The sequence below is a fragment of the Oncorhynchus nerka genome, linkage group LG2, assembly GCF_034236695.1.
Source record: "Oncorhynchus nerka isolate Pitt River linkage group LG2, Oner_Uvic_2.0, whole genome shotgun sequence".
Taxonomy (NCBI): Eukaryota; Metazoa; Chordata; class Actinopteri; order Salmoniformes; family Salmonidae; genus Oncorhynchus; species Oncorhynchus nerka.
Genome location: NC_088397.1, coordinates 89,705,457 through 89,770,293, shown reverse-complemented (window position 1 = coordinate 89,770,293; position 64,837 = coordinate 89,705,457). Strand labels below are relative to the sequence as shown.

The 64,837-nt window shown below is 42.7% G+C and overlaps 4 protein-coding genes across 7 annotated transcripts; 2 read left to right on the top strand and 2 right to left on the bottom strand.

Annotated features, from left to right (window-relative positions):
• The first annotated feature begins 4,090 nt into the window (after nt 1-4,090).
• Nucleotides 4,091-16,819, top strand: si:dkey-222f2.1 (keratin, type II cytoskeletal 8). 2 transcript variants are annotated; one of them, XM_029685330.2, is made up of 10 exons: nt 4,091-4,669; nt 8,522-8,730; nt 10,987-11,047; nt 11,599-11,694; nt 11,884-12,048; nt 12,538-12,663; nt 12,906-13,126; nt 13,870-13,916; nt 16,383-16,533; nt 16,673-16,819. In XM_029685330.2, the coding sequence occupies exons 1-9, from the start codon at nt 4,478-4,480 to the stop codon at nt 16,487-16,489; spliced, it is 1,224 nt and encodes a 407-aa protein (XP_029541190.1). In that variant the 5' UTR covers nt 4,091-4,477; the 3' UTR covers nt 16,490-16,533; nt 16,673-16,819. The 2 variants fall into 2 exon arrangements, with proteins under 2 accessions (XP_029541190.1, XP_029541183.1); XM_029685323.2 differs by having other exon boundaries at nt 16,383-16,819.
• Nucleotides 16,820-16,991: 172 nt separating this feature from the next.
• Nucleotides 16,992-18,526, bottom strand: LOC115144369 (pre-miRNA 5'-monophosphate methyltransferase). Its single transcript, XM_029685343.2, has 2 exons — nt 18,215-18,526; nt 16,992-18,017 (listed from the first exon to the last, which is right to left on the bottom strand). The coding sequence occupies exons 1-2, from the start codon at nt 18,419-18,421 to the stop codon at nt 17,424-17,426; spliced, it is 801 nt and encodes a 266-aa protein (XP_029541203.1). The 5' UTR covers nt 18,422-18,526; the 3' UTR covers nt 16,992-17,423.
• Nucleotides 18,527-18,532: 6 nt separating this feature from the next.
• Nucleotides 18,533-19,443, top strand: LOC115144376 (cytochrome c oxidase assembly protein COX14 homolog). The gene is made up of 2 exons (XM_029685355.2): nt 18,533-18,634; nt 18,906-19,443. The coding sequence occupies exon 2, from the start codon at nt 18,916-18,918 to the stop codon at nt 19,093-19,095; it is 180 nt and encodes a 59-aa protein (XP_029541215.1). The 5' UTR covers nt 18,533-18,634; nt 18,906-18,915; the 3' UTR covers nt 19,096-19,443.
• Nucleotides 19,201-56,330, bottom strand: LOC115131870 (ceramide synthase 5). Of its 3 annotated transcripts, XM_065004251.1 has the most exons (10): nt 55,825-56,330; nt 43,516-43,624; nt 42,376-42,506; nt 38,482-38,539; nt 38,331-38,381; nt 38,065-38,157; nt 32,160-32,288; nt 31,806-31,912; nt 22,658-22,814; nt 19,201-20,426 (listed from the first exon to the last, which is right to left on the bottom strand). In XM_065004251.1, the coding sequence occupies exons 1-10, from the start codon at nt 55,995-55,997 to the stop codon at nt 20,253-20,255; spliced, it is 1,182 nt and encodes a 393-aa protein (XP_064860323.1). In that variant the 5' UTR covers nt 55,998-56,330; the 3' UTR covers nt 19,201-20,252. The 3 variants fall into 3 exon arrangements, with proteins under 3 accessions (XP_064860323.1, XP_064860324.1, XP_064860325.1); XM_065004252.1 differs by lacking the exons at nt 42,376-42,506; nt 43,516-43,624; nt 55,825-56,330 and adding an exon at nt 41,973-42,002; XM_065004253.1 differs by lacking the exons at nt 42,376-42,506; nt 43,516-43,624; nt 55,825-56,330 and adding an exon at nt 41,434-41,449.
• Between the last annotated feature and the right edge of the window lie 8,507 nt (nt 56,331-64,837).

Below are 64,837 nucleotides of genomic sequence, written 5' to 3'. Positions count from 1 at the left end.
GTGGAGGAGGTGTGTCTACAGATACATTGTATTAATGGAGGTGTGGTGGAGGAGGTGTGTCTACAGATACATTGTATTAATGGAGGTGTGGTGGAGGAGGTGTGTCTACAGATACACTGTATTAATGAAGGTGTGGAGGAGGTGTGTCTACAGATACATTGTATTAATGAAGGTGTGGTGGAGGAGGTGTGTCTACAGATACATTGTATTAATGAAGGTGTGGAGGAGAAGGTGTGTCTACAGATACACTGTATTAATGAAGGTGTGGAGGAGGTGTGTCTACAGATACATTGTATTAATGAAGGTGTGGTGGAGGAGGTGTGTCTACAGATACATTGTATTAATGAAGGTGTGTCTACAGATACACTGTATTAATGAGGGTGTGGTGGAGGAGGTGTGTCTACAGATACACTGTATTAATGAAGGTGTGTCTACAGATACATTGTATTAATGAAGGTGTGGTGGAGGAGGTGTGTCTACAGATACATTGTATTAATGAAGGTGTGTCTACAGATACACTGTATTAATGAAGGTGTGGTGGAGGAGGTGTGTCTACAGATACATTGTATTAATGAAGGTGTGTCTACAGATACACTGTATTAATGAAGCTGTGGTGGAGGAGGTGTGTCTACAGATACATTGTATTAATGGAGGTGTGGTGGAGGAGGTGTGTCTACAGATACATTGTATTAATGGAGGTGTGTCTACAGATACACTGTATTAATGAAGGTGTGGTGGAGGAGGTGTGTCTACAGATACATTGTATTAATGGAGGTGTGTCTACAGATACACTGTATTAATGAAGGTGTGTCTACAGATACATTGTATTAATGAAGGTGTGTCTACAGATACATTGTATTAATGAAGGTGTGGTGGAGGAGGTGTGTCTACAGATACATTGTATTAATGGAGGTGTGTCTACAGATACACTGTATTAACGAAGGTGTGTCTACAGATACATTGTATTAATGAAGGTGTGGTGGAGGAGGTGTGTCTACAGATACATTGTATTAATGGAGGTGTGGTGGAGGAGGTGTGTCTACAGATACATTGTATTAATGAAGGTGTGGTGGAGGAGGTGTGTCTACAGATACATTGTATTAATGGAGGTGTGTCTACAGATACACTGTATTAATGAAGGTGTGTCTACAGATACATTGTATTAATGAAGGTGTGGTGGAGGAGGTGTGTCTACAGATACATTGTATTAATGAAGGTGTGGTGGAGGAGGTGTGTCTACAGATACATTGTATTAATGGAGGTGTGTCTACAGATACACTGTATTAATGAAGGTGTGTCTACAGATACACTGTATTAATGAAGGTGTGTCTACAGATACATTGTATTAATGGAGGTGTGGTGGAGGAGGTGTGTCTACAGATACATTGTATTAATGGAGGTGTGGTGGAGGAGGTGTGTCTACAGATACATTGTATTAATGAAGGTGTGGTGGAGGAGGTGTGTCTACAGATACATTGTATTAATGGAGGTGTGTCTACAGATACACTGTATTAATGAAGGTGTGTCTACAGATACATTGTATTAATGGAGGTGTGTCTACAGATACACTGTATTAATGAAGGTGTGTCTACAGATACATTGTATTAATGGAGGTGTGTCTACAGATACACTGTATTAATGAAGGTGTGTCTACAGATACACTGTATTAATGAAGGTGTGTCTACAGATACATTGTATTAATGAAGGTGTGGTGGAGGAGGTGTGTCTACAGATACATTTTATTAATGAAGGTTTATCTGTGTATCAGTGTGTCTGTGTATCTGTCCAGACCTTGACTTAATTCCATCATAATTCCACCATCTTTACGAGCGATGAATCCATGAATAAGGCCAAGCAACCTGTCGGTTCCAAGTGGAACAACGACATTTCATGTTGATGTTCTTCGTGTGAGAAACAGCTGTGAGACTGCACAGGAAGTAATTGCATGCATGTGTTGGACGTTTTGAGGCATTCCGCTCTTCTTGAGGTCAGACCGTCTGTAAGGCTGGTGGTCTGCGTTCTGTCTTTAAAGCCTTTTTGTCTGTACTGGTATCTATTTACAATTTACTGGTGAATTGAATTACCAGGACTGAATCCAACTCCAATGAACACGATGTGGAGACTAAAATAGCGAATTATTTGTACCAGTTTATCTCTACAATAAAACGTCCAGAAAGTCGAGCCTCTTTTGTATGGTGTGTCTACAGATACCTGAAGCAATAAGGAAGGTGTGGTGGAGGAGGTGTGTCTACATATACATTGTATTAATGAGGGTGTGGTGGAGGAGGTGTTTACAGATACACCATATTAATGAAGGTGTGGCGGAGGAGGTGTGTCTACTGATACCTGAAGCAATAAGGAAGGTGGCGTCATTTAACTTCAGAAGATGGGCCCCAAGCAATGTGGCCAATAAGAAAGTCCTGAAATATCTCTATTATTCTGTTATATCCCATATGTCCAGATTGTTCTTATATAAATCGAATACAACATAGTCCTTTTTCAAAAAGGTTATCCAACATAATCCTATGGAACTAATTCAATATTTTTGTTTCCTTTGTATCCTATCAGGATTGTGATGTCTGCGGATGATATGTTTTAGGCGATGGTCCCCAACTCAGCCAAGACCTTCAACTACCACAAAGCCTTTCACCTATCTGAAGCCAGGGTACATCATAGTTCATCTATTAACTATTTGTTGGAGTCTTTCTTGGACTAAAATCATTTTCAATTGAGATTCTCCATTGAGTTGGATTTTTAGTCGAGGACTAGGCTTAATCTGTGTCCAGGAAACGGTGTTTGTGGGTAATCCCTTACTATATCAGTCCTTTACTCCCTCAAATGATGCTCTGAGTATGTGTGACCACGACCCTATAGAGGTGGAGCTGAAGACTGTCTCCCAGTATAAACCCCAAAACACAGAAGAAGAAGAAAAGACTCGGAGAAAGACATACCAAAACATTAAGACCTGCATCGCGAAATGATATATAAAAAATAAAAAATAGGTCACCAAATATACCAACTGGTTCACAGCAGGTGATGGAAACTATTGCAGCTATAGGGCTTGAAACTGTTGATCCACTAGACTAGAATGTTTACTAACTTCTGTTGGTTCACAGTGTTGCTCAGATAGCCACAGCAGACACTGTACAGCAGGTTGGAGAGAGATGACACTGTATCTCTCTCCCAGGAGTCACTAAAGAATGGGTGCGTGCCCAAAGGATGGACCTGAGGACACGCACAGCTCAGAAAGACTATCTGGGTGTGGTGACAGACTACCTTTATTCTGCTGCATAGCTTGGTTGAGAGAGTGGGGGAGGGTGCGCCGTGTGGGGCCAGGGAGAGGACAGTGGTGAGTGAATAAGGTGTCTAACTGGTTCTTCAGCCAAACTAGCACAGAAATTAACTTAAATTACTTAAATGACTTAAACAGTTAACACAAAATAGGTAAGTACTATTCTGTATTCTACTGCACAGCTTGGAGAGAGAGGGGAGGGTGAGCGAGAGAGACAAAGAGAGAGAGAGAGAGAAAGAAAGAAAGAAAGAAAGAAAGAAAGAAAGAAAGAAAGAAAGAAAGAAAGAAAGAAAGAAAGAAAGTATGAGATGGGGAAGACAGAGCAGGGAGAGAGAGACAAAGAGAGAGAGACAAAGAGAGAGTGACAAAGAGAGAGAGAGAGAGACAAAGAGAGAGAGAGAGACAGAGAGAGAGAGAGAGAGAGAGAGAGAGAGAGAGAGAGGGAGAGGTGCCATCACAGCAGCAATATTTGTGACCTGTTGCCACAAGAAAATGGCAACCAGTGAAGAACATACAAATCATATTTATACAACCCATATTTATGCTTATTTATTTTCCCTTGTGTACTTTAAAAATTTGTGTAGAGAGAGAGGAGAGAGAGAGAGAGAGAGAGAGAGAGAGAGGAAGAGAGAGAGAGAGAGAGAGGGGGGGGAGAGAGAGAGAGAGAGAGAGAGAGAGAGAGAGAGAGAGAGAGAGAGAGAGAGAGAGAGAGAGGGGGGGAGAGAGAGAGAGAGAGAGGGAGGGAGAGAGAGAGAGAGAGAGAGAGAGAGAGAGAGAGAGAGAGAGAGAGAGAGAGAGAGAGAGAGAGAATGTGGGGCCAGGGAGAGGAGAAAGAAAAGGTGTGAGTGAATAACTGGTTCTGTGGCCAGAGAATAAAAGAACTAGAGAACCACCTCCACCCTGAGGGAGGGGAGTTTAAAAGGAGGGCTGAATGCCTGAGACACCTCACTGAGGTCAGACAGCCCTGCTGCTATCCTGTCCTGGCTTGTCCACGTGCATCACTCTGATTCTCCCTCCTCTCCATCTCTCCCTCTCTGATTCTCCCTCCTCTCCATCTCTCCCTCTCTGATTCTCCCTCCTCTCCATCTCTCCCTCTCTGACCCGTACTCCTCTCCATCTCTTCCTCTCCAAATCACTGTCTCCAACTCTCCCTCCACCTCTCCCCTCTCCGTCTCCCCTTCCACCATGAGCCTGAGGTCCAAGCATATCTCCAGCTCCAGTGACCAGCACAGCAGCCCTCTCCACTCTGTCTCAGTCAACATGAGCCTGCTGGCCCCCCTCAATCTGGATATCGACCCCGACCTGCAGGTCGCCCGCATCCACGAGAAGGACCAAATCAAGGGCCTCAACAACCGCTTCGCCTCCTTCATCGACAAGGTCTGTGTGGTTGTCGCTTAGGATTATGAAGGTCTCTTTTTTTTATTTAATCAGGATAGTCCACCCAGAGCAATAACTGCCACTGTTTTCCAAGGAGTCTTATGTCTCTGATGGTGTTCCTCTGTCTGAATCAGCTACTAAAGGACTGAAAGCTAACTTGGTTTAGCCATTGATTGGAAAAAGGGAGAACAAACAGTGTATTTTTTCATTACAACCTTGAAGTAACTGAATCTATGTCAAATCAAATTCAAATGTATTTATAAAGCTGTTTGTTACATCAGCTGATGTCACATAGTGCCGAACAGAAACCCAGCCTAAAACCCCAAACAGCAAGCAATGCAGATGTAGAAGCACGGTGGCTAGGAAAAACTCCCTAGAAAGGCAGGAACCTAGGAAGAAACATAGAGAGGAACCAGGCTATGAGGGGTGACCAGTCCTCTTCTGGCTGTGCTGGGTGGAGATTATAAGAGTACATGGCCATTAAGGCCAGATTGTTCTGCAAGATGTTCAAATGTTCATAGATGACCGGCGGGGTCAAAGAATAATCATGGTGGTTAAACCCCAAAGAGGTCAGGAGGTCAGGAGCAAAGATGATGAAAGCAAATGATTTTTTGTCTGTTTGTTGTTCTGTATTTCTGTTGACTTTGCATATCAGTTTCACTCGCGTTAACCCAAGAAAACAAAGTCACCTGCTCTTTCACAGCCGTGGTCACTGATACACCTCTTAGCTTACATCATATCTGACGTTTCTCACGGAATGGGTAACAGAGTTACAATAGAGGCTTTGTGTCTGTTCTACGCTATGGACCACCAGCCTAGTGCACAGCTCTAAGCTTCCTGCAATAACAAACTCCTATTTGTCTCAGGAGTTGACCTCAACACCAGACATTTTGAGACAAACCATGTCCTAATGGTGCAGGAAATTTGAGATGCAAAGCCCATTTAAAGATGTCTAATAACAAGTAAAAGATATTTAAAGCACCCTCCATGTCCCATTTCTCTCAGCTCATTCAGCTCACTGGTAACCTAATAAAAAATAGGTCAGGCGTGGTATGGTCTTTCAAGAGTGGAAAATTCCCTTGTGTTTAGGGGGGAAGCTTTTGTGATGATCGCAGACAAACAATGGGAACAAAATACAGCTGCCTTGGGTGTGAAATAGAACCTTGAGGATCTCAGTAGGACTGACTGACTAGTCATTATAACCACAATAATCTCAGTGCTGTTATCTATTTAGTATCTACTGTTATCTATTATTTACTATCTCTGAAGACTCAACAGACTTGGTTTCTCAAATGACTGCCTCGCCTGGTTCACCAACTACTTCTCAGACAGAGTTCAGTGTGTCAAATCGGAGGGCCTGTTGTCCGGACCTCTGGCGTGTCTATGGGGGTACCACAGGGTTAAATTCTCGGGCCGACTCTTTTGTCTGTATATATCAATGATGTCGCTCTTGCTGCGGGTGATTCCCTGATCCACCTATACACAGACGACAACATTCTGTATAAATCTGGCCCTTCTTTGGACACTGTGTTTACTAACCTCCAAACAAGCTTCAATGCCATACAACACTCCTTCCGTGGCCTCCAACTGCTCCTAAGCGCTAGTAAAACTAAATGCATGCTCTTCAACCGTTCGCTTCCCACACCCGCCCGCCCGACTAGCATCACCACTCTGGACAGTTCTGATTTAGAGTATGTGGACAATGACAAATACCTAGGTGTCTGGTTAGACAGCGGCAGCGTAGCCTAGTGGTTAGAACGTTGGACTAGTAACCGGAAGGTTGCAAGTTCAAACCCCCGAGCTGACAAGGTACAAATCTGTCGTTCTGCCCCTGAACAGGCAGTTAACCCACTATTCCTGGTCGTCATTGAAAATAAGAATTTGTTCTTAACTGACTTGCCTGGTTAAATAAAGGTAAAATAAAAAAAATTAAAAGACTGTAAACTCCCCTTCCAGACTTATATTAAACATTTCCAATCCAAAATTAAATCTAGAATTGGCTTCCTATTTCGCAACAAACCCTCCTTCACGCACGTCGTCAAACATACCCTCGTTAAACTGATTATCCTACCGATCCTCGACTTCGGCGATGTCATTTACAAAATAGCTTTCAATACTCTTCTCAGCAAACTGGATGCAGTCTATCACATTGCCATCCGTTTTGTCACCAAAGCCCCTTATACCACCCACCACTGCGACCTGTATGCTCTAGTCGGCTGGCCCTCGCTACATATTCGTAGCCAGACCCACTGGCTCCAGGTCATCTACAAGTCCATGCTAGGTAAAGCTCCGCCTTATTTCAGCTCACTGGTCACAATAACAACACCCACCCGTAGCACGCGCTCCAGCAGCTATATCTCACCGGTCATCCCCAAAGCCAACAGCTCCTTTAGCCGCCTTTCCTTCCAGTTCCCTGCTGCCAATGACTGGAACGAATTGTAAAAATCGCTGAAGCTGGAGACATATTTCCCTCACTAACTTTAAACATCTGCTATCTGAGCAGCTAACCGATCGCTGCAGCTGTACATAGCCCATTTGTAAATAGCCCACCCAATCTACCTACCTCATCCCCATATTGTTTTTATTTACTTTTCTGCTCTTTTGCACACCAGTATTTCTACTTGCACATCACCATCTGCTCATCTATCACTCCAGTGTTCATTTGCTAAATTGTATTTACTTCGATACAATGGCCTATTTATTTCCTTACCTCCTCATGCCATTTGCACACACTGTATATAGTCTTTTTTTTTCTATTGTGTTATTCACTGTACGCTTGTTTATTCCATGTGTAACTCTGTGTTGTTGTTTGTGTCGCACTGCTTTGCTTTATCTTGGCCAGGTCGCAGTTGTAAATGAGAACTTGTTCTCAACTAGCCCACCTGGTTAAATAAAGGTGAAATAAAAAATACAAATTCAATAGAGTATCCACTGTTATCTATGGAGTATCCACTGTTATCTAGGGAGTATATACTGTTATCTATAGAGTATCTACTATTATCTATGGAGTATCTACTGTTATCTAGGAAGTATCCACTGTTATCTATAGAGTATATACTGTTATCTATAGAGTATCCACTGTTATCTATGGAGTATATACTGTTATCTATAGAGTGTCCACTGTTATCTATGGAGTATCCACTGTTATCTATGGAGTATCCACTGTTATCTATAGAGTATCTACTGTTATCTATAGAGTATCTACTGTTATCTATAGAGTATATACAGTTATCTATAGAGTATCCACTGTTATCTATAGAGTGTCTACTGTTATCTATAGAGTATCTACTGTTATCTATAGAGTATCTACTGTTATCTATAGAGTATCTACTGTTGTCTATAGAGTATATACTGTTATCTATAGAGTATCTACTGTTATCTATAGAGTATCCACTGTTATCTATAGAGTATCTACTGTTATCTATGGAGTATCCACTGTTATCTATGGCGTTTCCATGGTTATCTATGGAGATTCCACAGTTATCTATGGAGTATCTACTGTTGTCTATAGAGTATATACTGTTATCTATAGAGTATCTACTGTTATCTATAGAGTATCCACTGTTATCTATAGAGTATCTACTGTTATCTATAGAGTATCCGCTGTTATCTATGGAGTATCCACTGTTATCTATGGCGTTTCCATGGTTATCTATGGAGATTCCACAGTTATCCATGGAGTATCCACTGTTATCGACCGATCATTTACATCTGATTCTATATAAACTTCATGAAGGTCAAAGAGAAATTCCAAGGTGTCTTTGAATCAAAGAGAAATGCCTCTCTTCAGGGCCACCAAAGACCCACTATGTGCTATGTCCTCAACTATCTGAGTCTCTTTTCCCCCTTTAGGTGCGTTTCCTGGAGCAGCAGAACAAGATGTTAGAGACTAAGTTTGATCTGCTGCACGGTAAGCAGACGGGTCGCTCCAACATCGAGCCTCTGTTCGAGGCCTACATGGCCAACCTCCGCCGCCAGATGGACCTGGTGAACAACGACAAGACCAAGCTGGATGGAGAGCTGAGGAACATGCAAGGTCTGGTGGAGGACTTCAAACACAAGTAGGAGTCTGTATCTATCTATCTATCTATCTATCTATCTATCTATCTATCTATCTATCTATCTATCTATCTTTCTATCTATCTATATCTATCTATCTACCTACCTATCTACCTATCTTATCTATCTATCTATCTATCTATCTATCTATCTATCTATCTATCTATCTATCTATCTATCTATCTATCTATCTATCTATCTATCTATCTATCTATCTATTCAATTCAATTCAATTCAAGGGGCTTTATTGGCATGGGAAACATGTGTTAACATTGCCAAAGCAAGTGAGGTAGATAATATATAAAGTGAATATAAGTTAAATAAACTATCAAAATTAACAGTAAACATTACACATACAGAAGTTTCAAAACAATAAAGACAATCCAAATGTCATATTATATATATACAGTGTTTTAACAATGTACAAATGGTTAAAGGACACAAGATAAAATAAATAAGCATAAATATGGGTTGTATTTACAATGGTGTTTGTTCTTCACTGGCTGCCCTTTTCTCGTGGCAACAGGTCACAAATATTGCTGCTGTGATGGCACACTATGGAATTTCACCAAGTAGATATGGGAGTTTATCAAAATTGGATTTGTTTTCGAAATCTTTGTGGATCTGTGTAATCTGAGGGAAATATGTGTCTCTAATATGGTCATACATTGGGCAGGAGGTTAGGAAGTGCAACTCAGTTTCCACCTCATTTTGTGGGCAGTGAGCACATAGCCTGTCTTCTCTTGAGAGCCATGTCTGCCTACGGCGGCCTTTCTCAATAGCAAGGCTATGCTCACTGAGTCTGTACATAGTCTAAGCTTTCCTTAATTTTGGGTCAGTCACAGTGGTCAGGTATTCTGCCGCTGTGTACTCTCTGTTTAGGGCCAAATAGCATTCTAGTTTGCTCTGTTTTTTTGTTAATTCTTTCCAATGTGTCAAGTAATTATCTTTTTGTTTTCTCATGATTTGGTTGGGTCTAATTGTGCTGCTGTCCTGGGTGTGTTTGTGTTTGTGAACAGAGCCCCAGGACCAGCTTGCTTAGGGGACTCTTCTCCAGGTTCATCTCTCTGTAGGTGATGGCTTTGTTATGGAAGGTTTGGGAATCGCTTCCTTTTAGGTGGTTATAGAATTTAACGTCTCTTTTCTGGATTTTGATAATTAGTGGGTATCGGCCTAATTCTGCTTTGCATGCATTATTTGGTGTTCTACGTTGTACACGGAGGATATTCTGTGTGCAGAGTCTCAATTTGCAGAATTCTGCGTGCAGAGTCTCAATTTGGTGTTTGTCCCATTTTGTGAAGTCTTGGTTGGTGAGCGGACCCCAGACCTCACAACCACAACCAGGGCAATGGGCTCTATGACTGATTCAAGTATTTTTTAGCCAAATCCTAATTGGTATGTTGAAATTTATGTTCCTTTTGATGGCATAGAATGCCCTTCTTGCCTTGTCTCTCAGATCGTTCACAGCTTTGTGGAAGTTACCTGTGGCGCTGATGTTTAGGCCAAGGTATGTATCATTTTTTGTGTGCTCTAGGGCAACAGTGTCTAGATGGAATTTGTATTTGTGGTCCTGGTGACTGGACCTTTTTTGGAATACCATTATTTTGGTCTTACTGAGATTTACTGTCAGGGCCCAGGTCTGACAGAATCTGTGCATAAGATCGAGGTGCTGCTGTAGGCCCTCCTTGGTTGGTGACAGAAGCACCATATCTATCTATCTATCTATCTATCTATCTATCTATCTATCTATCTATCTATCTATCTATCTATCTATCTATCTATCTATCTATCTATCTATCTGTCTATCTGTCTGTCTGTCTGTCTGTCTGTCTGTCTGTCTGTCTGTCTGTCTGTCTGTCTGTCTATCTATCTATCTATCTATCTATCTATCTATCTATCTATCTATCTATCTATCTATCTATCTATCTATCTATCTGTATCTGTCTGGATGGAGAGCTGAGGAACATGCAATGTCTGGTGGATGACTTCAAACACAAGTAGGGACACCTAGTTATTGCCAGGAATGTTGGTTGAGTTCTCTTTTGTTCTCTTCTTACTGACAATGACTAGGGGGAAGAGCTGCCAGCGAGAGGCGTTTAGTTTGCAGGTTCATGGAGAAACTCCTGGCCCAGATTATGACTAACATATAATCTGGTGTCATTTTAACACTGACCAATAACAAAGTGTGACCCGAAGATGATCAAAAGCCAGATACTTTCGGACCAAAGTCAGTCTCTTGTCATTCTGTTTTTACCTAGATACGAAGACGAGATCAACAAGAGACAAAATATGGAGAACGAATTTGTGAATCTGAAAAAGGTGAGAGTGTCACATTTCCCCCAGTGATACCGGAATTGTGTTTTAATGGTCTCAGAAGTATAACATTGATGCTTTTGGATTACTTTATGGACACAATACCATACTATGACATCAACTTAATGTTGTATTCAGTGATACAGTGCTGTACCATGAGAGTGAGGTTAAGTTAGACAAACACTGCAAATGAAAAGGCCCAGAGAGACAGAGACAACAATAGCTAGTATGAGCAAACCTGCCCCATCTTCTGCGAGATTAAGAAACCATACGCTTGTAAGGTATAATTTCACCACTGAAAACAAAAATGAAGGATCTGGACCTGAGGTGTATAGGGGAGACAGAGAAAATATCAAACCACCATGTCAAAATCAATTTTGACATCAACCTAATTAGTTGTCTTGCAATGAAACACTCAGTCTTCAATAAATTGCACCTGGTATGTTTGGACAAGGTACTTGGTGGCCTACTGTTGTTCTTTCAAGGTATTAGGTTGTTACAAAACAGTAGTAGTGGAAGGGACTAGAGAGGGTAACTATAGTATGTTGTCCTATCAGGATGTGGACTCGGCACACATGGTGAAGGCAGACCTGGGAGACAAGGTGGGAGCTCTGACTGATGAGATCAACTTCCTCAGGTTCATCTATGAAGAGGTATGATCATAACTGTATTACCAAGAAACTGCAATCCACACATGTATGTCCTGTATGGTTCAGGCAGTTGGTGAGAGTGAGTGGCTATCAATGTCAAAGTTGTGAGTTCAAATACTGTAATGATCATTTTGGAGTGTTTGTTTGTTTGTTTGTTTGTTTGTTTGTTTGTTCACCTCTTCGTACATCCAGGAGCTGCGTGAGCTGCAAGCCAGTATCAGGGACACCTCTGTGGTGGTACAGATAGACAACAGTCGTGACCTCAACATGGACCAGATCGTGGCTGACGTCAAGGCTCAGTATGAGGACATCGCTGTTAAGAGCCGAGAGGAGGCTGAGATGTGGTACAAGTCCAAGGTGAACAACAGTTGGCTATTCTAGGATTGAAGTGGACAAGAGGGATTTTGTTAGATTGATGTGGACAAGAGGGATTTTGTTGGATTGAAGTGGATAAGAGATATTTTGTTAGATTGAAGTGGATAAGAGGGATTTTGTTGGATTGAAGTGGATAAGAGGGATTTTGTTTTACTACATGGAAATCAATACCCATTTCACACATTCTGAGCCGAGCCGTACTGCTCTGGCCTGGTTACACATCTACCATAGCAGCTGGAACCAGGCTGGAAGGACAATGTTAATGGATAATATCAGGCCAAAAAGTGTGCTTTGGTAGATAGTGTGAAAAAGGTCCAAGAGAACTCTGTGCCTCTCAGAGTTGGAGTGCTGATCTAGGATCAGTTTTAGCCTTTTAGATAATAGTGAATAACATTATTTGAACCTGATCCTAGACCAGCAGTCCAACTGATTCGGGGTCTTTACGTAATGCATGTTGTGTTTAAATCTCAGTTGGACCAGATTGCCATCCAGGCCACGCAGTATGGAGACGAGCTGAGGAACACCAAGGGAGAGACAGCCGAAATCAACCGCTTGATCGTCCGTCTGCAGAGTGAGATAGAGGCTGTCAAACAACAGGTAGTTCACTTATTATATAATGCTATATAGTTTAACTGCACTGAGGCACAGTAATATCAAACAAGTGCCACTTGGTGTGACGCAAGCCATGAAATCGATGCAACCTTATTAACCCTGGTGTTGATGTCCCGTAGCGTGTCAATCTGGAGAACCAGATCGCTGATGCTGAGGGCCGTGGGGAGCTGGCTGTGAAGGAGGCTAAGTCTCTAACCTAACCCTAACTATACCTATCTCTCCCATAGCGTGCCAACCTGGAGAACCAGATCGCTGATGCTGAGGGCCGTGGGGAGCTGGCTGTGAAGGAGGCCAAGTCCAAGATGAGAGATCTGGAGGATGCTCTGCAGAGGGCCAAGCAAGACATGGTCAGGCAGCTCAGAGAGTACCAAGACCTGATGAACATCAAGCTGGCCCTGGACATAGAGATAGCCACCTACAGAAAACTACTGGAGGGAGAGGAGAGCAGGTATGGAGGGGGGGACAGGTATGGAGGGAGAGGAGGACAGGTATGGAGGGGGGACAGGGGGACAGGTATGGAGGGAGAGGAGGACAGGTATGGAGGGAGAGGAGGACAGGTAATGGAGGGAGAGGAGGACAGGTATGGAGGGAGAGGAGGACGGGCATGGAGGGAGAGGAGGACAGGTATGGAGGGAGAGGAGGACAGGTATGGAGGGAGAGGAGGACAGGAGGACAGGTATGGAGGGAGAGGAGGACAGGAGGACAGGTATGGAGGGAGAGGAGGACGGGCATGGAGGGAGAGGAGGACAGGTATGGATGGAGAGGAGGACAGGTATGGAGGGAGAGGAGGACAGGAGGACAGGTATGGAGGGAGAGGATGACAGGTATGGAGGGAGAGGAGGACAGGTACAGTATGGAGGGAGAGGAGGACAGGTATGGAGGGAGAGGAGGACAGGTATGGAGGGAGAGGAGGACAGGTATGGAGGGAGAGGAGGACAGGTACAGTATGGAGGGAGAGGAGGACAGGTATGGAGGGAGAGGAGGACAGGCATGGAGGGAGAGGAGGACAGGTATGGAGGGAGAAGAGGACAGATATGGAGAGAGAGGAGGACAGGCATAGAGGGAGAGGACAGGTAAACCTGGGACATGATACAGTATGACCATTTTCTATAAGTTGAGGTTCTTAACAAGGACTGGGCAATGTTTTAAAGGTATTTCAGAAACTGAAGCGGCACTATTTTTTTTTTCTAGGATTGGACATCAATCTATTGTCAATATCCAGTCGGTGTCCAGCTACAGTAAGTAGCCTATGTACTACTGAAAAAATACATCAGAAAATGTACTCTATTTAATGTTATCATCCACTGACTAGAATCATACAAAATTCAGTTTTTTTTTTAACACAAGAGCATTTATGTTTAGGCTCCAACCCATAGAGATCACAAGTTCCAGAATGGATTAAAAATGGCAGCCAATATAGATTTTATATCAGCAATTGTGTAATAGAATTATTGTCAACCTAAACTATTGTCATATACAGTGCATTCAGAAAGTATTCCGACCCCTTGAGTTTTTCCATGTTTTGTTACGGTACAGCCTTATTCTAAAATGTATTAAATATTGTTTTCCCTCATCAATCTACACACAATACCCCATAATGACAAAGTGAAAACATGTTTTTAGATATTTTTTTTGTAAATGTATTCAAATGTAAAACAGAAATACCTTATTTACATAAGTATTCAGATCCTATGCTATGAGACTCGAAATTGAGCTCAGGTGCATCCTGTTTGAGTTGTTTCTACAACTTGGAGTCCATCTGTGGTAAATTAAATTGAATGGACATGATTTCGAAAGGCACACAGCTGTCTATATAAGGCCCCACAGTTGACAGTGCATGTCAGAGTAAAAAACAAACCATGAGGTCAAAGGAATTGTCCGTAGAGCTCCGACACAGGATTGTGTCGAGACACAGATCTGGGGAAGGGTACCAAAACATTTCTGCAGCATTGAAGGTCCCCAAGAACACAGTGGCCTCCATCTTAAATGGAAGTAGCTATGAACCACCAAGACTCTTCCTAGAGCTGTGACCAACAAAATAATGGTCACTCTGACAGAGCTCCAGAGTTCCTCTGCAGAGATGGGAGAACCTTCCAGAAGGACAATCGTCAAATCAAATAAAATCAAAGTTGATTTGTCATGTGCGCTGAATACAACATGTGTAGACCTTACAGTGAAATGCTTACTTACAGGCTCTAACCAATAGTGCAAAAAAAGGTATTAGGTGAACAATAGGTAGGTAAAGGAATAAAACAACAGTAAAAAGACAGGCTATATACAGTAGCGAGGCTATAGAAGTAGCGAGGCTACATACAGACAACGGTTAGTCAGGCTCTCTGCAGCACTCCACCAATCAGGCCTTTATGGTAGAGTGGTCAGACGGAAGCCACTCCTCAGTAAAATGACAGCCCGCTTGGAGTTTGCCAAAAGGCACCTAAAGGACTCTCAGACCACGAGAAACAAGATTTTCTGGTCTGATGAAACCAGATTGAACTATTTGGCCTGAATGCCAAGTGTCACATCTGGAGGAAACCTGGCACCATCCCTACGGTGAAGCACAGTGGTGGCAGCATCATGGTGTGGGGATGTTTTTCAGCGGCAGGGACTGGAAGACTAGTCAGGATCGATGGAAAGATGAACGGAGCAAAGTACAGAGAGAACCTTGATGAAAACCTGCTCCAGAGTGCTCAGGACCTCAGACTGGGGCGAAGGTTCACCTTCCAACAGGACAATGGCCCTAAGCACACAGGCCAAGACAACGCAGGACTGGTTTCAGGACAGGTCTCTGTTTGTCCTTGAGTGGCCTAGCCAGCTCCCGGTCGAACATCCCTGGAGAGACTGGGAAATAGCTGTGCAGTGACGCTCCCCATCCAACCTGACAGAGCTTGAGAGGATCTGCAGAGAACAATGGGTGAAACTTCCTAAATACAGGTGTGCCAAGCTTGTAGCGTCATACCCAAGAAGACTAGAAGCTGTAATCACTGCCAACAGGTGCTTCAACAAAGTACTGAGTAAAGGGTGTGAATACTTATGTAATATTTTCATTCATTTTATTATTTTTTTTGCAAAATTTTCTAAAAAGCCATTTTTGCTTTGTCATCATGGGGTATTGTGTGGAGATTGAGGGAATCTTTTTTAAAAGACATTTTAGAATACGGCTGTAATGTAACAAAATGTGTAAAAAGTCAAGGTCTGAATACTTTCCAAATACACTGTAACTATAAATACAGTCTATAGAGGTTTTAAACAAATGTGCTGTATAAAAAGCCTCTAAAACATATGTAAACAGACCATCAAACTAAATGTTTGTTTTCGTGGAAAGCTGTGAGTGCTATTATGATATAGTATCAGTGCTTTTAGTCCGTCATTGTAAATAAGAATTTGTTCTTAACTGACTTGCCTAGTTAAATAAAGGTTAAATAAAAAATGAAAAGGTTCCCGTTGCATTGACAACTTGTGTAAGTCCTATCATCAACTGATTTCAGACAGTGTATGTCGTGGATTGACTGTATTGTTGGCAGTTAATTTGAAAAAATGTATGTAATCATTCCTCCAAAACTGACTGGCTAGCTAATCAAAATAAAGTAGTAGCAAACTATGGTTGACCAACTCCCTTATCTTTATACCATCAGAAGAAGGTCCATCCTAGCATTCTAATTCCTAATTCTATGCTCTAACCATTAGACTGGTGTTGTTCTGTTCAGGTTCTAAGAGCAGCTGTAACAAATACCACAGCAGCTTCAGCTCAACACCCAAGCTGCTGATTAAAACGATTGAACAACGAGGAAGCTCCAGATTCAGCTCTCACTGAGGAGCCCTCAGATCCTTCTGTCTGAGGATGAAGAACCATTACCGGTATATCACAGTTTATATCACATGTATTGCTTCTTTTGTTTATGTGCATGGAGAGTATACCATAAGATCATGATTCAATATCTAATAGTTGTTTGTAGCTAGATGGATACAAACTTTTGTCTTTGTATTTTCATTACAGAAAGAACAAATTTGCAGTTTCAACTGGTCATTTCATGTTAATGTAAAATGTTACGTTTTTTTTTTTAAACAAAGCTCTTGTTACTTGCTGTAACACATGGGATGGTGTAGAAGATTTTAAATAAAGAACAAGAGAGTGCTCAAGGCCTATAGTGTAAGTACAAAAAGCTTCATTCTCAGGCAGCGAGAGAATGGTTGTCATGAGGTCAAAACAAATAGGACACCACCTGCTTCTTGTCTATTCATTTAATATGAACTTTGAGAGAGAGGTCCTTGAAGAAAGGGGGGCGTGTTATTTGAAGAGATATGATGCTTTGGAGTAGTAAATTCATGGGCTTTATTCATTCTTATTTTTAAACATCCCCAAAAATAAAATATTAAATTCATTTCTCATACACACACACACAGTTCATTCATAATTGTTTGCCAGAACATATACACTATTAAGAAGAAAATCTGTTAATTGCTTAGCTGAAAGCATAGACTAGGTATGGTGGTAATACAAGTAGTAACAGAGTATTATTGCCTCCTAGTGTTCAATCAACATACTGGTCCTTCACTGCACTTAAAGAACTTGAGCTGGCTGTGAAGGAGGCTAAGGAACTTGAGCTGGCTGTGAAGGAGGCTAAGGAACTTGGAGTTCCTTCTCTGCACACATACATATTTCCTCAGGACCTTGTCACTTCATTGTCAAGGAAGACCATTTTCAAATGTTTTCAGATTACTCCATTAAGAAAATCATCATAACATATCTACTGGGATAAATGTAGGTCAACCGTCTCTCTTCTCCTAAAGAGGAGCAGTCTACGATCCCAGCTGGTACTACCGAAACACTGCATCAGTGCCATCCCACAGTGTTTCTCTAAGTGTTCCCTGGCTTGTTCTGCCACATCTCCTCTGATATTTAACTCCTTGAAGTGGTCAAAGTCAGACCGCCCTAGCTTCCTCAGCCTCCGGGCAGCCGAACGGTAGCACTTCCAGGGCTGGGCCTCCAGGAGGAGATGTTGGCTGATGGAGGCCAGCCGGGAGAGGAGCCCCAGTAGGGCAGCGTCTCCATGGTTCAGGTGGACCCACATGGTAACAGCCAGGCACAGGGAGAGGTGGAAGCGGAAGCCGCCATGTTGTCTCAGGTAGTCCTGTAGCTGGGTCTGGCTAGCAGCATCCTCAGTGATGTCTAAGGGAATGAAAGAGATGCTCTGGGGGAAAGGGTTGGTCTGTTGGGCCCGGAGGATCAGGGTTTCGTCCAGGTCGAAGCCGAGGAGTTGGAGATCAGTGTCGGGTGGTGTTGTAGAGTCTTCAGACAAGACTTTCTGTTGAAGGTGTCTGTACAATGCCACTGTCAGGTCCTGTAATATATTACACATGGATAGATGAGAGAAAATACTTTAGTGACAGACATCTAACTCAAAGTATTCAAAGACCGATGATGAAACTCGGTAATTGTTGTCTTAATGTGTGTGGGTGGTGGATCAGTTTGTAAAGGATAGCTAACATGATTAAATCTCTTTCTGTGGCTAACGTTAGCTGGCTATCTTTAGCTTACCCCTGAATTGCAACCGACATCCAGCATCAATATGGTTTCACTGCTGTCCTTGCCATACCCCAAATCCTGAATAAGTGTGGTCGGAATGAGGCTTAGACGGTTCTCTGGTGGGTTAAATGTGTAATAGTTTATAAAATTGCCGTATGGTGCTGCACCGGGATCATCTTTTTCATCCAGAACTTCACTCTCTGCTCCACATGTGGCCATCGTTGTTCCCACGTGTGCAGCATTAAAATTACGTCCGACCTAGGAAAAATCTACAGAACTTCTTTACCGCTCCTCCCACTGCTGATTACTCAAGAACCGAACGACTTTTGACCCTCACAAGACTCCGTTGTTTTCAGTTACGGAAGAAGTTAGCTAGCCAGGTGTGTTGACATTGAGAAGGGTATCAATAATCTGACGGTCATATTTTACAAGGTAAGCGGACAATGCAATTTACATAGCAGTAATTTGAAACTGAAAAAAAAATGTGTTGATAAAAGCTTGCTAACCTTGATAGCTAGCTAACCTAGCTAAATTACATCAGATACCCTGAATTTGACTAACATCCGATGTTATACTTTTTTTGTTGAAATGTTGACATTTTGTTATCTGTGAACCACATTGTTAAACACGAGTAAACAATGAGATCTATGTAGCTACCCTTAGTTGTACTACAACTTGTCGTTGCTGGATATAACTTCCTCAGAAACACCATCATGTTGACCGCCGCAAAGCGACTCGCCGACTTCGGATACCGGGGGTTTTCTGCCTCGATGATGCTGTTGACACTCTACGGGGGATACCTGTGCACCATGCGGGGATACCGCTACATGAACAAGCAAAAAGAGCTGCAGGTAGCGGCAGAAAACCAAGACGTGGAGGTCCTCAAGCCATAGAGGACTGGAACTGAATAGTTTGTCCACAAAATCATGGACATTTCTGTTCCTCCCATGGGACTGTTATGTGATAACTATTTGGGTGTGGAAGTTTTGTGTGCCCAGATGAGTAAAGGAGAATCTACTCTTCATTTACTGTCAAGTTCATAATTTGTCTGCTAAAAGGAGAAGGGGCAGAGGACTGGAGTTGACTGAAAAATGGGTTGACTCCTTCCAGCTTAAACTAAATGTCAAATCAGTCTCTTGTCATAACTTGCTCGGATCATACTGAATCATAGTTTGTGTGGTGGGATCTTCAAGGTTATGTACCAACCGTTAATATAAATAAATACATCTTACACAAATAAACATCTATTTTTGTCTCTGTACTCAACACTCACATTATTAGCCCTAATACACACCACATCTATGGATGATCTCCACTGAAGAGGATTGTGTTGGCTTCTCCACATTTAAATTCATAAATTCATATATATTTTTTTATATACCAAAGACATTTAAAAAAAATGTTAAACATTCAATAAACATTGGTCTCATATTAATAAGATGTGAACAGAACTGACCAGAAACAAAGTAACTGAACAATTACTTCTTAAAATACACAGTGGTAACTCAAGTCCACCTGACCAATAAAACGGACAGAAGAGAATCTCAGGCAAACTGCAGCATCACATTAAACAAATGGAATACAAGCCAACGTTCTATGTTCATAAGGTACCGCAAATATCTACAGACCCATTCACTTGACATCAGGGAATGCACTTTTTTCTCTTCATTTCATCAGTTCTGATTCTATGGGTCACAGTAGTGTGTCTATTCATCCATCATATGCTGTCATAGTCATCGATCATTGTTAGTTCTGAAGAAGAACATTTCATTAAGAGTTAGATGAATGAAGAAACTAAGTTAAAACGTACAGGGAACTGGATGAGGCTGGAAAAGCCCTTCAAGATGTAATCTAGGATAGGACGAACTAGTAGTGGAAAGGCCGCACAGATATGCCTAATTCTCACTATAGGGCCGACCCGAACAGTACTGGCTCTGATATTGTCCTTTCCAGCACAGTTCCGACAAATAGTGGATGTGCAGTGTAACCAGGCCAGACATATTTGACCTGGCTCGGCCCTATAGTGTGAATCAGACGGCAGGCTCCTCTATCACCTGCTGCTGGTGCGTATCTGTGGCCAGCTTTTAGTGGTGACGGCGTGGCCATTGGTGCCGTTCTCTGCCTTAGGAGAGAAAGCCATTTGAACCCCCCTGTCATTGGTTCTGTTGGTGTCAGCCTCCTCCTCCGAGCTGCTCTCCACGTCACTGCGGTCATCCTTAGACACCTGACAGACAGAGAAATACAAGGTTACAATTCAAAGTGAACGACGTGCTTGACATCCTGGAAACATGGTTGAATTAATAATGCACCTTATTTTCATAGGTAAATTACACATAAATTAATTACATGATCTCTTCATATGCAACCCATTGCAGGTCAAAATGTCACAAAGATGACAACCACATTGTTTGGGGGGGAAAAGAAAATGAAGGCATAAATAGAATACTTACTGCAGAGAGCAGAGAAATATATATATAGTCATCAGATAGACAGGGCAAGCAAGGAAAAGAGCAGTGGAGGATGAAGACTCAGCCGAGAAAGACAGATGGAAAGATAGGAGGATCTCTCTCACCCCAGAGAGAAAATAAAAGAGCCATCTCTGCAGAGAGAACAAGAGAAAGAAAAGGTATGAACAGATATAAAACTGTTTTTATTACATAGTTCTTCCATAGCCTCCAACATGCAACAGGTATTATTTACTCACTATAGCCTGAGCTGAAGTCTGACATGATGAAATTTCCACTCCTGAGTTTCTAAAGTCTGGGCCTGTATTCACAACAGTCTCAAAGCCTGGGCCTGTATTCACAACAGTCTCAAAGCCTGGGCCTGTATTCACAACAGTCTCAAAGCCTGGGCCTGTATTCACAACAGTCTCAAAGCCTGGGCCTGTATTCACAACAGTCTCAAAGCCTGGGCCTGTATTCACAACAGTCTCAAAGCCTGGGCCTGTATTCACAACAGTCTCAAAGCCTAGGCCTGTATTCACAACAGTCTCAAAGCCTGGGCCTGTATTCACAACAGTCTCCCAGTAACATTGCTGATATAGCATGAGCTGTGTCTTTTAGATCATAATGAATACGATTATATGAACAGGAAGGACCTGATCCTAGATCAGCACTTCTAATCTGAGACGCTGTCCTCATACAGGCCCTGACCTCATACAGGCTCTGAACTCCCACTCACCTGTCTATATGTAAGTCGCTCTGGATAAGAGCGTCTGCTAAATGACTTAAATGTAAATGTAAATGTAACCTGTACCAGTCCTACATCTCACTCACCTGTCTATATCTAACCTGTACCAGTCCTACATCCCACTCACCTGTCCTACATCTAACCTGTACCAGTCCTACATCCCACTCACCTGTCCTACATCTAACCTGTACCAGTCCTACATCCCACTCACCTGTCTATATCTAACCTGTCTATATCTAACCTGTACCAGTCCTACATCCCACTCACCTGTCTATATCTAACCTGTCTATATCTAACCTGTACCAGTCCTACATCCCACTCACCTGTCTATATCTTACCTGTACCAGTCCTACATCTCACTCACCTGTCTATATCTAACCTGTCTATATCTAACCTGTACCAGTCCTACATCCCACTCACCTGTCTATATCTAACCTGTCTATATCTAACCTGTACCAGTCCTACATCCCACTCACCTGTCTATATCTTACCTGTACCAGTCCTACATCTCACTCACCTGTCTATATCTAACCTGTACCAGTCCTACATCACACTCACCTGTCTATATCTAACCTGTACCAGTCCTACATCTAACCTGTACCAATCCTACATCCCACTCACCTGTCTATATCTAACCTGTACCAGTCCTACATCCCACTCACCTGTCTATATCTAACCTGTACCAGTCCTACATCCCACTCACCTGTCTATATCTAACCTGTACCAGTCCTACATCCCACTCACCTGTCTATATCTAACCTGTACCAGTCCTACATCTAACCTGTACCAGTCCTACATCCCACTCACCTGTCTACATCTAACCTCTACCAGTCCTACATCCTACTCACCTGTCTACATCTAACCTGTACCAGTCCTACATCCCACTCACCTGTCTATATCTAACCTGTACCAGTCCTACATCTAACCTGTACCAGTCCTACATCCCACTCACCTGTCTACATCTAACCTGTACCAGTCCTACATCCCACTCACCTGTCCTACATCTAACCTGTACCAGTCCTACATCCCACTCACCTGTCCTACATCTAACCTGTACCAGTCCTACATCCCACTCACCTGTCCTACATCTAACCTGTACCAGTCCTACATCCCACTCACCTGTCCTACATCTAACCTGTACCAGTCCTACATCCCACTCACCTGTCCTACATCCCACTCACCTGTCTATATCTAACCTGTACCAGTCCTACATCCTACTCACCTGTCTATATCTAACCTGTACCAGTCCTACATCCCACTCACCTTTCCTCGAACTAAGGCTTTGTAGGCGATCCCAGCTATGAGGTAGGACCAGATGACATGCAGCACCTGTAGCACCAGCAGTAGGGAGTTGAAGAGCCACCAGGAAGGGTATGGACCAATGATCTCCCAGCTCTCAAACAACGTTGTGTTCAGGATCCTGGAACATAGGAAGTATCACACCATGAATTAAGATGTGCACAGAATGATGTACACACACACACACACACACACACACACACACACACACACACACAGCCATACTTAATCCATCCCCTACGAATGACACGCACTGGCATACTGGCCAGCTCACTTCCTGACAGATTGGAGTCGGAGTCGACCTGTGGTAAATTCAATTGATTGGACATGATTTGGAAAGGCACACAACTGTATATATTAGGTCCCACAGATGACAGTGCATGTCAGAGCAAAAACCAAGCCATGAGGTTGAAGGAATTGTCTGTAGAGCTCAGAGACAAGATTGTGTCGAGGCACAGATCTGTGGAAGGGTACCAAAAAATGTCTGCAGCATTGAAGGTCCCTAAGAAAACAGTGGTCTCTATCATTGTTAAATGGAAGAAGTTTGGAACCACCAAGACTCTTCTTAGAGCTGGCCGCCCGGCCAAACTGAGCATTTAGGGGAGAAGGGCCTTGGTCAGGAAGGTGACCAAGAATACGATGGTCACTTTGACAGAGCTTCAGAGTTCCTCTGTAGAGATGGGATAACCTTCCAGAAGGACAACCATCTCTGCAGCACTCCACCAATCAGACCTTTATGGTAGAGTGGCCAGACAGAAGCCACTCCTCAGTAAAAGGCACATGACAGCCCGCTTGGAGTTTGCCAAAAGGCACCTAGACTCTCAGACCATGACAAATAAGATTCTCTGGTCTGATTGAACTATTTGGCCTGAATGCCAAGCGTCACATCTGGAGGAAACCTGGCACCATCCCTACGGTGAAGCATGGTGGTGGCAGCATCATGCTGTGGGGATGTTTTGCAGCAGCAGGGACTGGGAGTCTAGTCAGGATCGATGGAAAGATGAACAGAGCAAAGTACAGAGAGATCCTTGATGAAAACCTGCTCCAGAGCACTCAGGACCTCAGACTGGGGCAAAGGTTCACCCACCAACAGGGCAACAACCCTAAGCACACAGCCAAGACAAGTCTCTGAATGTCCTTGAGTGGCCCAAACAGAGCCCGGACTTCAATCCGATCGAACATCTCTGGAGAGATTTGAAAATATCTGTGCAGTGACTCCCCCCATTAAACCTGACAGAGCTTGAGAGGATCTGCAGAGAATAATGGGAGGAACTCCCCAAACAAGCATTTCACTACACTTGCAATAACATCTGCTAACCATGTGTATGTGATCATTAAAATTTGATTTGAAATACATGTGTGCCAAGCTTGTAGCATCATACCCAAGAAGACTTGAGGCTGTAATCACTGCCAAAGGTGCTTCAACAAAGTACTGAGTACTGAATCCATTCTAAAATAAGGGTGTAACGTAACTAAAAGTCAAGAGGTCTGAATACTCTTCCCGAATGCACTATAGTTCTGCTGAATGTTATTTAACCTTCAGTTAACCAGGAAGTTTCCCAAGGGAGACCTGGCAGACAGACAGAGGCTAACCATAGAAGGCTGTGCTGCACTAACCATAGAGGGTAGATGGATAACCATAGAGGGTAGATGGATAACCATAACCATAGAGGGTAGATGGATAACCATAGAGGGTAGATGGATAACCATAGAGGAGGGGTGTCAAAGTCAAATGGACGGAGGGCCAAATAAAAAAATCAGCTACAAGACGAGGGCCGGACTGTTCGAATGTTCATTGAAAAATTTTTAAATGACGCATATAGTCTAGTGAACCTAATTGAACCTACTGAAAACCTAACAAATATATTACAATATGATCAGATAAATAAAGCAATATTTTCTTATGGCTCTGTCAGTAATCTTTAATTTTCAACAGACACAAAAGACAAATTTCCTTTATATAAATATCCCCATAACATGAACATTAAATGAAAGAAACCGGTATTCAAGGCACCATCAGTAGACTATATTTTCTATTTTAGCAAAAGTGGGCTAAATTTACTTCAAAGAAAAACAATAATAGCAATTTTCTATCATCCACTCAACTGAAATATTTTTAAAATATAATTGATTGAAATACAAAAATAAAGTGCAAAAATCTATTAATCAAAAACAACACTTTGTTTAAGGAGAAGTAACATGCAGTGAAACAAATATTAAATTTTAACTTTTAAACTTGAACTGAGTAAAAACTCTAAATATGTGATTGCACAGTAATGTTCACTTGTTTGAGGTTGAGGGTGATACTTGGTGGTGTCCCATCTTTTCCACAAGTTCATCAATGTTCGGGGTAAGGCTCTGAGCTGAAGAAATCCTCAGAATTGAGTGGAGGTGTTCAGCAAATCGACTTCTGTGTGATGTTTTGTTCAGGTTCATCAAAGAAAACAGTTGTTCACACAGGTATGTTGCCAAACATAGACAACGTTTGAGCAGCCTGGATGCCAAGAGCTGGGGCATTGTGCCGGGAGGAAACGGGCGAACTCCGCAGCACCCACTGCCGCATATTTTGCCCTCAGTGCATCATTGCATTGGAGGTCAATCAACTCCATTTGGAGGTTTGGTGGTGAGCTTTCACGTCAACAGCAAATGGGTTCAGCAGTTCCAACCTGCTTTTTGTGCTTCAAAGTCAGCAAATCCTTCGAAAGTCAGCGGCAAGCATACCTATTTTATCAGCCAACTGTGTGCTCGGGAACGCACTGGTAGAGAGCTTCTCTTTCATGGTCTGGCAGCTGGGAAAGTGGCTCAAATTTTCTTTCCGCATCTGCGTCTCCCACAGAGTCAGTTTGGTTTTAAATGCCTTCACTGTACTGTACATATCAGAGATGACACGATCCCGACCCTGCAGCTGCAAGTTTATTGCATTCAGATGACTCGTAATGTCACACAGAAAAGCCATTTCACACAGAAACATTTCTCTCGGAGTTGTGTTGTGTCTTTCCCTTTGCTGTCCAAGAACAGACAAATCTCCTCACGAAGCTGAAACATCTTTGAAGCACCTTTCCTGGCTTAGCCATCGAACCTCTGTGTGATAAGGCAAATCACCATGCTCCGATTTCTAACTCCGTCAGAAATGCCTTGAACTGGCGGTGATTCAAACCTTTGGCTCTGATAAAGTTAATGAACGCGTGATGATGCTCATTACATGCTCCATTTTCAAGGCTTTACCGCACAACGCTTCCTGGTGTATGATACAATGATAAGCTGTCAGCTCACCTGTCGCGTTTTCCTCTTGCATCTTTTCCCGTATCTTCGCCACCAGTCCGCTCCTGTGTCCACACATCGCAGGTGCTCCGTCGGTTGTCAAACCCCGAGTTTTTCCCAAGGCAGCTCCATCTCATTTACACATCTTGACACCTCTTCATACAAATCATGCCCCGTAGTTGTGCCATGCATAGGACGTAAAGCCAAAAACTCCTCTGTCACGCTTAGGTTGGAGTCCATCTCTGGATGAAAATTGACAACTGGGCAATGTCAGAAATGTCGGTGCTCTCATCCACAGCCAAGGAATATGCAATAAAATCTTTTCCCTTTTCACAAGCTGCTCTTTTAGATTGATGGACAACTGGTCTACTCTCTCGGCAATGGTGTTTCTGCTCAGACTCACATTTAAAAAGAGTTGCCTTTTTCTGGGCAAACTTGCACAAACTTTAATCATGCAGTTTTTGATGAAATCCCCTCCGTAAATGGCCGGGCTGATTTAGCGATCTCTTCTGCCAAAATAAAACTGGCCTTGACAGCAGCCTGGCCTTGTGATTTGGCTTTTTGAACAGAGCCAAGAAGATTTGAGGCCTGTTTAATTCCTCTGCCTTTTGTAGCCTTTGTTCCATGTCCATATTCTTGTTTTTGTACGTGTTCCATTCTAATGTCGTCTCAGATTATACTCTTTCAGTACCGCCACACTTTCTCCACACAGAAGACACACAGGTTTTCCAGCTACCTCGTGAACATATACTCCGACTCCCACCTTGTTTGAAATGTTCTCAGTATCCACCTTCCGTTTGCCATTTTTGATGGGTATCTGAAAGTTAATTTTACTGTGATGACCTGGCTGCTGTGCCAATAAATATTGAAATGAAGCAGCCTACTGCTGCTGCACCTTGCATTGTGGGAAATGTAGTATTGGTGCGTGTAAAAGATAGCGGGCTGCCGGCTTGCTGCGGGCCGGTTCTAATAATAAATCAAGATCATCCCAGGGCCGTAAAAACCTTGGATAACCGGATGAGGGCCTTGACTCTGACATATGTGCCATAGAGGGTAGATGGATAACCATAACCATAGAGGGTAGATGGGTAACCATAGAGGGTAGATGGATAACCATAGAGGGTAGATGGATAACCATAACCATAGAGGGTAGATGGATAACCATAGAGGGTAGATGGATAACCATAGAGGGTAGATGGATAACCATAGAGGGTAGATGGATAACCATAGAGGGTAGATGGATAACCATAACCATAGAGGGTAGATGGATTAACATAGAGGGTAGATGGATAACCATAGAGGGTAGATGGATAACCATAGAGGGTAGATGGATAACCATAGAGGGTAGATGGGTAACCATAGAGGGTAGATGGATAACCATAGAGGGTAGATGGATAACCATAGAGGGTAGGTGGATAACCATAGAGGGTAGATGGGTAACCATAGAGGGTAGATGTTAACTGGGATGTATTCAGGTAGGCGCCTCCCTGTTTCAGCCCATTTACTTCTGTTTGGTTCCAAGTGGATACACCCCAGTGTTGCACGTATACTAGAGGGTAGATGACAACCATAGAGGTTCACTAACTGAGGAGGGAAGATGACAACCATAGAGGTTCACTAACTGAGGAGGGAAGATGTCAACCATAGAGGTTCACTAACCGAGGAGGGTAGATGTCAACCATAGAGGTTCACTAACCGTAGAGGGTAGATGTCAACCATAGAGGTTCACTAACTGAGGAGGGTAGATGTCAACCATAGAGGTTCACTAACTGAGGAGGGTAGATGTCAACCATAGAGGTTCACTAACCGTAGAGGGTAGATGACAACCATAGAGTTTCACTAACCGTAGAGGGTAGATGTCAACCATAGAGGTTCACTAACTGAGGAGGGTAGATGTCAACCATAGAGGTTCACTAACAGTAGAGGGTAGATGTCAACCATAGAGGTTCACTAACTGAGGAGGGTAGATGTCAACCATAGAGGTTCACTAACAGTAGAGGGTAGATGTCAACCATAGAGGTTCACTAACTGAGGAGGGTAGATGTCAACCATAGAGGTTCACTAACAGTAGAGGGTAGATGTCAACCATAGAGGTTCACTAACTGAGGAGGGTAGATGTCAACCATAGAGGTTCACTAACTGAGGAGGGTAGATGTCAACCATAGAGGTTCACTAACTGAGGAGGGTAGATGTCAACCATAGAGGTTCACTAACTGAGGAGGGTAGATGTCAACCATAGAGGTTCACTAACAGTAGAGGGTAGATGTCAACCATAGAGGTTCACTAACTGAGGAGGGTAGATGTCAACCATAGAGGTTCACTAACTGAGGAGGGTAGATGTCAACCATAGAGGTTCACTAACAGTAGAGGGTAGATGTCAACCATAGAGGTTCACTAACAGTAGAGGGTAGATGTCAACCATAGAGGTTCACTAACCGTAGAGGGTAGATGTCAACCATAGAGGTTCACTAACAGTAGAGGGTAGATGACAACCATAGAGGTTCACTAACCATAGAGGGTAGATAGATAACCATAACCATAGAGGGTAGATGGATAACCATAACCATAGAGGGTAGATGGATAACCATAGAGGGTAGATGGATACCCATAACCATAGAGGGTAGATGGATAACCATAGAGGGTAGATGGATACCCATAACCATAGAGGGTAGATGGATAACCATAGAGGGTAGATGGATACCCATAACCATAGAGGGTAGATGGATAACCATAGAGGGTAGATGGATACCCATAACCATAGAGGGTAGATGGATAACCATAGAGGGTAGATGGATAACCATAACCATAGAGGGTAGATGTGTAACCATAGAGGGTAGATGGATAACCATAGAGGGTAGATGGATAACCATAGAGGGTAGATGGATACCCATAACCATAGAGGGTAGATGGATAACCATAGAGGGTAGATGGATAACCATAACCGTAGAGGGTAGATGGGTAACCATAGAGGGTAGGTGGATAACCATAACCATATAGGGTAGATGGATAACCATATAGGGTAGATGGATAACCATAGAGGGTAGATGGGTAACCATAGAGGGTAGATGGATAACCATAGAGGGTAGATGGGTAACCATAGAGGGTAGGTGGATAACCATAACCATATAGGGTAGATGGATAACCATAGAGGGTAGATGGATAACCATAGAGGGTAGATGGATAACCATAACCATAGCGGGTAGATGTGTAACCATAGAGGGTAGATGGATAACCATAGAGGGTGGATGGATAACCATAGAGGGTAGATGGGTAACCATAGAGGGTAGATGGGTAACCATAGAGGGTAGATGGATAACCATAGAGGGTAGGTGGATAACCATAGAGGGTAGATGGATAACAATAGAGGGTAGATGGATAATGTATAGAGGGTAGATGGCCCATTTAACTTCTGTTTGGTTCCAAGATGGATAACCATAGAGGGTAGATGGATAACCATAGAGGGTAGATGGGTAACCATAGAGGGTAGATGGATAACCATAGAGGGTAGATGGATAACCATAGAGGGTAGGTGGATAACCATAGAGGGTAGATGGGTAACCATAGAGGGTAGATGTTAACTGGGGTCATTCAGGTAGGGCCTCCCTGACAGCCCATTTACTTCTGTTTGGTTCCAAGTGGATACACCCCAGTGTTGCACGTATACTAGAGGGTAGATGACAACCATAGAGGGTCACTAACAGTAGAGGGTAGATGACAACCATAGAGGGTCACTAACAGTAGAGGGTAGATGACAACCATAGAGTTTCACTAACTGAGGAGGGTAGATGACAACCATAGAGGGTCACTAACAATAGAGGGTAGATGGACATAACCATAGAGGGGTTCACTAACCGTAGAGGGTAGATGTGTAACCATAGAGGGTAGATGGTCACTAACAGTAGAGGGTAGATGACAACCATAGAGGTTCACTAACCGTAGAGGGTAGATGACAACCATAGAGTTTCACTAACTGAGGAGGGTAGATGACAACCATAGAGGGTCACTAACCATAGAGGGTAGATGGATAACCATAACCATAGAGGGTAGATGGATAACCATAACCATAGAGGGTAGATGTGTAACCATAGAGGGTAGATGGATAACCATAACCATAGAGGGTAGATGGATAACCATAGAGGGTAGATGGATACCCATAACCATAGAGGGTAGATGGATAACCGTAGAGGGTAGATGGGTAACCATAGAGGGTAGGTGGATAACCATAACCATATAGGGTAGATGGATAACCATAGAGGGTAGATGGATAACCATAGAGGGTAGATGGATAACCATAACCATATAGGGTAGATGGATAACCATATAGGGTAGATGGATAACCATAGAGGGTAGATGGGTAACCATAGAGGGTAGATGGATAACCATAGAGGGTAGATTGATAACCATAGAGGGTAGATGGATAACCATAGAGGGTAGATGGATAACCATAGAGGGTAGATGGATAACCATAGAGGTAGATAGAGGGTAGATGTTAACTGGGATAACCATAACCATAGCGGGTAGATGTGTAACCATAGAGGGTAGATGGATAACCATAGAGGGTGGATGGATAACCATAGAGGGTAGATGGGTAACCATAGAGGGTAGATGGATAACCATAGAGGGTAGGTGGATAACCATAGAGGGTAGATGGATAACCATAGAGGGTAGATGGGTAACCATAGAGGGTAGATAGATAACCATAGAGGGTAGATGGATAAGCATAGAGGGTAGATGGATAACCATAGAGGGTAGGTGGATAACCATAGAGGGTAGATGGGTAACCATAGAGGGTAGATGTTAACTGGGATGTATTCAGGTAGGCGCCTCCCTGTTTCAGCCCATTTACTTCCGTTTGGTTCCAAGTGGATACACCCCAGTGTTGCACGTATACTAGAGGGTAGATGACAACCATAGAGGTTCACTAACCGTAGAGGGTAGATGACAACCATAGAGGGTCACTAACAGTAGAGGGTAGATGACAACCATAGAGGGTCACTAACAGTAGAGGGTAGATGACAACCATAGAGGTCACTAACCGTAGAGGGTAGATGACAACCATAGAGTTTCACTAACAGTAGAGGGTAGATGTCAACAATAGAGGTTCACTAACCGTAGAGGGTAGATGACAACCATAGAGGTTCACTAACCGTAGAGGGTAGATGACAACCATAGAGGTTCACTAACCATAGAGGGTAGATGACAACCATAGAGGTTCACTAACTGAGGAGGGTAGATGACAACCATAGAGGTTCACTAACTGAGGAGGGTAGATGACAACCATAGAGGTTCACTAACTGAGGAGGGTAGATGACAACCATAGAGGTTCACTAACCGTAGAGGGTAGATGACAACCATAGAGGTTCACTAACCATAGAGGGTAGATGACAACCATAGAGGTTCACTAACCGTAGAGGGTAGATGACAACCATAGAGTTTCACTAACCGTAGAGGGTAGATGACAACCATAGAGGGTCACTAACAGTAGAGGGTAGATGACAACCATAGAGTTTCACTAACTGAGGAGGGTAGATGACAACCATAGAGGTTCACTAACCGTAGAGGGTAAGATGACAACCATAGAGGTTCACTAACAGTAGAGGGTAGATGACAACCATAGAGTTTCACTAACTGAGGAGGGTAGATGACAACCATAGAGGTTCACTAACCGTAGAGGGTAGATGACAACCATAGAGGTTCACTAACAGTAGAGGGTAGATGACAACCATAGAGGTTCACTAACTGAGGAGGGTAGATGACAACCATAGAGTTTCACTAACTGAGGAGGGTAGATGACAACCATAGAGTTTCACTAACCGTAGAGGGTAGATGACAACCATAGAGGTTCACTAACCGTAGAGGGTAGATGACGAGCCGTGTGATGAAGAAGACTACTGCAAACAGAACAAACAGGAAGTCACACAAGCGCTGGTACTTGGCGTAGTTGGCCAGCTTGGCTGCCTGAAAAAGAGGAGTAGAAAAAGCTTGATATAATTGAATGCACCTACTAGTTTCTGTGTCTGACTGAATGTTCCATGTCACACCAGAAGTTCCTTCTTCATGAGAAATAAGACTGATGTACATTCCAGTATCTACACTAGCATATCACTGAAAATGCATGGCCAACTCATTCTAAGTAGTATGCTAGTTTGTAAATGTGGACACTGGAACTGAGCCTGTGTGTGTGTGTGTGTCCATACCCACTGACCTCCAGTATGAAGTCTGATGCATCGTGGACACACATCACCAGGCTCCCGACACGTAGCATGTTGTTAGCGTAGGAGAAACTGATCAGGCTCACTGTTGCTAGGTGATGGATGAACATGATGGGGAAGTCCTGCAATTCAACAAGGAACCAGGAGGAGGTTACCAAAGTAACTGGGTCATAACGAACCAGGAGGAGGTTACCACATCAACTGGGTCCTAACGAACCAGGAGGAGGTTACCACAGCAACTGGGTCATAACGAACCAAGAGGAGGTTACCACATCAACTGGGTCCTAACGAACCAGGAGGAGGTTACCAAAGTAACTGGGTCATAACGAACCAGGAGGAGGTTGTCACAGCAACTGGGTCATAACGAACCAGGTGGAGGTTGTCACAGCAACTGGGTCATAACGAACCAGGAGGTTGTCACAGCAACTGGGTCATAACGAACCAGGAGGTTGTCACAGCAACTGGGTCATAACGAACCAGGAGGTTGTCACAGCAACTGGGTCATAACGAACCAGGAGGAGGTTGTCACAGCAACTGGGTCATAAAGAACCAGGAGGTTGTCACAGCAACTGGGTCATAACGAACCAGGAGGTTGTCACAGCAACAGGGTCATAACGAACCAGGAGGAGGATGTCACAGCAACTGGGTCATAACGAACCAGGAGGAGGTTGTCACAGCAACTGGGTCATAACAAACCAGGAGGTTGTCACAGCAACTGGGTCAAAACAGAAATGTTACAGGGAAATTCTGGAATACAGTTAGATATTGGATGCAGATGCACATTTATATGTTGCGTTAAAACGGCATAAATAATTTATAGGAGCTCCCTATAATAACTGGTAAATAATCTGACTTCCTAGTTTACCTCTTATGAACCTTGATTTCTGGTTCTCACAATCTATCAGAAAATCAATAACGGAAGGAAAATGATACTTGGAAGTGTGGCAACTCGAGACTACTCTCCTTTCAATGTGTGCAAGTGTTTGTGCCTTTGTATGGAAAACTAGGAGTTGTGTACTTTCACATGACCTCCTCTTCTACAGTAACAGTAAGACATGATCTACTCTTCTACAGTAAGACATGACCTACTCTTCTACAGTAAGACATGATCTACTCTTCTACAGTAAGACATGATCTACTCTTCTACAGTAAGAAATGACCTACTCTTCTACAGTAAGACACGACCTACTAAGACATGATCTATTCTTCTACAGTAAGACATGATCTACTCTTCTACAGTAAGACATGACCTACTATTCTACAGTAAGACATGATCTAGTCTTCTACAGTAACAGTAAGACATGATCTACTCTTCTACAGTAACAGTAAGACATGATCTACTCTTCTACAGTAACAGTAAGACATGATCTACTCTTCTACAGTAACAGTAAGACATGATCTACTATTTACAGTAACAGTAAGACATGATCTACTCTTCTACAGTAACAGTAAGACATGATCTACTATTTACAGTAACAGTAAGACATGATCTAGTCTTCTACAGTAACAGTAAGACATGATCTACTCTTCTACAGTAACAGTAAGACATGATCTAGTCTTCTACAGTAAGACATGATCTACTCTTCTACAGTAACAGTAAGACATGATCTACTCTTCTACAGTAACAGTAAGACATGATCTACTATTTACAGTAACAGTAAGACATGATCTACTCTTCTACAGTAAGACATGATCTACTCTTCTACAGTAACAGTAAGACATGATCTACTCTTCTACAGTAACAGTAAGACATGATCTACTATTTACAGTAGCAGTAAGACATGATCTACTCTTCTACAGTAACAGTAAGACATGATCTACTCTTCTACAGTAACAGTAAGACATTTGATCTACTTACTGCTTTCACCTGACATCCAGTGGAAAGACATGATCTAGGTCTTTTAAGGGGGGAGGGGGAGAAGGATTCTATCTATCCAGGATACAGTAAGACATGATCTACTCTTCTACAGTAGCAGTAAGACATGATCTACTATTTACAGTAGCAGTAAGACACAGAAACAGACAGGGAGCACTGTAAGCCAAGGTCAGAGATGAACACTTTGAAGCAACGACACTAAAATAAACAGACAGTCTATGACTGTGTCACACTGAGGACATGTCCAGTGACAGCTACAATGACCAGACAAACTGACAGCTACAATGACTAAAACACTCCCTCCACGTCCTGATGATGATGAAGAAGCATTTACAGTATCCTACCCGTCTACATATTTGACTTATCTGGCACTTCCTGGTTAAACTGCTCCCTTCCTGAGCACATCAAATACAAATAATGACTTGCAATAATTCAATAAGTCTGAGAAACAGAAAGAGACTGGTTCTAGAACTCCTTTCTGATTCTTCTGTACTTCAGCATACCAAAAACAGGGCCTACATTCACTTCCACTACTATTCACAAGACAGCAAAGTGCTTTGAAAAAAATCTTAGTCTTACAGTATCTTTGTAAAGTATTCATAGCCCTTACAGCCTTATTCTAAAATGGATTAAAAAAATAATAATCCTCGGCAATCTACACACAATACCCCATAATGACAAAGCGTAAACAGTTTTTTATTTATTAAAATGTTACATTTATTTACATAAGTATTCAGACCCTTTGCTAAGAGACTCGAAATTGAGCTCAGGTGCATCCTGTTTCCATTGATCATCCTTGAGATGTCTCTACAACTTGATTGGAGTCCACCTGTGGTAAATTCTATTGATTGGATATGATTTGGAAAGGCACACACCTGTCTATATAACGCCCCACATTGACAGTGCATGTCAGAGCAAAAACCAAGCCATGAGGTTGAAGGAATTGTCCATAGCGCTCCGAGACAGGATTGTGTCGAGGCACAGATCTGGTGAAGGGTACCAAAAAATGTCAGCAGCATTGAAGGTCCCCAAGAACCCAGTTGCCTCCATCATTCTTAAATGGAAGAAGTTTGGAACCACCAAGACTCTTTTTAGAGCTGGCCGCCCGGCCAAACTGAGCAATTAGGGGAGAAGGGCCTTTGTCAGAGAGGTGACCAAGAACCAGATGATCTCTCTGATAGAGCTCTTCAGTTCCTCTGTGGAGATGGGAGAACCTTCCAGAAGGACAACTCTACCATAAAGCAATCAGGCCTTATGGTAGAGTGGCCAGACGGAAGCCACTTTTCAGTAAAAGGCACATGGTTGTCGGCTTGGAGTTTGCCAAAAGGCACCTAAAGACTCTCAGACATTGAGAAACAAAATTCTCTGGTGTCAGGAAAATCTGGCACCATCCCTACGGTGAAGCATGGTAGTGGCAGCATCATGCTGTGGGGATGTTTTCCACCATCCCTACGGTGAAGCATGGTAGTGGCAGCATCATGCTGTGGGGATGTTTTCCAGCAGCAGGGACTGGGAGAATTGTCAGGATCGAGGTAAAGATGAAAGGAGCAAAGTACAGAGAGATTCTTGATGAAAACCTGCTCCAGAGAGCTCAGCACCTCAGACTGGGACGAAGGTTCATTTTTTTTATTTCACCTTTATTTAACCAGGTAGGCAAGTTGAGAACAAGTTCTCATTTACAATTGCGACCTGGCCAAGATAAAGCAAAGCAGTTCGACACAAACAACGACACAGAGTTACACATGGATAAAACAAACATACAGTCAATAATATAGTATAAACAAGTCTATATACGATGTGAGCAAATGAGGTGAGATAAGGGAGGTAAAGGCAAAAAAAAGGCCATGGTGGCAAAATAAATACAATATAGCAAGTAAAACACTGGAATGGTAGATTAGCAGTGGAAGAATGTGCAAAGTAGAAATAAAAATAATGGGGTGCAAAGGAGCAAAATAAATAAATAAATTAAATACAGTAGGGAAAGAGGTAGTTGTTTGGGCTAAATTATATGTGGGCTATGTACAGGTGCAGTAATCTGTGAGCTGCTCTGACAGCTGGTGCTTAAAGCTAGTGAGGGAGATAAGTGTTTCCAGTTTCAGAGATTTTTGTAGTTCGTTCCAGTCATTGGCAGCAGAGAACTGGAAGGAGAGGCGGCCAAAGAAATAATTGGTTTTGGGGGTGACCAGAGAGATATACCTGCTGGAGCGCGTGCTACAGGTGTGTGATGCTATGGTGACCAGCGAGCTGAGATAAGGGGGGACTTTACCTAGCAGGGTCTTGTAGATGACATGGAGCCAGTGGGTTTGGCGACGAGTATGAAGCGAGGGCCAGCCAACGAGAGCGTACAGGTCGCAATGGTGGGTAGTATATGGGGCTTCGGTGACAAAACGGATTGCACTGTGATAGACTGCATCCAATTTGTTGAGTAGGGTATTGGAGGCTATTTTGTAAATGACATCGCCGAAGTCGAGGATTGGTAGGATGGTCAGTTTTACAAGGGTATGTTTGGCAGCATGAGTGAAGGATGCTTTGTTGCGAAATAGGAAGCCAATTCTAGATTTAACTTTGGATTGGAGATGTTTGATGTGGGTCTGGAAGGAGAGTTTACAGTCTAACCAGACATCTAGGTATTTGTAGTTGTCCACGTATTCTAAGTCAGAGCCGTCCAGAGTAGTGATGTTGGACAGGCGGGTAGGTGCAGGCAGCGATCGGTTGAAGAGCATGCATTTAGTTTTACTTGTATTTAAGAGCAATTGGAGGCCACGGAAGGAGAGTTGTATGGCATTGAAGCTTGCCTGGAGGGTTGTTAACACAGTGTCCAAAGAAGGGCCAGAAGTATACAGAATGTTCATACAGAAGGTTCACCTTCCAACAGGACAAAGAGCCTAAGCACACAGCCAAGACAATGCAGGAGTGGCTTCGGGACAAGTCTCTGAATGTCCTTGAGTGGCACAGCCAGAGCCCGGACATGAACCAGATCGAACATCTCCGGAGACCTGAAAATAGCTGTGCAGCAAAGTTCCCCATCCAACCTGACAGAGCTTGAGAGGATCTGCAGAGAAGAATGGGAGAAATTCCCCAAAAATAGGTGTGCCAAGCTTGTAGCGTCATACCCAAGAAGACTCAAGGCTGTAATCACTGCCAAAGGGGCTTCAACAAAGTACTGAGTAAAGGGTCTGAATACTTATGTAAATGTAATATTTCAGTTTTTAATTTTTAATAAATTAGCAAACATTTCTAATAACCTGTTTTTGCTTTGTCATTATGGGGTATTGTGATGTCATTATGGGGTGTTGTGATGTCATTATGGGGTATTCTGTGTAGATTGAAGAGGGGGAAAAATATTTAATCTATTTTAGAATAAGGCTGTAACATAACAGTTTGAAAAAGTCAAGAGATCTGAATACTTCCCAATGCACTGTAATCTTAATCTCAGTCTTACAAACTCCAACATAGCTTTAGCCTTATCCAACCCCAGACAGATTTTCTTGACCACATGGAATCCATGATGGAATTTTATCCTAATATCACATAACTATAAATCCTGTCCCCTGTGCTGGAACTAGGCATTTAGAGGTTGAAACGAACAGCATTTCTGAGCAGAACCCATGCAACCTTTCATAATGGGGTGGCAGGGTAGCCTAGTGGTTAGAGCGTTAAGACTAGTAACCGGAAGGTTGCAAGTTCAAACCCCCGAGCTGACAAGGTCGTTCTGCCCCTGAACAGGCACTTAACCCACTGTTCCTAGGCTGTCATTGAAAATAAGAATTTGTTCTTATCTGACTTGCCTGGTTAAATAAAGGTCAAAATCAAAAACCTTTCATAATGAGTCATACTGAACTGCTCTAATCCAGTGGAATCAAGGACGTCCCTACACCTGACCTGTATTTCACAACAGAAAGAAATATCTCGGCATACCTAGTAGTTTGTTTTTACATCTAGAGGCCAGTCTTTCTCCCCTTTCAAGTAGCGCTGTGTGTGTACGTTCCCATCAAACAGACAGCATCTGTTGCCCGTCTCACCTTGCGTTTGATGTCAGTAAACTGAGAGAACATGAGGGACCAGTAGAAGCCCAGCTCAGTCACATAGTAGTGGTACAGGCCTGGGGTCAGGACCTGTTAGATATCAACAGGGACCAAGACAGACAGGGTTTTTGTTAATACGGATAAAGACATTATTGAACGTGTATACCATACTGTTGTCTTCTTGTACCCTCCTGGGTTTACTAGGAAGTACTCTATCATTCCAAAATACTTCCAAACCAAATAAAGAGGCTGTACAACATCACCTGGTAGGGGTAGTTGTACCAGCAGTGGTGTGTATCCCACATCCATGGGCACTGTACAACACAGACAAACACAGTCAGTCTCAATTCAGTACACCACCAATTACATCAATAGGAAAAATGTCAATATACACACAATCACCACAAATCTCACCTGCCATAGAAAACGAATGCCATAGGTAAATATGCACAGATAAAATGTAGACCTCCACCTGTGAATACATGACAGGCCTGGGATCAGACAGAACAATAGACTGTAAACTCCACCTGTAATACATGACAGGGCTGGGGTCAGACAGAACAATAGACTGTAAACTCCACCTGTAATACATGACAGGGCTGGGGTCAGACAGAACAATGGACTGTAAACTCCACCTGTAATACATGACAGGGCTGGGGTCAGACAGAACAATAGACTGTAAACTCCACCTGTAATACATGACAGGGCTGGGGTCAGACAGAACAATGGACTGTAAACTCCACCTGTAATACATGACAGGGCTGGGATCAGACAGAACAATAGACTGTAAACTCCACCTGTAATACATGACAGGGCTGGGGTCAGACAGAACAATGGACTGTAAACTCCACCTGTAATACATGACAGGGCTGGGATCAGACAGAACAATAGACTGTAAACTCCACCTGTAATACATGACAGGGCTGGGGTCAGACAGAACAATAGACTGTAAACTCCACCTGTAATACATGACAGGGCTGGGGTCAGACAGAACAATAGACTGTAAACTCCACCTGTAATACATGACAGGGCTGGGGTCAGACAGAACAATGGACTGTAAACTCCACCTGTAATACATGACAGGGCTGGGGTCAGACAGAACAATGGACTGTAAACTCCACCTGTAATACATGACAGGGCTGGGGTCAGACAGAACAATAGACTGTAAACTCCACCTGTAATACATGACAGGGCTGGGGTCAGACAGAACAATAGACTGTAAACTCCACCTGTAATACATGACAGGGCTGGGGTCAGACAGAACAATAGACTGTAAACTCCACCTGTAATACATGACAGGGCTGGGGTCAGACAGAACAATAGACTGTAAACTCCACCTGTAATACATGACAGGGCTGGGGTCAGACAGAACAATAGACTGTAAACTCCACCTGTAATACATGACAGGGCTGGGGTCAGACAGAACAATAGACTGTAAACTCCACCTGTAATACATGACAGGGCTGGGGTCAGACAGAACAATAGACTGTAAACTCCACCTGTAATACATGACAGGGCTGGGGTCAGACAGAACAATAGACTGTAAACTCCACCTGTAATACATGACAGGGCTGGGATCAGACAGAACAATAGACTGTAAACTCCACCTGTAATACATGACAGGGCTGGGGTCAGACAGAACAATAGACTGTAAACTCCACCTGTTGCACGCACTTCATAATGACAGATGAATCTGGGGTCAGTAGTAATGACAGTACAGAACAAATTAGACTGTAAACTCCACCTAACAACATAATGCACAATGAGGTCAGGGCTGGTCAATAAGAGCCATAGATCAAGACTAGAGACAGAACAATAGACTGGTTTGAAACTCCACCTGTAATACATGACAGGGCTGGGGTCACGTGTCCTGGGTTTGATAGAACAATAGTTTGTAAAAGAATGCATCTCTCATGTCTCTGGTTTGATAACACATGTCCTGGGTTTTCATAATTATAACACATCCTGATGAATCATGTATTGTAGTCAGTGATAGAACAAAGCCAGTAGTAATGACAGTAGTCAGATTCATTTACAAATTAGACCGCCACACACACACACACCACATAACAACATGTGCACAATCCCACAGAGGTCAAGGGCAAACTCATTCGTCAATAAGAGCCATAGATCAAGACTAGATGTTATAGCCTATGATATGACCCTACATGTTCTGTACCTGGTTTGATAACCTACATGTTCTGTACTGGGTTTGATAACCTACATGTCCTGGGTTTGATAACCTACATGTTCTGTACTGGGTTTGATAACCTACGTGTCCTGGGTTTGATAACCTATATGTCCTGTACTGGGTTTGATAACCTACATGTCCTGGGTTTGATAACCTATATGTCCTGTACTGGGTTTGATAACCTACATGTCCTGTACTGGGTTTGATAACCTACATGTCCTGTACTGGGTTTGATAACATACATGTCCTGGGTTTGATAACCTACATGTCCTGGGTTTAATAACCTACTGGGTTTAATAACCTACATGTCCTGGGTTTGATAACCTACATGTCCTGGGTTTAATAACCTACATGTCCTGGGTTTAATAACCTACATGTCCTGGGTTTAATAACCTACATGTCCTGGGTTTAATAACCTGCATGTACTGGGTTTAATAACCTACATGTCCTGGGTTTGATAACCTACATGTCCTGGGTTTAATAACCTACATGTCCTGGGTTTGATAACCTACATGTCCTGGGTTTAATAACCTACATGTTCTGTACTGGGTTTGATAACCTACATGTCCTGGGTTTAATAACCTACATGTTCTGTACTGGGTTTGATAACCTACATGTCCTGGGTTTAATAACCTACATGTTCTGTACTGGGTTTGATAACCTACATGTCCTGTACCTGGTTTTATAACCTACATGTCCTGTACCTGGTTTTATAACCTACATGTCCTGTACTGGGTTTGATAACCTACATGTCCTGGGTTTGATAACCTACATGTCCTGGGTTTAATAACCTACATGTCCTGGGTTTAATAACCTACATGTCCTGTACTGGGTTTAATAACCTACATGTCCTGGGTTTAATAACCTACATGTTCTGTACCTGGGTTTATAACCTACATGTCCTGTACCTGGTTTTATAACCTACATGTCCTGTACCTGGTTTTATAACCTACATGTCCTGTACCTGGTTTGATAACCTACATGTCCTGTACCTGGTTTTATAACCTACATGTCCTGTACCTTGTTTGATAACCTACATGTACTGGGTTTGATAACCTACATGTCCTGTACTGGGTTTGTTAACCTACATGTACTGGGTTTAATAACCTACATGTTCTGTACTGGATTTGATAACCTACATGAACTTGGTGAGTACGCTGGGTTTGATAACCTACATGCTCTCACAGAACTTGGTGAATATGCTGGGTTTGATAACCTACGTGCTCTCACAGAACTTGGTGAGTACGCTGGGTTTGATAACCTACATGCTCTCACAGAACTTGGTGAATATGCTGGGTTTGATAACCTACGTGCTCTCACAAAACTTGGTGAGTATGCTGGGTTTGATAACCTACGCGCGCTCACAGAACTTGGTGAGTACGCTGGGTTTGATAACCTACGTGCTCTCACAGAACTTGGTGAGTATGCTGGGTTTGATAACCTACGTGCTCTCACAGAACTTGGTGAGTAAGCTGGGTTTGATAACCTTCGTGCTCTCACAGAACTTGGTGAGTACGCTGGGTTTGATAACCTACGTGCTCTCACAGAACTTGGTGAGTACGCTGGGTTTGATAACCTACGTGCTCTCACAGAACTTGGTGAGTACGCTGGGTTTGATAACCTACATGCTCTCACAGAACTTGGTGAGTAAGCTGGGTTTGATAACCTACGTGCTCTCACAGAACTTGCGAGTATGCTGGGTTTGATAACCTACATGCTCTCACAGAACTTGGTGAGTACGCTGGGTTTGATAACCTACATGCTCTCACAGAACTTGGTGAGTATGCTGGGTTTGATAACCTACGTGCTCTCACGGAACTTGGTGAGTAAGCTGGGTTTGATAACCTTCGTGCTCTCACAGAACTTGCGAGTACGCTGGGTTTGATAACCTACTCGCTCTCACAGAACTTGGTGAGTATGCTGGGTTTGATAACCTACGTGCTCTCACAGAACTTGGTGAGTAAGCTGGGTTTGATAACCTTCGTGCTCTCACAGAACTTGCGAGTACGCTGGGTTTGATAACCTACATGCTCTCACAGAACTTGGTGAGTACGCTGGGTTTGATAACCAAAATGCTCTCACAGAACTTGGTGAGTATGCTGGGTTGGATAACCTACATGCTCTCACAGAACTTGGTGAGTACGCTGGGTTTGTCCTGGTTGCGTCTGTGTCTGAACCATTGCTGAACCTTCCTCACATCCCAGTCCAGCTGCTTAGATAACCCATCCAGGTGTCGCCAGTCTGGGAACTGTGGGAGTGAGAGAGAGACAAGGGGGGAGAGAGAGATAAGGGGGAGGGAGAGAGAGACAAGGGGGAGTGAGTGAGAGACAAGGGGGAGTGAGAGAGAGACAAGGGGAGTGAAAGAGAGACAAGGGGGAGGGAGAGAGAGACAAGGGGGAGGGAGAGAGAGACAAGGGGGAGGGAGAGAGAGACAAGGGGAGGGAGAGAGAGACAAGGGGAGTGAGAGAGAGACAAGGGGGAGGGAGAGAGAGACAAGGGGGAGGGAGAGAGAGACAATGGGGCATAGAGAGGGAGAAAGAGGGAGAGAGAGATAGGAGAAAGTATGACTAACAAAGGAAACTCAACACAGAAATTTGCTTTAAAACAAAGGCATTCCTGGCCCACCAACACATCACAAGACATTACATCAGATGACAGGCCTAAGAGTATGATTTATGAGGGAGAATAGGAGGAAGGAGGAAGAGACGGATTCAGAGAGTGAGGCGGTTGAGATTTGGACAGGTGGGAGGGTGGGGGCATTAGGAGACTGACAGCACTTATTGTTCTTCAAGAGGAAATGATTTTCACAATTCACAACTTAGAGACAAGAGATTGACATGTCATCTAGGATCTAAAAATGTGTCTAATTTTCACCAAAGTCCTATGTTTTCCATTAAATAATTCCCACCTTGGGATTTAGGGAAAGTTACTGGAATTTTGTAACTTAGACACGAGAGAGAGATGAAAGTAAGAGGAGCAGGAAGGAGGAAGAAACAAATGAAGAACTAAGGCATGTGAGACCAGTATAGTTTAGTATTGTGTAAGACCGCTGCATGGATGCATGACAAGAGACAATAGGAGACAAAGGACAGCTGACAGACAAACAGTTCAATATTTTCTAGTGTGGGTGGGTGTGCGGTGTGTGAGGGTAGCGTACCTTTGTGATGTGTGTGTGGAAGCGAGCTCACATGTGAAATAGATGTAAACACTGTAAAAACCTCATCTAATACCTTATTTGTGTGTGTGTGTGTGTATACCTTTGTGATAGATGTAAACACCTTCTCCAGGACAGGGTTGGGTGTGGCTCGCCAGTGGACTGAGGTCGCGTGGATATGCAAGAGGAAGGCACATGGTCTGGCTATGAACCTGAAGGAAAACCAGCAGTGAAAGCCGATCTCTTTCTTATTGCTATTAGCTGTATACAGGGCATTAAGAAAATATTCAGACCCCTTTGACTTTCCCCACATTTTGTTACGTTATAGCCTTATTCTAAAATTGATTTATTTTTATACTCCTCAATCTACACACAATAACCCATATTGACAAAGCATTTTTTTTTTAAATGTTAGCAAATGTATAAAAAATACAAAACAGAAATACCTTATTTACCTACTGTAAGTATTCAGACCATTTGCTCAGTTGCATCCTGTTTCCATTAATCATCCTTCAGATGCTTCTACAACTTGACTAAAGTCCACCTGTGGTATATTCAAATGATTGGACATGATTTGAAAAGGCAAACACCTGTCTATATAAGGTCCCACAGTTGACAGTGCATGTCAGAGAAAAAACCAAGCCATGAGGCCGAAGCTCCAAGACAGGATTGTGTCGAGGCACAGATCTGAGGATGGGTACCAAAAAATGACAGCAGCATTGAAGGTCCCCAAGAACACGGTGACCTCCATCATTCTTAAATGGAAGTAGTTATGAACCACCAAGACTTTACCAAGAGCTGGCTGCCCGGCCAAACTGAGCAATCGGGGGAGAAGGGCCTTGGTCAGGAAGGTGAGCAAGAACCCGATGGTCACTCTGACAGAGCTCCAGAGTTCCTCTGTGGAGATGGAAGAACCTTCCAAAAGGACAACCATCTCTGCAGCACTCTACCAATCAGGCCTTTATGGTAGAGTGGCCAGATGGAAGCCACTCCTCAGTAAAAGGCACATGACAGCCCGCTTGGAGTTAGCCAAAAGGCACCTAAAGGACTCTCAGACCAAGATTGAACTCTTTGGCCTGAATGCCAAGCGTCACGTCTGGGGGAAACCAGGCACCGCTCATCACCTGGCCAATACCATCCTTACGGTGAAGCATGGTGGTGGCAGTATCATGCTGTGTGTATGTTTTTCAGCGGCAGGGACTGGGAGACTGGTTTCGGGACAAGTCTCTGAATGTCCTTGAGTGGGCCAGCCAGTGTCCGTCTTGAACCCGATCGAACATCTCTGAAAATACCTGTGCAGCGACGCTCCCCCATCCAACCTGACAGAGCTGGGAGAATGGGAGAAACTCTGCAAATACAGGTGCCAAGCTTTTAGCGTCATACCCAAGAAGACTTGAGGCTGTAATCGTTGCCAAAGGTACTTCAACAAAGTACTGAGTAAAGGGTCTGAATACTTATGTAAATGTGACATCAGGTTTTATTTTAGCAAAAATGTCTAAAAACCTGTTTTTACTTTGTCATTATGGGGTATTGTGTGTAGATTGATGAGGGGAAAAAACTATTTAATCAAATTTAGAATAAGGCTGTAAGGTAACAAAATGTTGAAAAAGTCAATGGGTCTGAATACTTTCTGCACTGTATTCACAATACTGCATTCTGATTGGCTGGGCCTGGCTCCCAAGTGGGTAGGCCTATGTCCTCCCAGGCCCACCCATGGCTGCACCCCTGCCCAGTCATGTGAAATCCATAGATTAGGGCCTAATGAATTTATTTAAATTCTGCTTTCCTTATGTGAACTGTAACTCAGTAAAATTGTGAAATTGCTGCATGTTTAATTTATATTTTTGTTCAATATATATATACACACAATGCAAACAATCGCACTTACAGATGGACTCATTATAAACCTATCTATCAGTGAAGGAAGCCTTATCAGAATACACAATTTAAAAATCTTATAATTCATTCTCATTTGTATTCTCACACTGCTTTCATTCTCATTTGTATTCTCATACTGCTTTCATTCTAATTTGTATTCTCATACTGCTTTCATTCTCATTTGTATTCTCATACTGCTTTCATTCTCATTTGTATTCTCACACTGCTTTCATTCTCATTTGTATTCTCACACTGCTTTCATTCTCATTTGTATTCTCATACTGCTTTAATTCTCGTTTGTATTCTCATACTGCTTTCATTCTCATTTGTATTCTTCACACTGCTTTCATTCTCATTTGTATTCTCATACTGCTTTCATTCTCATTTTATATTCTCACACTGCTTTCATTCTCATTTGTATTCTCACACTGCTTTCATTCTCATACTGCTTTCATTCTCATTTGTGTTCTCATACTGCTTTCATTCTCATTTGTATTCTCATACTGCTTTCATTCTCATTTGTATTCTTATATTCACACAATGCAATCTCTCCCAATCTTTCACAATCTCTCCCAATCTTTCCCAATCTTTCCCAATGTCTCCCAATCTCTCCCAATCTTTCCCAATCTCTCCCAATCTTTCCCAATCTCTCCCAATCTTTCCCAATGTCTCCCAATCTCTCCCAATCTTTCCCAATGTCTCCCAATCTCTCCCAATCTTTCCCAATGTCTCCCAATCTTTCCCAATCTCTCCCAATCTTTCCCAATCTCTCCCAATCTTTCCCAATGTCTCCCAATCTTTCCCAATGTCTCCCAATCTTTCCCAATGTCTCCCAATCTTTCCCAATCTCTCCCAATATTTCCCAATCTCTCCCAATCTTTCCCAATCTCTCCCAATGTCTCCCAATCTTTCCCAATGTCTCCCAATCTTTCCCAATGTCTCCCAATCTTTCCCAATCTCTCCCAATGTCTCCCAATGTCTCCCAATCTTTCCCAATGTCTCCCAGTCTCTCCCAATCTTTCCCAATGTCTCCCAATCTTTCCCAATGTCTCCCAATCTCTCCCAATGTTTCCCAACGTCTCCCAATGTCTTACATAACTTGTTTGATAAAAGATTTTTCAAAGATTTTATATCCATCGATCAATATTTGTCCAGCACCAGCCAAAAGACAAAGACAGTAGGACTGCCACAACAGGACAAGAGGCCAGATTACTAAAGAGAGTAGAGATGAAATAGGATGCCATACATAGAATGTTTGTCTGTCAGTGAGAATGCTGCATACAGTAGAGTACAGAAGAGTGGAATGTAAAAGTGAAATATGATAACAAACTGTTAGTGTTCATTCAGTGTGTCCAAAGATAATAGAGAGCATAGGCCTAGAGCAGCCCGATCACTAGAAATAGACGTTGATTTCGGGACGTTTGAAAAGGTTCTGAGGACGTCTTACTCGGTCCTTTGTCCTTATAGCTGGACTGTTTATAGTAGAAAATCATAACAAAAAAAACAGACAGACTAAAAGGTCAGACAGACATAGTTGACAAAAACAGAAGCCTACAACATGAAAAGAACAGACAGACAACACACAACTCCTTTGTCCCAGCCATTCCAGCATTGGTTAGCATACTGTGTAGGTAAACCAGAAGTTTACATTAAAAAGTTAGCCTAAGGCCTCCTGAGTGGCACAGTGGTCTAAGGCACTGCATTGCCACTAGAGATCCTGGTTCAAGTCCAGGCTCTGTCGCAGCCGGCCGCGACCGGGAGACCCATGGGGCGGTGCACAATTGGCCCAGCGCTCTCCGGATTAGGGGAGGGTTTGGCCGACAGGGATGTCCTTGTCCCATCGCTGTGGCGGGTCGGGCGCAGTGCACACTGACACGGTCGCCAGGTGTATGGTGTTTCCTCCGACACATTGGTGCGGTTGGCTTCCGGGTTAAGTGGGCATTGTGTCAAGAAGCAGTGCGACTTGGCTGGGTTGTGTTTCGGAGAACGCACAGCTCTCGACCTTTGCCTCTCCCGAGTCCGTTCGGGAGTAGTAGCGATGGGACAAGACTGTAACTACCAATTGGATACTAAGAAATTAGGGCGAAAAGGGGTAACAAATAAAATACAAAATAAAAAGGTTAGCCTAACTGTGGATAAGCCAGAATCCCACAACAGAGGTTAACTGTCGGTAAGCCAGAATCCCACAACAGAGGTTAACTGTGGGTAAGCCAGAATCCCACAACAGAGGTTAACTGTGGGTAAGACAGAATCCCACAACAGAGGTTAACTGTGGGTAAGCCAGAATCTCACAGAGTAGAGCAAGCTGCCAAAACCTGGTAGAGAATTCCATTGTCGCAGTGGAGGGTGTTAGCCTGGACCCAGATCTGTAAATTCACAGTGACCAAGAAGTTGGCTAGACCACATACAGATCTGGGATCAGGCTAAAGGAAGGGATACTCTGCAGTGGAATACGACACTATTCTCCCAGTGGGGCAGTCATTCTGCCTGCCAGAGTCCTGTGGTTAATTAGCATGTGAGAAGAATATCAGATCTTGTTTCTGAAACTACTCCGACCAGTTACTGAAGAAAAAGACAAGCCCCTATACTCTTCACCCTGTCCCTCCTCCTCTCCCTGCTGTCATTCCGGTTCACAAGTATTAAAAATATGAGCAAAAATAATATGTCCACCCCACACTGCACTGAGGTGAAAAAGAAGTCAGAGGGGAAAACACTGCCCCACGTCTCAGTGTTAAAACCACACCATAGGGTAAACTAGTTTCATTATCAGTGTTTACACCATAGGGTAAACTAGTTTCATTATCAGAGTTTACACCATAGGGTAAACTAGTTTCATTATCAGTGTTTACACCATAGGGTAAACTAGTTTCATTATCAGAGTTTACACCATAGGGTAAACTAGTTTCATTATCAGAGTTTACACCATAGGGTAAACTAGTTTCATTATCAGAGTTTACACCATAGGGTAAACTAGTTTCATTATCAGGGTAAACTAGTTTTTATCACCATAGGGTAAACTAGTTTCATTATCAGAGTTTACACCATAGGGTAAACTAGTTTCATTATCAGAGTTTACACCATAGGGTAAACTAGTTTCATTATCAGAGTTTACACCATAGGGTAAACTAGTTTCATTATCAGTGTTTCAGAGTTTATCACCATAGGGTAAACTAGTTTCATTATCATAGGGTAAACTAGTTTCATTAGTTTACACCATAGGGTAAACTAGTTTCATTATCAGAGTTTACACCATAGGGTAAACTAGTTTCATTATCAGAGTTTACACCATAGGGTAAACTAGTTTACACCATAGGGTAAACTAGTTTCATTATCAGAGTTTCAGGGTAAACTAGTTTTTATCAGTGTTTACACCATAGGGTAAACTAGTTTCATTATCAGAGTTTACACCATAGGGTAAACTAGTTTCATTATCAGAGTTTACACCATAGGGTAAACTAGTTTCATTATCAGAGTTTACACCATAGGGTAAACTAGTTTCATTATCAGAGTTTACACCATAAGGTAAACTAGTGTCATTATCAGAGTTTACACCATAGGCCAGGCTATGGTTTCAAATCTCAGTTTGCTTTACAGTCTAGTGTTAAGTTTACGCCCTCTGTCATTCATAAATCCCCTGTATGAATATAGCGTGAACAATGATTTGGACACAAAAGTTTAATGTAGCTTACATCCTTATGTATTATGTGCATTGAAGGCTCAGGGATGATAGATTATAGAGATGTTAAACATGTTAGTATGTAGTTTACGGAGCCATCAACAGAGATCTGTTATCCAGCTCGATGAATTTAGGCCTACTGCCTCCATCGTTGAGTGACGGAGCCATCAACAGAGATCTGTTATCCAGCTCGATGAATTTAGGCCTACTGCCTCCATCGTTGAGTGACGGAGCCATCAACAGAGATCTGTTATCCAGCTCGATGAATTTAGGCCTACTGCCTCCATCGTTGAGTGAAGAGTCAGACAGCAAACATTTAGGAGCTGACAGTGGGTGTTTTTTCTGTTTGCAGTCCTGTGAATCTGGTACCCAGCAGATAGATATTGCTTAGTGTAGACTTGGTCAACTTTATTTATCCAGGTTGTATATCCTTGATAGGCTACCTGTAATCTCGGTTGAAAAGTGGACAGTCTGAGGGTTACTCCTACTACAAATGGTCTTCTGAGGGTTACTCCTACTACAAATGGTCTTCTGAGGGTTACTCCTACTACAAATGGTCTTCTGAGGGTTACTCCTACTACAAATGGTCTTCTGAGGGTTACTCCTACTACAAATGGTCTTCTGAGGGTTACTCCTACTACAAATGGTCTTCTGAGGGTTGCTCCTACTATAAATGGTCTTCCGAGGGTTAATCCTACTACAAATGGTCTTCTGAGGGTTACTCCTACTACAAATGGTCTTCTGAGGGTTACTCCTACTACAAATGGTCTTCTGAGGGTTGCTCCTACTACAAATGGTCTTCTGAGGGTTACTCCTACTATAAATGGTCTTCTGAGGGTTACTCCTACTACAAATGGTCTTCTGAACAGGAAAGGATGATCAGACCAGAGGCACAGCCCTTTCTGCTGTTGTCTGTGCCCAACCATGTTTGTACCATGTTTTGTGATGCTACCATGTTGTGTTGCTACCATGCTGTGTTGTCATGTGTTGCTGCAATGCTATGTTGTCATCTTAGGTCTCTCTTTATGTAGTGTTGTGTTGTCTCTCTTGTCGTGATGTGAGAGCACTTTTTGCCAGTTCTGTTTGGTCCAGCGACGGTGGGGTGTGCCCATAGGCGACGTTGTTGCAGGTGATGTCTGGTGAGGACCTGCCTTACAACAGGCCTACAAGACCTCAGTCCAGCCTCTCTCAGCCTATTGCGGACAGTCTGAGCACTGAAGGAGGGATTGTGGGTTCCTGGTGTAACTTGGGCAGTTGTTGTTGCCCCGCAGGTGTGATGTTCAGATGTACCGATCCTGTTCAGGTGTTGTTACACTTGGTCGGCCACTGCGAGGACGGGGGATCCAATCTTGCAACCTTACAGTTAACTAGTCCAAAGCAATAACGACCTGCCTCCCTCTCGTTGCACTTCACAAGGAGACCGCCTGTTACGCGAATGCAGTAAGCCAAGGTAAGTTGCTAGCTAGCATTAAACTTATCTTATAAAAAACAATCAATCATAATCACTAGTTAACTACACATGGTTGATGATATTACTAGATATTATCTAGCGTGTCCTGCGTTGCATATAATCTGACTGAGCATACAAGTATCTAAGTATCTGACTGAGCGGTGGTAGGCAGAAGCAGGTGCGTAAACATTTAAACAGCACTTTCGTGCGTTTTGCCAGCAGCTCTTCGTTGTGCGTCAAGCATTACGCTGTTTATGACTTCAAGCCTATCAACTCCTGAGATGAGGCTGGTGTAACCGAAGTGAAATGGCTAGCTAGTTAGCGCGCTAATAGCGTTTCAAACGTCACTCGCTCTGAGCCTTCTAGTAGTTGTTCCCCTTGCTCTTCATGGGTAACGCTGCTTCGATTGTGGCTGTTGTCGTTGTGTTGCTGGTTCGAGCCCAGGGAGGAGCGAGGAGAGGGACGGAAGCTATACTGTTATACTGGCAATACTAAATACTGCCTATAAGAACATCCAATAGTCAAAGGTTAATGAAATACAAATGGTATAGAGGGAAATAGTCCTATAATTCCTATAATAACTATAACCTAAAACTTCTTACCTGGGAATATTGAAGACTCATGTTAAAAGGAACCACCAGCTTTCATATGTTCTCATGTTCTTTGCAAGGAACTGAAACGTTAGCTTTCTTACATAGCACATATTGCGCTTTTACTTTCTTCTCCAACACTTTGTTTTTGAATTATTTAAAGGAAATTGAACATGTTTCATTATTTACTTGAGCCTAAATTGATTTTATTGATGTATTATATTAAGTTAAAATAAGTGTTCATTCAGTATTGTTGTAATTGTCATTATTACAAATAAAAAAATAAGAATCGGCCGATTAATCGTTATTGGCGTTTTTGGTTCTCCAATAATCAGTATCGGTGTTGAAAAATCATAATCGGTCGACCTCTAGTCTGTAAGCTGTTAGTGTCTTTACGACAGTTCCACAGGTGCATGTTCATTAATTGTTTATGGTTCATTGAACAAGCATGGGAAATAGTGAACAATGAAGACCTGTGAAGTTATTTGAATATTTACGAATTATCTTTGAACGACAGGGTCCTAAAAAAAGGGACGTTTATTTTTTTGCTGAGTTTATAAATATAGGACAAAACACACATCACGACAAGAGCCAACACAACACTACATAAAGAGAGACCTAAGACAACAACATAGCAAGGCAGCAACACATGACAACACAGAATGGTAGCAACACAACAACAACATGGTAGCAACACTACATGGTAGAAGCACAAAACATGGTACAAACATCACTGGGCACAGACAACAGCACAAAGGGCAACAAGGTGGAGACAACAATACATCACACAAAGCAGCCACAACAGTCAGTAAGAGTGTCCATGATTGAGTCTTGGAATGAAGAGATTGAGATACAACTGTCCAGTTTAAGTGTTTGTTGCAGCTCGTTCCAGTCGCTAGCTGCAGCGAACTGAAAAGAGGAGCGAACCAGGGATGTGTGTGCTTTGGGGACCTTTAACAGAATGTGACTGGCAGAACGGGTGTTGTATGTGGAGGATGAGGGCTGCAGTAGATATCTCAGATAGGAGGGAGTATAATCCTTCTACAGATATAATCATCCTACAGATGTCATAGTTGGTACTCGTAACAATCTATTCTATTCTTGGCCGTGTTTATGTGCAAAGTGAATGTGGTGATTAGATACCCAACACACGGCACTGGAGTGCCAATTCTGGGATCAAAAGGCTCCTGAACAGCTTCAACCCCCAAGCCATTAGACTGCTGAACAGCTTCAACCCCCAAGCCATTAGACTGCTGAACAGCTTCTACCCCCAAGCCATCAGACTGCTGACCAGCTTCTACCCCAAGCCATTAGACTGCTGAACAGCTTCTACCCCCAAGCCATAAGACTGCTGAACAGCTTCAACCCCCAAGCCATTAGACTGCTGAACAGCTTCTACCCCCAAGCCATTAGACTGCTGAACAGCTTCAACCCCCAAGCCATTAGACTGCTGAACAGCTTCTACCCCCAAGCCATTAGACTGCTGAACAGCTTCTACCCCCAAGCCATTAGACTGCTGAACAGCTTCTACCCCCAAGCCATTAGACTGCTGAACAGTTAATCAAATGGCTACTCTGACTATTTGCATTGACCCCTTTTTTACACTGCTGCTACTCACTGTTTATTATCTGTGCATAGTCAATTTACCCCTACCTACATGTACATATTACCTCGACTAACCTGTACACATTGAATCGGTACCGGTACCCCCTGTATATAGCCTCGTTATTTTATTGTGTTACTTTTTAAATAGATTTTTTATAAACGTTTTTAAACAATTCTGCATCGTTGGTTAAGGGCTTGTAAGTACATATTTCATGGTAAGGTCTTCACCTGTTGTATTCTTACATCCAGGTAAGGTCTTCACCTGTTGTATTCTTACATCCAGGTAAGGTCTTCACCTGTTGTATTCTTACATTAAGAAACAAACCCTTTGCCTTTGACCTGCCCATCTCCTTTGCACTGTGAAGATCTGGGGCGGTATCTAGCATCTGAGAGTAAATGTGATCTAGGATCAGGTCCCACCTGCCCATCTCCTTTGCACTGTGAAGATCTGGGGCGGTATCTAGCATCTGAGAGTAAATGTGATCTAGGATCAGGTCCCACCTGCCCATCTCCTTTGCACTGTGAAGATCTGGGGCGGTATCTAGCATCTGAGAGTAAATGTGATCTAGGATCAGGTCCCACCTGCCCATCTCCTTTGCACTGTGAAGATCTGGGGCGGTATCTAACATCTGAGAGTAAATGTGATCTAGGATCAGGTCCCACCTGCCCATCTCCTTTGCACTGTGAAGATCTGGGGCGGTATCTAGCATCTGAGAGTAAATGTGATCTAGGATCAGGTCCCACCTGCCCATTTAATCAGGGGTAGAGGTAACATAGTAAATGTAAATTTGGGTCCCTATAATTTTTTACAATTTATCCATTAATTTACCAGGTAAATTGACTGAGAACACGTTCTCATTTACAGCAACGACCTGGGGAATAGTTACAGGGGAGAGGAGGGGGATGAATGAGCCAATTATAAACTGGGATTATTAGGTGACCGTGAATGGTTTGAGTGCCAGATTGGGAATTTAGCCAGGACACCGGGGTTAACACCCCTACTCTTACGATAAGTGCCATGGGATCTTTAATGACCTCAGAGAGTCAGGACACCCGTTTAACGTCCCATCCGAAAGACGGCACCCTACACAGGGCAGTGTCACTGCCCTGGGGCATTGAGATATTTTTTAGACAAGAGAAAAGAGTGCCTTTTACTCACCCTCCAACACCACTTCCAGCAGCATCTGGTCTCCCATCCAGGGACTGACCAGGACCAACCCTGCTTAGCTTCAGAAGCAAGCCAGCAGTGGTATGCAGGGTGGTATGCTTCTGGCCTTAGTAAAATATGTTACATTTCATATGGTATGTATTCATTTGTGGATGCCAACATTCATCATTTTGTATGATATGTTACAAAATACAATTTGTATGATATGTCACAAATTGCAATTCATACAATATTGTACGATAACCTACTGTCTATTGTAACAAAACAGTTTCCCAGATTCACATTAACTATGTTACGTGTAGTCTATGAGACCAGACTGATACAATCTTCAAAATGTATGCATATTTTAAAACATCATTCCTACTCTGAGACACTTTATAAAAAGGGCACTAAAAGTATGACCAATGTGGTGAAATGCCCACAATGTCCAGAGCCACTATGAAAAGCCTACAATTTAACTATTCATCATCACAGGACTTTGTCTTTTGATTTGAACCTAACTAAGCCCTAAAACTCTCAAAAGTGCAACCGTTTCTATGCTGTGTCATTTTCTATATTTTCTCAGTGACAAGGGTCTGTTATACATGTTTACTCTCTCCAGCAGTTTTATAGCTATAATTTACAGGCCTGATTTGAATTGCAGACAACCTGTGTATTGCGGGTGGGCTGTAGCCTAACTACAACTGAGGAATGATGTAATGTTAACTGTGTAATAACTGCCTAACAACACAGGCCATAGCCAGCCCTGAGAATAGTCATCAAGTTCTGGTGTACAGCCACTGAGTGTCTGCCAAAGCTATTACTTCAAAGAGATAATGAACTTACTTGATCTATTTCGATGGTGAGCATTGATTCATCTATTTAACCTTTATTTGATCAGGGATTCATACTGAGAGCAAGGTCTAAATGACAGAAAATACACACATCGATATAAATACAAAACGCAGAAAGAAAAACACAGTCATAAAAAACAAATACATTCATCAGTAATAAGGTCCTCAATCAGCTGTCTGAATGACCCTAGAGGCACCAGAACATAACATTCATCAGTAATGAGGTCCTCAATCAGCTGTCTGAATGACCCTAGAGGCACCAGAACATAACATTCATCAGTAATGAGGTCCTCAATCAGCTGTCTGAATGACCCTAGAGGCACCAGAACATCACATTTATTAGTAATAAGGTCCTCAATCAGCTGTCTGAATGACCCTAGAGGCACCAGAACATAACATTCATCAGTAATGAGGTCCTCAATCAGCTGTCTGAATGACCATAGAGACACCAGAACATCACATTCATCAGTAATAAGGTCCTCAATCAGCTTTCTGAATTACCCAAGAGGCACCAGAACATCACATTCATCAGTAATAAGGTCTTCAATCAGCTGTCTGAATGACCCTGGAGGCACCAGAACATCACATTCATCAGTAATAAGGTCCTCAATCAGCTGTCTGAATGACCCTAGAGGCACCAGAACATCACATTCATCAGTAATAAGGTCCTCAATCAGCTGTCTGAATGACCCTGGAGGCACCAGTACATCACATTTATCAGTAATAAGGTCCTCAATCAGCTGTCTGAATTACCCAAGAGGCACCAGTACATCACATTCATCAGTAATTACGGTCCTCAATCAGCTGTCTGAATTACCCAAGAGGCACCAGTACATCACATTCATCAGTAATTACGGTCCTCAATCAGCTGTCTGAATTACCCAAGAGGCACCAATACATAAACTGTAATAACATTTTGAAGATTGTTCCATAAATAAGTTGGAAGAAACCTAGAATGAGTTGACTTGCTCCAGTGCTCTCACTAGGAAGTGACAGGCAACCAGACAGACAACAGGTTAGCTTAGCTAGCTAGGGTGGGCAAACCTCCCAAATGACCTTAGGTTCTTCATCAATTCCAAGTACACTTCCTTTCAATTATTAAACATTCGAGTCGCATTTGTGGCTGCAAAGACTCTGGCATGGCCGGGCGAGTGTTATGTTCAAGAAAGAGTTGATGAATGTAATGATATGAGTTCAAAAAACAGACAGTACCTCTCAAATAGTATTCTGACCGCAAAGATCCCCAAAGCCAGCGGTAAAGCAGAGAGCAAGTGACTGGCTTTAGGATACTCCACCCCGGGCGCTGGGTCTGCAAGGTCCGCCCAAGTCACATTATGTGGGAGCCAAAATCTCTCGTTCCAAAACCAAGCTGAAAGAGCAGCCATGGTCACCAAAAGTGGTTTCAATTAAATAAATATATCACAAGGAAAAACTTGAGAAACGTTTCCACCGCCGTCCCTCCGTTTCGTGCCCCTGACGTGATGGAGTTCTTGGATTAAGGAAGTGAAATGGGCCACGACCCACCTCCCGCCCGCTATTCAGAGAGGTATCATCGATGGAATACTGTTACTTTGCCAGTCCGCAGCCACCTAGCTAGCTAGCGTTCTTTTCAAAATAAGAGGTAATCAATAATAATCCGAGATTAAAATCGTGTGCCCAATATAGGTGAATGTGTGATGTATGTAGAAAATGGTCTTGTCCCCCAGACGTGACTTTAAAAGTTTGAAGAGAAGGTCACCACCAAGCGGCCATCCATAGTATTACAAGGGAGACGTTCTGAAATGTCATGGTTACCCCACATTTCAATTAAACGACAGCAAGAGACCCATACAGCGCCATCTCACACCACTTGTGAATTAATAGTCAGGTGAGCGTACCATGATCATCTAACGTAGTTATTCTATTAGCCCAAAATAAATTCCCAACCATGTGGATTGACTTCAAATTAAATGTTTGCCGACAATTGTTCTCATCAGCAGCCTACGCTTTAGCCTAATGCACCATATCCGATAACCATATCTTAAGGACATTATCAACATACATATTTAACTTATTCATCGTCTGTTATCAACATTATATGGGTATAATAGGCATTTTATCTAAGAAAATTTCCGAACAAATTAGCCATTTTCATTCGCTATAGAAATACACGCAAGCCTAAGAACGTAAATGCTGAGGACATGGCTTTTGCAAGCGCCAACATCCCTCTCCAAAAGAAATAACAATTCCCAAATGCATGTGCATTCATTAACATACGTAAAGAACGGAGGGGCAGTCTGGTAAAAAAAATATATATGTGAAAGCGTCTTCATAATAATGGAGGAATCCACTGACACACAAGACCAATATGTTCTTCATATTTTGTAGGAGAGCTAGGGGAAGAAGACGTAAAAAATTGTTCTGGTTGATACAGGCAGAGAACTATTCAAGTGTTCCCGAGAACCTGCGCTTTGTGGAGATAGAAAAATACTCCATATACTGCCGTCTTTACCCAGTTGGAGAAGTTGTTGGGGTTTTATTTCTATAGCTAATGAAAATATGTCAGCCATTTATGTTGTGAAAATAGTCTACAAATGCCCTTCATATCCATATGTATAATAATCGAATGCTAAATTGCAGGTTTTGCAGAATATATTGTTTTCTGCAAAGAGCGCGCCCCAGCAGGTTATTGGCGTGCTCGTTTTTTAAGCAATATTCTGATTTTGAATTGTTTATATTTTCTGGTTGTCTCTCCCCTTTAAAGACTAAGGGATATGGGCATTCTAAACAAAATGTCTTTCTGTCCATTTCTACACAGCACTGACACATTACTTACACAATGCCTAGTGACAATGTCATCATTGATACATGAAGAATCAGTTGGAACAGAACAGGGGGTTATTAGTTATTACAGCAGCCCAGGAAGGAGGTACGTTTTATTATGTTTTATTACAGCAGCCCAGGAAGGAGGTATGTTTTATTACAGCAGCCCAGGAAGGAGGTATGTTTTATTACAGCAGCCCAGGAAGGAGGTATGTTTTATTACAGCAGCCCAGGAAGGAGGTATGTTTTATTACAGCAGCCCAGGAAGGAGGTATGTTTTATTACAGCAGCCCAGGAAGGAGGTATGTTTTATTACAGCAGCCCAGGAAGGAGGTATGTTTTATTACAGCAGCCCAGGAAGGAGGTATGTTTTATTATTTTTTATTACAGCAGCCCAGGAAGGAGGTTTGTTTTATTACAGCAACCCAGGAAGGAGGTATGTTTTATTATGTTTTATTACAGCAGCCCAGGAAGGAGGTATGTTTTATTACAGCAGCCCAGGAAGGAGGTATGTTTTATTATGTTTTATTACAGCAGCCCAGGAAGGAGGTATGTTTTATTATGTTTTATTAAAGCAGCCCAGGAAGAAGGTATGTTTTATTACAGCAGCCCAGGAAGGAGGTATGTTTTATTACAGCAGCCCAGGAAGGAGGTATGTTTTATTATGTTTTATTACAGCAGCCCAGGAAGGAGGTATGTTTTATTATGTTTTATTACAGCAGCCCAGGAAGGAGGTATGTTTTATTACAGCAGCCCAGGAAGGAGGTATGTTTTATTATGTTTTATTACATCAGCCCAGGAAGGAGGTATGTTTTATTATGTTTTATTACAGCAGCCCAGGAAGAAGGTATGTTTTATTACAGCAGCCCAGGAAGGAGGTATGTTTTATTACAGCAGCCCAGGAAGGAGGTATGTTTTATTATGTTTTATTACAGCAGCCCAGGAAGGAGGTATGTTTTATTATGTTTTATTACAGCAGCCCAGGAAGGAGGTATGTTTTATTACAGCAGCCCAGGAAGGAGGTATGTTTTATTATGTTTTATTACAGCAGCCCAGGAAGGAGGTATGTTTTATTATGTTTTATTACAGCAGCCCAGGAAGGAGGTTTGTTTTATTACAGCAGCCCAGGAAGGAGGTATGTTTTATTATGTTTTATTACAGCAGCCCAGGAAGGAGGTATGTTTTATTATGTTTTATTACAGCAGCCCAGGAAGGAGGTATGTTTTATTACAGCAGCCCAGGAAGGAGGTATGTTTTATTACAGCAGCCCAGGAAGGAGGTATGTTTTATTACAGCAGCCCAGGAAGGAGGTATGTTTTATTATGTTTTATTACAGCAGCCCAGGAAGGAGGTATGTTTTATTACAGCAGCCCAGGAAGGAGGTATGTTTTATTATGTTTTATTACATCAGCCCAGGAAGGAGGTATGTTTTATTATGTTTTATTACAGCAGCCCAGGAAGAAGGTATGTTTTATTACAGCAGCCCAGGAAGGAGGTATGTTTTATTACAGCAGCCCAGGAAGGAGGTATGTTTTATTATGTTTTATTACAGCAGCCCAGGAAGGAGGTATGTTTTATTATGTTTTATTACAGCAGCCCAGGAAGGAGGTATGTTTTATTACAGCAGCCCAGGAAGGAGGTATGTTTTATTATGTTTTATTACAGCAGCCCAGGAAGGAGGTATGTTTTATTATGTTTTATTACAGCAGCCCAGGAAGGTATGTTTTATTATATTTTATTACAGCAACCCAGGAAGGAGGTATGTTTTATTATGTTTTATTACAGCAGCCCAGGAAGGAGGTATGTTTTATTACAGCAGCCCAGGAAGGAGGTATGTTTTATTATGTTTTATTACAGCAGCCCAGGAAGGAGGTATGTTTTATTACAGCAGCCCAGGAAGGAGGTATGTTTTATTATGTTTTATTACAGCAACCCAGGAAGGAGGTATGTTTTATTACAGCAGCCCAGGAAGGAGGTATGTTTTATTACAGCAGCCCAGGAAGGAGGTATGTTTTATTACAGCAGCCCAGGAAGGAGGTATGTTTTATTACAGCAACCCAGGAAGGAGGTATGTTTTATTACAGCAGCCCAGGAAGGAGGTATGTTTTATTACAGCAGCCCAGGAAGGAGGTATGTTTTATTACAGCAGCCCAGGAAGGAGGTATGTTTTATTACAGCAGCCCAGGAAGGAGGTATGTTTTATTATGTTTTAGCAGCCCAGGAAGGAGTTTTATTATGTTTTATTATGTTTTATTACAGCAGCCCAGGAAGGAGGTATGTTTTATTACAGCAGCCCAGGAAGGAGGTATGTTTTATTACAGCAACCCAGGAAGGAGGTATGTTTTATTACAGCAGCCCAGGAAGGAGGTATGTTTTATTACAACAGCCCAGGAAGAAGGTATGTTTTATTACAGCAGCCCAGGAAGGAGGTACGTTGTATTACAGCAACCCAGGAAGGAGGTATGTTTTATTACAGCAGCCCAGGAAGGAGGTATGTTTTATTACAGCAGCCCAGGAAGGAGGTATGTTTTATTATGTTTTATTACAGCAGCCCAGGAAGGAGGTATGTTTTATTATGTTTTATTACAGCAGCCCAGGAAGGAGGTATGTTTTATTATGTTTTATTACAGCAGCCCAGGAAGGAGGTATGTTTTATTACAGCAGCCCAGGAAGGAGGTATGTTTTATTATGTTTTATTACAGCAGCCCAGGAAGGAGGTATGTTTTATTACAGCAGCCCAGGAAGGAGGTTTGTTTTATTATGTTTTATTACAGCAGCCCAGGAAGGAGGTATGTTTTATTATGTTTTATTACAGCAGCCCAGGAAGGAGGTTTGTTTTATTATGTTTATTACAGCAGCCCAGGAAGGAGGTTTGTTTTATTATGTTTTATTACAGCAGCCCAGGAAGGAGGTATGTTTTATTACAGCAGCCCAGGAAGGAGGTATGTTTTATTACAGCAGCCCAGGAAGGAGGTATGTTTTATTACAGCAGCCCAAGAAGGAGGTATGTTTTATTACAGCAACCCAGGAAGGAGGTATGTTTTATTACAGCAGCCCAGGAAGGAGGTATGTTTTATTACAACAGCCCAGGAAGAAGGTATGTTTTATTACAGCAGCCCAGGAAGGAGGTATGTTTTATTACAGCAGCCCAGGAAGGAGGTATGTTTTATTACAGCAGCCCAGGAAGGAGGTATGTTTTATTACAGCAGCCCAGGAAGGAGGTATGTTTTATTACAGCAAGCCCAGGAAGGAGGTATGTTTTATTACAGCAGCCCAGGAAGGAGGTATGTTTTATTATGTTTTATTACAGCAGCCCAGGAAGGAGGTATGTTTTATTACAGCAGCCCAGGAAGGAGGTATGTTTTATTATGTTTTATTACAGCAGCCCAGGAAGGAGGTATGTTTTATCATGTTTTATTACAGCAGCCCAGGAAGGAGGTATGTTTTATTACAGCAGCCCAGGAAGGAGGTATGTTTTATTATGTTTTATTACAGCAGCCCAGGAAGGAGGTATGTTTTATTATGTTTTATTACAGCAGCCCAGGAAGGAGGTATGTTTTATTACAGCAGCCCAGGAAGGAGGTATGTTTTATTACAGCAGCCCAGGAAGGAGGTTTTATTATGTTTTATTACAGCAGCCCAGGAAGGAGGTATGTTTTATTACAGCAGCCCAGGAAGGAGGTATGTTTTATTACAGCAGCCCAGGAAGGAGGTATGTTTTATTACAGCAACCCAGGAAGGAGGTATGTTTTATTACAGCAGCCCAGGAAGGAGGTATGTTTTATTTATGTTTTATTACAGCAGCCCAGGAAGGAGGTATGTTTTATTATGTTTTATTACAGCAGCCCAGGAAGGAGGTATGTTTTATTACAGCAGCCCAGGAAGGAGGTTTTATTATGTTTTATTACAGCAGCCCAGGAAGGAGGTATGTTTTATTACAGCAGCCCAGGAAGGAGGTATGTTTTATTACAGCAGCCCAGGAAGGAGGTATGTTTTATTACAGCAGCCCAGGAAGGAGGTATGTTTTATTACAGCAGCCCAGGAAGGAGGTATGTTTTATTACAGCAACCCAGGAAGGAGGTATGTTTTATTACAGCAGCCCAGGAAGGAGGTATGTTTTATTACAGCAGCCCAGGAAGGAGGTATGTTTTATTATGTTTTATTACAGCAGCCCAGGAAGGAGGTATGTTTTATTATGTTTTATTACAGCAGCCCAGGAAGGAGGTATGTTTTATTACAGCAGCCCAGGAAGGAGGTATGTTTTATTAGGCAGCCCAGGAAGGAGGTATGTTTTATTATGTTTTATTACAGCAGCCCAGGAAGGAGGTATGTTTTATTACAGCAGCCCAGGAAGGAGGTATGTTTTATTACAGCAGCCCAGGAAGGAGGTATGTTTTATTACAGCAGCCCAGGAAGGAGGTATGTTTTATTACAGCAGCCCAGGAAGGAGGTATGTTTTATTACAGCAACCCAGGAAGGAGGTATGTTTTATTACAGCAGCCCAGGAAGGAGTATGTTTTATTATGTTTTATTAGCCCAGGAAAGGAGGTATGTTTTATTACAGCAGCCCAGGAAGGGAGGTATGTTTTTATGTTTTTACAGCAGCCCAGGAAGGAGTATGTTTTATTATGTTTTATTACAGCAGGAAGGAAGGAGGTATGTTTTATTATGTTTTATTACAGCAGCCCAGGAAGGAGGTATGTTTTATTACAGCAGCCCAGGAAGGAGGTATGTTTTATTATGTTTTATTACAGCAAGCCCAGGAAGGAGGTATGTTTTATTACAGCAGCCCAGGAAGGAGGTATGTTTTATTACAGCAGCCCAGGAAGGAGGTATGTTTTATTATGTTTTATTACAGCAGCCCAGGAAGGAGGTATGTTTTATTACAGCAACCCAGGAAGGAGGTATGTTTTATTACAGCAGCCCAGGAAGGAGGTATGTTTTATTACAGCAGCCCAGGAAGGAGGTATGTTTTATTACAGCAGCCCAGGAAGGAGGTATGTTTTATTACAGCAGCCCAGGAAGGAGGTATGTTTTATTACAGCAGCCCAGGAAGGAGGTATGTTTTATTATGTTTTATTACAGCAGCCCAGGAAGGAGGTATGTTTTATTACAGCAGCCCAGGAAGGAGGTATGTTTTATTACAGCAACCCAGGAAGGAGGTATGTTTTATTACAGCAGCCCAGGAAGGAGGTATGTTTTATTACAACAGCCCAGGAAGAAGGTATGTTTTATTACAGCAGCCCAGGAAGGAGGTACGTTGTATTACAGCAACCCAGGAAGGAGGTATGTTTTATTACAGCAGCCCAGGAAGGAGGTATGTTTTATTACAGCAGCCCAGGAAGAAGGTATGTTTTATTATGTTTTATTACAGCAGCCCAGGAAGGAGGTATGTTTTATTACAGCAGCCCAGGAAGGAGGTATGTTTTATTATGTTTTATTACAGCAGCCCAGGAAGGAGGTATGTTTTATTACAGCAGCCCAGGAAGGAGGTATGTTTTATTATGTTTTATTACAGCAGCCCAGTTTTATTACAGCAGGAAGGAGGTATGTTTTATTACAGCAGCCCAGGAAGGAGGTATGTTTTATTATGTTTTATTACAGCAGCCCAGGAAGGAGGTTTGTTTTATTATGTTTATTACAGCAGCCCAGGAAGGAGGTTTGTTTTATTATGTTTTATTACAGCAGCCCAGGAAGGAGGTATGTTTTATTACAGCAGCCCAGGAAGGAGGTATGTTTTATTACAGCAGCCCAGGAAGGAGGTATGTTTTATTACAGCAGCCCAAGAAGGAGGTATGTTTTATTACAGCAACCCAGGAAGGAGGTATGTTTTATTACAGCAGCCCAGGAAGGAGGTATGTTTTATTACAACAGCCCAGGAAGAAGGTATGTTTTATTACAGCAGCCCAGGAAGGAGGTATGTTTTATTACAGCAACCCAGGAAGGAGGTATGTTTTATTACAGCAGCCCAGGAAGGAGGTATGTTTTATTACAGCAACCCAGGAAGGAGGTATGTTTTATTACAGCAACCCAGGAAGGAGGTATGTTTTATTATGTTTTATTACAGCAGCCCAGGAAGGAGGTATGTTTTATTACAGCAGCCCAGGAAGGAGGTATGTTTTATTATGTTTTATTACAGCAGCCCAGGAAGGAGGTATGTTTTATCATGTTTTATTACAGCAGCCCAGGAAGGAGGTATGTTTTATTATGTTTTATTACAGCAGCCCAGGAAGGAGGTATGTTTTATTATGTTTTATTACAGCAGCCCAGGAAGGAGGTATGTTTTATTACAGCAGCCCAGGAAGGAGGTATGTTTTATTACAGCAGCCCAGGAAGGAGGTATGTTTTATTACAGCAGCCCAGGAAGGAGGTATGTTTTATTACAGCAGCCCAGGAAGAAGGTATGTTTTATTACAGCAGCCCAGGAAGGAGGTATGTTTTATTACAGCAACCCAGGAAGGAGGTATGTTTTATTACAGCAGCCCAGGAAGGAGGTATGTTTTATTATGTTTTATTACAGCAGCCCAGGAAGGAGGTATGTTTTATTATGTTTTATTACAGCAGCCCAGGAAGGAGGTATGTTTTATTACAGCAGCCCAGGAAGGAGGTATGTTTTATTACAGCAGCCCAGGAAGGAGGTATGTTTTATTACAGCAGCCCAGGAAGGAGGTATGTTTTATTACAGCAGCCCAGGAAGAAGGTATGTTTTATTACAGCAGCCCAGGAAGGAGGTATGTTTTATTACAGCAACCCAGGAAGGAGGTATGTTTTATTACAGCAACCCAGGAAGGAGGTATGTTTTATTACAGCAGCCCAGGAAGGAGGTATGTTTTATTACAGCAGCCCAGGAAGGAGGTATGTTTTATTATGTTTTATTACAGCAGCCCAGGAAGGAGGTATGTTTTATTATGTTTTATTACAGCAGCCCAGGAAGGAGGTATGTTTTATTACAGCAGCCCAGGCAGCCCAGGAAGGAGGTATGTTTTATTACAGCAGCCCAGGAAGGAGGTATGTTTTATTACAGCAGCCCAGGAAGGAGGTATGTTTTATTACAGCAGCCCAGGAAGGAGGTATGTTTTATTACAGCAGCCCAGGAAGGAGGTATGTTTTATTACAGCAGCCCAGGAAGGAGGTATGTTTTATTACAGCAACCCAGGAAGGAGGTATGTTTTATTACAGCAGCCCAGGAAGGAGGTATGTTTTATTACAGCAGCCCAGGAAGGAGGTATGTTTTATTATGTTTTATTACAGCAGCCCAGGAAGGAGGTATGTTTTATTATGTTTTATTACAGCAACCCAGGAAGGAGGTATGTTTTATTATGTTTTATTACAGCAGCCCAGGAAGGAGGTATGTTTTATTACAGCAGCCCAGGAAGGAGGTATGTTTTACTATGTTTTATTACAGCAACCCAGGAAGGAGGTA

Coding starts and splice junctions, on each gene's coding strand:
- si:dkey-222f2.1 (XM_029685330.2), top strand. CDS start 4,478: ATGAGCCTGAGGTCCAAGCATATCTCCAGCTCCAGTGACCAGCACAGC. Junction 4,670..8,521: donor TCGCCTCCTTCATCGACAAG/GTCTGTGTGGTT, acceptor TTCCCCCTTTAG/GTGCGTTTCCTGGAGCAGCA. Junction 12,664..12,905: donor TAGAGGCTGTCAAACAACAG/GTAGTTCACTTA, acceptor TCTCTCCCATAG/CGTGCCAACCTGGAGAACCA.
- LOC115144369 (XM_029685343.2), bottom strand. CDS start 18,421: ATGGCCACATGTGGAGCAGAGAGTGAAGTTCTGGATGAAAAAGATGAT. Junction 18,018..18,214: donor ATGTCGGTTGCAATTCAGGG/GTAAGCTAAAGA, acceptor AATATATTACAG/GACCTGACAGTGGCATTGTA.
- LOC115144376 (XM_029685355.2), top strand. CDS start 18,916: ATGTTGACCGCCGCAAAGCGACTCGCCGACTTCGGATACCGGGGGTTT.
- LOC115131870 (XM_065004251.1), bottom strand. CDS start 55,997: ATGGCTGCTCTTTCAGCTTGGTTTTGGAACGAGAGATTTTGGCTCCCA. Junction 43,625..55,824: donor GTCAGAATACTATTTGAGAG/GTACTGTCTGTT, acceptor GTTTTCCTTCAG/GTTCATAGCCAGACCATGTG. Junction 22,815..31,805: donor CTCGTCATCTACCCTCTACG/GTTAGTGAACCT, acceptor CCTATGTTCCAG/GATCCTGAACACAACGTTGT.